The sequence below is a fragment of the Pseudoliparis swirei genome, chromosome 3, assembly GCF_029220125.1.
Source record: "Pseudoliparis swirei isolate HS2019 ecotype Mariana Trench chromosome 3, NWPU_hadal_v1, whole genome shotgun sequence".
Classification (NCBI taxonomy): Eukaryota; Metazoa; Chordata; class Actinopteri; order Perciformes; family Liparidae; genus Pseudoliparis; species Pseudoliparis swirei.
The window spans coordinates 3,194,059-3,266,147 of NC_079390.1; the positions used below are offsets into that span (position 1 = coordinate 3,194,059).

The following is a 72,089-nucleotide window of genomic DNA, read 5'->3' on the forward strand; positions in this document are numbered from 1 at the left end:
GCTTTTTTTCCCATTACGTCTCTTTTTGGTCGTTTATACAATGTTTTACATGTCTTGCTCTAAATATAGAACTAAAACCAGCGCCATCGAAAAATCTGCACATGCAATGTCACATGTCGTCATTTTTAAATGTTATTTATTTTATTTATTTTATTTATTTTATTTATTTATTTTATTTATTTTATTTATTTTATTTATTTTATTTATTTTATTTATTTTATTTATTTTATTTATTTTATTTATTTTATTCATTTTATTTATTTTATTTATTTTATTTATTTCAGTGAAAGACTTCTGTAAATGTCTAATTGATGCCTACTTTACATTTTTAAGAACATTTAAAATATTGAGTACAAAAATATAAATGTCGAGCAATACTGGACGATAAAGAAATTAGTTGTTTAGTTGATTAATTTATTTTTAAACTGTACATGGAGTATTGACACGATTAGAGTTACCTGTCTGACAGACCTCCGAAGACGAGAGCTCCAACCAGCACCCCCCCCATGTAGACCGTTTGTCCCATTTGCTTCAAAGAGCGCTGATCACACACCAAATCCCACTGGAAAAAAACATTTAACACAATTTTAACACCAGCATGACAGAACAAACATATACACGTGTTGGAAAAAGAATAAATATGTTCCTACCTCAGATATGATGGTGGAGCTCATGTCCGTCATGTTGTAGGACCATCCGTCTGCGCATCCCTGCAGGTCGACGTCCAAAGTATCCTCGGTGACGGGGGTCCCGTTCGTAGTCAGGAGGTCCCACTGCGGAGCCGCGTAACGCCGGCACCTCTCGGGCTTCCCCTTCGGGTCCAGCGGCACCGACACCAGCAGCGTTTCCTCGGCGCTCAGATGGGGCCGAGAGGAGTTAGCGTGCGCGCTGCAGTAGTGGTGAGGCACGGCCGCCACGAAGTTCTGCAGCAGGTTGTGACTCGCCAGCATCACGACCGGGATGCAGAGGAGGGTCACGTGCAGGACCTGGAAGCGTCCGTTGCCCCCCACCTGCTCCAGGAGGTCACCAAAGGCCATCGTGTCGTGCCTCCACAAGGTGACGCGATGCGAACGGCACGAGATCCTTTTGTTTGATCTCTTTCTCGTGAGAATTAGAAATAATAAAAAAACATGAAGTTGTTGAAGCACATTTGCAAATTATTGAAGAAAACATCAGTTTCCAGAACTATTCAGTGTTTGTCTGGAGCATTTCCTGGTGTTACATTAATAATACCAAATGTTATTAATACTATATATTTTGTACTTGTCTGTTTTCTTTATTTGTATTTTAAAAAATGTCATTATTCTTTTCTATTTATTTAAGTTTTTCTTTTTGTCATTTTTTTCAATGTTTGTCACCTTCTTTTTTGTTTTGTGAAATTGAAAAAATTTATATATAATAAAAGTAAAAAAATAAATAATATTATTATATTAATAATAATATTACCAAATGTTATTAATACTGTTGGAGCTATTTGGAGTACACAATTGCATCTGCCTATATGGAAAAAAAATCTCAACTGGACATCTGTTAAAAGTGAAGATCTCAAAGCATTAAAATCATTCTCTCTCTTTCTTCGAGGATGCTCAAATCTAACAGAGCAAATGATGCATATGAAGGAACCGGACTTAGCATCCATTATGAGGAGCATCATCTTGAAACTCCCTTACAAATTAAGGGAAAGGTGGAGACATGTTGCTTGTGATCTGCAGGACCGAAGTGGCCGGAGAGATCATTAGATTGACCATGAGATTGAAATGTCCAGAGAAGAAATCAAGTTCATGAACGTAATGAACACCACAACAGTATTGACTGGAGAGCATTACTGTATTGACTTTCCTTTCAGACAGAACGGTTCTGTCTTGCCTAACAATCGCTGTGTTGCAGAACAGCGCCTACGAAGCCTGAAAAGAAAAATGGATAAGAATGGCCCATTTAAGGACGAATACACCACATTTCTAAACAACATGATGACTCAAGGATATGCTGAGATGGTACCTGCTGATCAACTAAAGCAGACGGCAATTCCTCGACTGGAACGCCCATCCGCAGTTGTTGCTGTGAGAGTTGATAACATCCTTCAGAAGGAGTTGCAATTCCACACATTTGTGGCAAACAGGACCGCTTTCATCAGAGAAGCAGTAGATGTGAATCAGTGGAGATACGTGGGTTCTAAAGAGAATCCGGCCGATGAAGCATCAAGAGGATTACGAGCTGAGGATTTCCTCAAAAGCAGGAGATGGATAAAAGGACCGGAGTTTCTGTGCCAGTCAAAGGAGGTGTGGCCTAAACTGGAGGTGGATGTTGCAGTGATTTCAGCAGATGACCCAGAGGTCAAAAGGGACCTAATGGTGAATGCTATCAGCAAGGATTTGGAAAATGCCACCAACCACCTGATCTCGTACTTTTCATCTTGGATGAGCCTAAAAAGACCGGTGGCTTGGTTTCTGAAGATCAAGGAAACTCTCTTGTTATTGGGACAGAAGAGAAAGGAGTTTAGTGCTTCTGCGGGCCCCAAAAAGGACCATGTGAAGATTGAAGAACATGAAGTGGAAAGAAGAGTGAAGAGCTTTAAAGTCACACTCAAAGGACAAAGCCTAACTCCTGAAGATCTCGCAAACTCTGCTGCCAGGAAAGTCATATCTGACTTGTTTGCAGACGCAACAGAGGAAAGCTTGGTGAGCAGGAGATGGCCGACTTGCCTGAGGAGGGAGTGTTGCGTGACAAAGCTTCTTTTACAAATGTTGGAGGTGACTATTTCGGGCCCATCAATGTTAAGAGAGGAAGAAGTCTTCTTAAGAGATACGGAGTGCTTACCAGTCGTGCTGTCCACTTGGAAGTGGCTTATTCACTGGGTACAGACTCCTGTTTGATTGCAATACGGAGATTCATCTGCAGACGAGGTCCAGACGCCAGCATCAGGACTGATAACGGCACAAACTTTGTTGGAGCCAACCGAGAGCTGAAGGAAAGTCTGGCTGCTGTGAATCATGGCAACATTCAGAGGTCTTAGGCCCAGGAGGGCATCAAATGGAACTTTAACACTCCAGCAGCTTCCCATCACGGCGGGATCTGGGAGCACCTGATTCGTTCAGGGAAAAGTGTCCTCACCTCAATTCTTAAACGGCAAACTCTGGACGATGGAAGGCTCCAGACCATCTTCTGTGAGGTTGAGGCATTACTTAATGATAGACCCATCAGACGACCCAGATGACCTCGAAGCTCTCACACCAAACCACATCCTCCTTTTAAAGGGCGAACCAATCATGCCACCAGGACTATTTGATAAAGATGATCTATACATCAGGAAAATAACTTTTTTGGAAGAGATGGATCTCTGAGTACCTTCCATTGATGCAAGAGAGACACAAATGGACAAGGCCAAGAAGAAGCCTCACTACTGGAGACGCCACAGCTCCAAGAGGATCTTGGATGATGGGAAAAGTGTTGGATGCAAGACCAGTTGCAAAGGGACTGGTGCGCTCTGTGCGGCTTCTAACCAGAACCAGCGTTCTGGAGAGACCGGTGACGAAGCTCTGTCTGCTATTGGAAGCAGCAGCTTAGCGTACTAATGCTTTCTCTACCTCCATCTTCTCTACCTCTATTTTCTCTCTATTCTTCTTCTTTTGTAGGTTCATCAAGAAGATGTATTTAAGTTTAAATGTATGACAGAATATTCATAATTTCCTAGTTTGCCATTGGAATGTAGGTGGTAGGAATAGCTCCGTATAAGAATATAATTAATTGTGATTGAATGCACAATTAGGGGCCGGAATGTTGAAGCTATTTAATTTGACATTTGTATTTAGGTTTTATTGTAAAGTGATTATTTATTGCTTATTTAGGTATTTGATATGTTAGTTGTTTCTTATGATAGTTGTAGTTTAGTTTAATAGATTTAGTTTTAGGTTCACTGATTGGGTAACACTGGGCACCTGTGGTTATATGTAGAGGTGGGTAGGCACAGGACCAGCATGCACCAGGGTGGCCGATGGTTTTTTACCAGCATCAACAAAGAGTGTCAGCTTTTTGTTTGCAAACTATGCTTCCAACTGCATCTCTAGGGTCATCCAGTGCTTTTGCTATCTTTTTGTATTTTTTTTAATCCTTTTCCTTGTTTGTGCAAGGCAATGATCTCTTCTCTGAAGTACTAAAGATGCCTGTCATGGAGGGGTTAAATAATTTTGAGACTTCAGTAAATTCATTAAAGTCATTAAAAGTAGCATTCTGTGTTGAATTTGGATAAAACCCCTGTATTATTAGTTTCATGAAAACAATTTTTGTGTAATTTGTTCATTGCAAACAGCTAAGAAATTGTATATTTTGCCAATAAACCTAATGTGCAATGGGTGTTGAATAATGTTGATTGCAACTGTATGTCTTTCTTTTCTTTATTTGTATTTGAATGTTTTTTCAATTCTTTTCTATTTATTTAAGTTTTTTCTTTTTGTCATTTTCACCATCGCATTGAAAATGCGGAAGGTTATGTTTTGATCGCCGTGTATTTCTTTGTATGCGTGTTCCTCGCATAACTCAAAAAGTATTAAACCGAATCGCATGACATTTGGTGGGATGATTGGTTATTATCCGGGGACCATTTGATTAGATTTTGGGATCGATCGGGTCAAAGGTCAAGGTCATGAAAAGGTCAAAATCTTCTTTTTACCATAGCGCGGTCAATTTGTATCCAATTGGCATGCAACTAATGCCAAAATGTTCATAATTCAATGCCCAATCTTGTGATATGCGAAGGTATGCGCTCTACCGAGTGCCCATTCTAGTTTACAATGTTTTGTTTTGTGAAATTTTGAAAAAAGAAGAATGAAAAGTTAAAAAAATAATAATAATACCAAATGTTATAGACTTACCTCCTGAGTTAATTTTCTCTTGTTCCATAAAATAATTCCAAAATACAATAAAAATGCCGGCTCACAAAGTGTAGACCATCAAAAACCACACGGGATTCAAAATAAAAGAAATCTCCAAAACATAAAACACAGATGTCAGAGTTGCTGCTGCGTTGCGTTCGAGGACTAATCGGCTCTCGAATTCCAGCAGCTTTTCAGAACTTTGGATTATTTCGAGGAGTCCGATGTGACCTTGAGGCGTCGGCGGCTCGTTGACTGAAGCCTGAGGTAGAGCGCAGGACGTCTGAGGAGCTCCGGTGAGACTGAGCAGCATCAGGAGGTCACATGACTCCTTCCCTCTGCACCGAGACTCACTCCCTCACTGTGATCACTTCACATGAAGGACAGCCTGCTAGAAGGTCTGTCTGCCTGTCTGTGTGTGTCTGTGTGTCTGTCTGTCTGTCTGTCTGTCTGCCTGTCCATAACTCTTGACCTCTGTTCTCTCTTCCTATAAAACATAAAACAGTCTTCAGTCAATAAGTGACGACGAGTTAAAACCAAAAGTTCCTGATGAATAATTACGTAACAGGGCTCCTTATCTTTGTGTTTCTGCTCGTTATGTTTTACTCGTTATGTTTTACTCGTTTTGTTTTACTCGTTATGTTTTACTCGTTATGTTTGCTGATGATTAGTCGTGAGGAATGTGTCTTATGTAATGATCAGCATGACATCTGCAGGAGCACCAAAGCACAACAATAACTTGATGTTGTTTCAGCTGCCAGATCCTATCCGGACTAAAGATTAGTCCTTTCATATTCCTCTTCCTCCTCCAACGAAATATCAACAGAACATATGAAAATATCAACAGAATATGTGAAAATATCAACAGAATATGTGAAAATATCAATAAAATATCTGAAAATACAGAACATATGAAAATATCAACAGAATATCTGAAAATACAGAATATATGAAAATACAGAATATATGAAAATATCAACAGAATATATGAAAATATCAACAGAATATATGAAAATACAGAATATCTGAAAATACAGAATATATGAAAATATCAACAGAATATCTGAAAATACAGAATATATGAAAATACAGAATATATGAAAATACAGAATATCTGAAACTATCAACAGAATATCTGAAAATATCAACAGAATATATGAAAATATCAACAGAACATATGAAAATATAGAAAATAACAAAATATCAACAGAATATATGAAAATATAGAAAATAACAAAACATCAACAGAATATTTGAAAATATAAAATATAAAATATGTGAAAATATTGACAGTAGATTTGAAAATATCAACAGAATATATGAACCCTGGACCCTGAACCCTGAACCCTGGACCCTGAACCCTGGACCCTGAACCCCTAGAAGTGTTCAGTAGCGGTCTGCTGTGTCTGTCCTGGTCCACACGGGTCCAGTTCAACACCGTCAACCCTCAAACACTTCATAACCTCTTTCATCAACAGACATCCATGGAACACTCGTACGGTGTCTCCATTTCTACACGTCACATCCCTAAATAATCAAAACTGCAAGAGAAAAATAAATCCCTTGAACAGACTAACCCACAGGAATATTCTGTTTGGAGAATTACTTTAATTCACTTCTGCGGTTATCTAAAGGTTAACGCCAGTTTGGACTTTACACTCGTAAAAGAGGGTCCTAAAGGTGTTATCTATGTATTATATGCTCTCGGGTAATCCTGCAATCGCGTAGACAATGGCTCGGTTAATAGTTAAAAACAGAGGACACGCCCATAACCCTTTGATCTTTCATCTGCAAAGCCACGGTAAATATTCCGCTGACCGAGTTTATTTAAATTCTATAGAGCTTTCGGTTGTGGCAATGCTCTTTATCCTCCAGAACCCCACCCGATTTTTGAGGTTTCTGCTCGAAATGACATACGCAAAGTAAAAAGGGTTTATAGCTCTGCAACCACAAAAGCTATTTGAATAATGTTGGTGTTATAATAAAGGGAACACATGTGAGCTTTTGTTCAGATGTGTAAATATTAGTATATATGTTACTGGTTCAGAGTAAATAAAGATGAAACTTCTATTTTCATAGAAGTTTCAGGTTCGATTAGAAAAAAAGCACTTTCAGGATGAATATATCCTGGATGGATGCACAGCAAAGGCCTAAAATCACCCAGATAATAACACAACTTGTGAACAGACTCTCTGCAAAGTTTGACTCGAAAAAAATAAAGCAGAACAATAGTTGGAGACTTTTTAGTAAAGAGAAATTAGGCGAGGTCTCTAAAATGTGCATTTGGGCACATTGAAGCACCATCTGTGCCATTTGACTTTTCTCATGTTCCAAACCATTTATTTCACTTTCACTTTTACTTGTGGTGTTCAAAACATGCAAATACATCATTATGTGGCTTTAAAACAGTAAATCAAAGATTAAAAAACGATCAAACAAAGTGGTGCTGTGCGAGTGCGTGCTGTGCATACAGCCGGTTTTTGGATCTGTCACAGCGCAGCTGTTGTGCGCGCAGATATCTCCACCGGGGAAGGGGCGGATTTTAAAGAACGGCACGTCATTGGAATCCTTAGAGCCAATAGAATCGATTGGTACCAAGAAAGATAAGATTGACAGCACTGTGAGCCAATAGGAGACAGAAAGGCGTCGCCATATTTGAAATGTGAAATCCGATTCGCTGAAATTGAACTTCCTGACAGCTGACTATGGCTTCCCCAAAAGTCCGCCTGGTTTTTAAAGTGACCTACACACACACTAAAGCCATGCCAGCTGGAATGCAGGGGAGAGAAACGTTTTTTCTTCTTCTCAAGAACAAAAGTATGTTGAATTTGCTGAATGTAAAGCTATGAAGCGATTAATATTTCTGTGTTCTTTGGCTTATATCTCCGTGATACTTTGGTGCAGAAGGATTCTGTAAAGATATTTAGAATCTGTGTGAAGTCCTCTTGCTTTCGAACATCTAATTTGTTATGATTGCACAAAGCTACATGTCGCTAGCTACGGAAACGTTCTGAGTGGGCCGACACCTGACAAAATGATGATTATGATATTTTTATTTTTATTTCAGTTGGTGTTTGAGTTGTGTTTAAATGGCTCACTGATACTTGTAGCCCCAGTTGTCTTCTTTAATTTGATATCCAACATCAATATATTTTCTCATGTTTATTTTAATAGTATAGACAGTTTAAAACACAACATCAAAAATGTACCATATTTGGTGCGTTGGGGCTTAAGAGGATGATTAAGGCTGAGCATGACACGGCTCATCCTGAGAGATGACTCATCCTTTCTTTGATGAAGACTTTAACCTCTTCTTAGGCTTATACTTCTGAAGCGACTGCACTTACGATGCTGCAGTTTGCTGCTCACCCATTGGCTCGTTCACATCCCAACCCGATGTCATCTTGTGTTGTGGATTTTATTGTTGATTGACCTTTATAATTGAAATGAGTTTATCAAGATTGAGATTAGAGGTTTAATAGCCGCGCATGAACCCAAGCACAGGTTAATATGGACAGAAGGTTGACGCACTTTAATTTTTTTGAAAAAACTTTCTTCAGCCTTACAGATCTTCATCATCTGAACACACACACGTGAACACACGTCGAGTGTGTGTTTACACTGACGTCACTGTTTTCTAAAGTTACAGATACGACTGGTGGAGGGTGGAGTCAAGTATGGAATTACACTTTTGATATTGTATTTCCCCTTTTTGTGGTTTTCCACCCAATTATTGATGTTTCATCCTTAACCAATACTGACCTGCAAAATGTTGAAAAAAGGGCTCAATTACGAATAAATATGAAATAAAATTACATCACGAAAAAAATATTTAATAAAGTATACATGTGAGTTTTTTTTTGTGTACTTCAAGACATGTATTGTTTAGTTCAGTTGTAGGGTGAGTTTTTTTCTGTCTATAATTCTAATTATACATTTTTTAAATCTGTCATGAGCCCATTTACGGGCAAATATCCGTAATTATTATCATTATATTTAATGGATAAATCAATAAGTTCCACCTAATATAATAATAGTATTATAATAGTAATATATACGGTTAAATATCTAAGTGTTTGATGCTGGAAAATACAATAAATACTCCACATCAGAACATTATACATGTGCACATTTACTGTGATACTTAAATAAATATAAATATGTGATCAGTTGGAGGAAGTCGCCGAGGCTTAAGATAGATTTTTATTTCATTCTGAGCGCAAATACAAGAGCTTGTATTGTTAAATTAAAAATATCACTGATAAAATTCACAAAGTTCACCACAAAGCTCATTTTTCTAAATCCACTAGAACAAGCGTTTAGTTATTGTGCATCATGCAGGTGTGGAGAATGTAAACTGAGCCAAGAGAGGGGAGAGGGCGGGGTCAACCGGGCCCCCAGGATCCACCATGTAGAGGTTCTTCTTCTGGGGTTTCAGGATCCTCCACCATGTAGAGGTTCTTCTTCTGGGGTTTCAGGATCCACTATGGAGGTTCTTCCTCTGGTGTTTCAGGATCCACTATGTAGAGGTTCTTCTTCTGGTGTTTCAGGATCCTCCACCATGGGGAGGTTCTTCTTCTGGTGTTTCAGGATCCACTTTGTAGAGGTTCTTCTTCTGGTGTTTCAGGATCCACTATGTAGAGGTTCTTCTTCTGGTGTTTCAGGATCCACTATGTCGAGGTTCTTCTTCTGGTGTTTCAGGATCCACTATGTCGAGGTTCTTCTTCTGGTGTTTCAGGATCCTCCATGGGGAGGTTCTTCTTCTTCTGGTGTAAAGTCGGGCTGTGTGGACGGTTTATGACAAGTCGTCGGGGGCGGGGAGCTTCTCCAGCGTGGGCTCCACGCCCCAGATCTCCCGGGCGTACTGGGAGATGGTGCGGTCGCTGGAGAACTTGCCACATCCTGCAATGTTGTAGATCACCTTCTTGGTCCATTCTTTGGGGTCCTGATGCGAGGATGAAAAAAAATCATGTTATATTAATGCGATCAAAAATGAAAGGGTGTTCCTCGCCCTGGGTTGGACTCATAATAAACTAATTTAAATCCTCCTAGGAGTCCATCTCAGACCTCGAGGAACCGCTTCCTCGTGAACGTACCTTGTAGAGAGCGTTGACTTTCTCCTGGCATTTGATATATTCTTCATAATCAGCAAAGACCTTAAATCTGTGCGGGAAAACGAAAAATGCAATCAACTGGGAGATGTAGTGCAGTGCAAATGCATCTGTGTGTGTGTGTGTGTGTGTGTGTGTGTCTGTACTGAATGCTGGTGTGAATGAGAAAGACTGTAAGTTGTTTTCTCGATGCGCCCGCCTGCAAGTTTATTCACGTTCCTATTTGTGTGTGTGTATATATGCGTGTGTGTGTGTGTGTGTGTATATAGGCGCGCGTGTGTGTGTGTTTATGTGCGTGTGTGTGTGTGTTTATGTGTGCGCGTGTGTGTGTGTGTGTGTGTGTGTGTGTGTGCCGCAGGCGGGTAATGTTTGATGTGTCTTGACCTGTCATGATGCATCAGCATGTTGACGATTTCTTTGAACAGGTCCGGCTGCTTGGGGCTGAAGAAGCCTCCAGAGATCTGGTCCACCGCCTGTTTGAGCTCCGGCAGCCGGTTGTAGTACTCCTGAGCGTTGTACCTGAGCGGGGACCCCACAGAATAAATAAAACAATACGCACGTTCAGAAGAAAAAAAGCAGAAGCTCGTTGGCTGTAATATCCCGGCTCCATTCATAGAAGCGTGGAGCCGGGTGGAGCCGGGTGGAGCCGGGTGGAGGTGAGTCCAACATGTCGTCACTGTGTGTAGGAAGTAACTCACCAAATTAATCTGATATCAAGTCACATGCTGAACTATTACACACTGGCAGGATGCACCCCCCCCCCCACACACACACACACACACAGCCCTCTGGTATGATGTCACGGTGGCAGAGCGCTGTGGAATGCTCTGCCTGACCCTCATTAAGGTTTACAGATTCAAAAACATCATCTCAAAACATTCCTGTTTACACTTTGTGACACTTTGTCTGTGATAAGTATAAACTTTACTTACTTACTTACTCCTTACTTATTTAGTTAACTACTACTTACTTACTTACTCCTTACTTATTTAGTTAACTACTACTTACTTACTTACTACTTACTTACTACTTACTTATTTAATTACTTACTTACTACTTACTTATTTAGTTAACTACTACTTACTTTCTACTTACGTACTTAATTACTTACTTAGTTAACTATTACTTACTTACTAATTACTTACATACTACCTACTTAGTTAACTACTACTTACTTACTTATTTACTAATTACTTACTCCTTACTTACTTACTACCTACTTACTTAGTTAACTACTACTTACTTACTACGTACTTACTTATTTAGTTAACTACTAATTACTTACTACTTACTTACTTACTTACTACCTACTTACTTAGTTAACTACTATGTACTTACTACTTACATACTTACTTACTACCTACTAACTTAGTTAACTACTACTTACTTACTACTTACTTAATTACTTACTTAGTTAATTACTACTTACTACTTACTTATTTACTTAACTACTACTTACTATCTACTTACGTACTTACTTACTACCTACTTACTTAGTTAACTACTACTTACTTACTACTTACGTACTTACTTACTACCTACTTAGTTAACTACTACTTACTTACTTATTTACTACTTACTTACTACCTACTTACTTAGTTAACTACTACTTACTTACTACTTACATACTTACTTACTACCTACTTACTTAGTTAACTACTACTTACTTAATTACTTACTTAGTTAACTACAACTTACTTACTACCTACTTAGTTAACTACTACTTACTACTTACTTACTTATTTACTTAACTACTACTTACTTACTACTTACTCACTCACTCACTTACAGTGAAATGAAACTAGTAGGACACATGTTTGGGGCCTCTCGTGGAGCGGGCCCCCGTGGGGACTTGATGTGAGCTGTGGGGACACGAGGTGATTCTAGACGTGACCTCTGGACCGGCGGCGGTTCCCTCCTCACCCTTTCTTCTCCAGCGCATCGACCTCGTCCACCAACATGCCGAAGATGAAGATGTTGCCCTCGCCGGCCTCCTCGGCCATCTCCACGTTGGCTCCGTCCATGGTGCCGATGGTCAGGGCCCCGTTCAACATGAACTTCATGTTGCCCGTGCCGGAGGCCTCGGTGCCGGCTGTGGAAATCTGCTCCGACAGGTCGGACGCGGGGATGACTGCAAGAAGAGAGAAGTGGAGTCGAGAAGAGGGTTCAGGACTCCAATAAGATTCTTTCTTTTTTTTACACTGCATGTACAAAATAAAATGAGGTCATTTTGCAGATGAAGAAAAATAACTGGATGACGAGTCTGAGAGCAGATGAAGAGAGAGGAGAGAGAGGAGAACACAGGAATCGGGCTGTGATTTGGGGGAATCACCTCTCTCTGCCAATGTGACTCTGTAGTTCTCCAGGAAGATGACCTTGAGGCGGTCCCCCACCACGGGGTCGTTGTTGACCACCTCACCGATAGCTGTGATCAGACGGATTATCATCTTGGCCGTGTGGTACCCGGGGGCCGCCTGAAAGGAACCGTGGGAGGAAGATGAATTAAGTTTTTAAAGCTCAGTCGCATGTTGTTAAACCAGTCACACTTGTACTGCCACGCCCTCTTGAGAGGTAGAAAGATGTTTCTGCCCCAAGAGAATTGTCACAAAATGTTCATGCTGAATTTTTATTGAAATAACAACTTTTTTGTGACTCCTCCATCTCTTATTATTACTAATATTACTATATTAATTACTTTGCAATCACTTTTAATTAAACCAGATTGCTCCATCATTTTTTTATTTTTTTATTATTTTATTATAATACAAATAGTTCTGTCCGTGCAATAATGGAAATAATATTTTGGTAAAAAATATCTTATTGTGGGTGAAATTCACCTGTTCTGCACTGGATATATTTTCAAGATAATAACAATGAAGTGCAACCTGCGAAAAACTACACAAAATCAGTAAAAATATATATATTTGTCGAGAAAGAGTTTTTCTGAGTTTTACACTGGATATCTTTTTTTTAATGTGAGTCATCATTATCAGTATCATACGCTGCCAATAATCTCGGCCGTCGCGCGTGCGCAGCGTAACCTGTTAACAGCGTAACCTGTTAACGCCGTAACGTAAACATCTACACCAAAGTACAGGCATTTATTCATTTATTTTATTTGTATGACTTAATTGTATCTCTGTGTACTTTTTAATATGTGAAGTTCACAATAAAAGGTCTTGAAATAAAATAACTCTGCATTTCCCCTCGCGCCCAACCTGCAATGTCGTGGCGCCCCACAGTTTGAGAAACTCTGCGTTAAACTCTACGAACCTTTCCTCCAATGATGACGGTTCTTGGAGTCCACTGCTTGTTGGGCTCCTTCTTTATGCCTGGAGGAGATATGAAGAAATTACAGGATTGGGGTGTGTGTCACACACACACTCTCTGCCCTGAAAGCGTCTCACGGTGTTCCAATGAGACAACACTCCGTGTCACGCAGCTCTTACGGTTGTAGTAGGTGATGATGTGCAGGCAGTTGAGCAGCTGCCGCTTGTACTCGTGGATTCTCTTCACCTGGAGGTCGAACATGGAGTCGGGGTTGATCTTCACCTTGTAGTGTTCCTCCAAGTGAGCGGCGAACTTCAACTTGTTCTCCTAATTCATCGAAAAAACATCAACGAAAGGCGATCAGATATTAACATGAACAAAAAAAAGAAGACAACAAGTGTTCGTTGTCAAAGAAGACGAAGTCCTCGACTCGCCAACATGCCAACGACTTTAATCTGTTCATGGATGCTGTGACATCACAGATCCTATCTCCTCTTCCCTCTCTCCTTAAGGATACACTGAGCACCAATCTCCTCTTCTCTCCTTAAGGATACACTGAGCACCAATCTCCTCTTCTCTCCTTAAGGATACACTGAGCACCTATCTCCTCTTCCCTCTCTCCTTAAGGATACACTGAGCACCTATCTCCTCTCCTCTCTCCTTAAGGATACACTGAGCACCAATCTCCTCTTCTCTCCTTAAGGATACACTGAGCACCTATCTCCTCTTCCCTCTCTCCTTAAGGATACACTGAGCACCTATCTCCTCTCCTCTCTCCTTAAGGATACACTGAGCACCAATCTCCTCTTCTCTCCTTAAGGATACACTGAGCACCTATCTCCTCTCTCTCTCCTTAAGGATACACTGAGCACCTATCTCCTCTTCTCTCTCTCCTTAAGGATACACTGAGCACCTATCTCCTCTCCTCTCTCCTTAAGGATACACTGAGCACCAATCTCCTCTTCTCTCCTTAAGGATACACTGAGCACCTATCTCCTCTTCTCTCTCTCCTTAAGGATACACTGAGCACCTATCTCCTCTTCTCTCTCTCCTTAAGGATACACTGAGCACCTATCTCCTCTCCTCTCTCTCCTTATAGATACACTGAGCACCTATCTCCTCTTCTCTCCCTCTCTTTAAGGATACACTGAGCACCTATCTTCTCTTCTTTTTTGGGGAGTTTTTCCTGATCCAATGTGAGTTCAAAGGTCACAGATCGTAAAGCCCAAGGAGGCAAATTCGTAAATGTGTCATATTGGGCTGTATATAAAATAAATTGAATTGAATTGAATCTCCAAAGTGAAACTGCGAGCTGAGGACCCAACAAAACTTCACCTGCTTCACTTTGGCCACGTCGCGGATGAAAGCCTCGTCGTTCACAAAATTGCAGAGACCCTTCAGCTGGTCGAGGTCGCGAATGAAGTCCTCGCCGATTCTCTGTCGACAACAATGGAATAATAAATAAAAATCAAAGACGTACACTACCGTTCCAAAGTTAGAAAAGTACTTATTTTTCAAAGTAAAGCACTGGTTTTTTTCAATGACGATAACATTAAATTAATCATAAGTACACTCTCTACATAGTTAATGTGTAAATGACTATTCTCTGGTGTTTAATGAAGTCTCTACAGAGGTGTATAGAGGCCCATCTCCAGTGTTCTGATGGTACATTGTGTTATCGCCTTAGAAGACTAACGGAGGGGTGGAAAACCCTTGAAACCCTTTTTTATGTGAGCGCAGCTGAAAACAGTTATGCTGGTGAGAGAAGCTCTAAAACTGGCCTTCCTTTGAACCACAAGTTTGACGAAAAACATTAATATTTAAAATAAAAATCATTATTTCTGACCTTGTCGATGTCTTGACTATATTTTATATTATTGCTGCAATTTATTCGATAAATAAAAGTGACTTCTCATGGAAAACAAATGGAAACCAAATTGTCTCGGTGACCCCAAACTTTGAAACGGTGGCGTACAAGCCGCCGATATTGTTTGCGTGACGTTAAAAAAACACCGCTGACCTCGGCGATGACCTCGGCCAGCCCGGGGTTGCACATGACCAGCCAGCGGCGAGGAGTGATGCCGTTGGTCTTGTTTTGGAACTTATCCGGCTCCATCTCATAGAAGTCCTTGAAACTGCCGGCAGAGAGAAGCATCACATATGTCAGAACACACACACACACACTGGTACACACACGCACATACACACATGCACGATGCAGCAGCCCTTGAAAGCATAGAGGCGAGAGGGATCTACACATACCACAACACACACATACATGTAAACTGTATTTTCCACTTCAGAGCATCACAGGGTGTAGATATGTATTTCGCGGACATACATAGTAGCTTTGAGGATGTCAGAGTGAATACGGGCCACTCCGTTGACAGCGTGGGAACCCACAATGCACAGATGGGCCATGTTGATCCTCTTCTGACCGCTCTCCTCGATGAGGGACATGCGGCTCAGACGCTCGTGGTCACCGGGGAAGTGAGCGGCGACTCTCTGAAAGGTTTCAAAGAACACGAGGAACAGATGTACACATGTGTTTATTTATTTATATATATTGTCGTATACAATTAATTCAACATTGCCTATGTAAGATCATACGAATGAGCAGCGACAGGACTGTTTATATCAGTGTGTAAGTATATTTATATAATATTCAGTGTATTGTTGAGCTGCAGCTGTCCATAACTTCATGTCAGAAATATGTCTCCTTCCATTCTGAGACATAGGCCATGTACAGTAACTTAGTTCTTGCCATGAAAAGCCAATAAACACATGTTGATCTTTGACTTCCGACCTTTAAGTCCTTTTAATTTGTTCATTATCTTTTTTTCACAGTGGCAAGAATACTCTGCAAGATATATATATATCTATCACATCTATATATCTGAATTTTAATTACCCTGCCTGTTTTTTTCTGCCTGCCTGATCTTACATGTTTTTAATTTCAGATTTTTAAAAAAATTCATATTGTTTTTTAAAATTCATATTGGTTTTTCTCATATGTTTTTTTAAAATTCATATTGTTTTTTTTTTTCATATTGTTTTTTATTTTCATATTGCTTTTTATTTTCATATTGTTTTTTATTTTCATATTGTTTTTTATTTTCATATTGTTTTTTTCTGTTCATTATCTTTTTTTCACGGTGGCAACAATACTATGGAAGATATTTATTCTTAATCACATCTAATATCTGAATTTGAATTACCGTGCTTATTTTTGACTAATCTCACATGGTTTTAATTTCATATTATTAAAAAATATATCTATATATATTATTTTACTCTGTGATGGCCCCACTTTAAAAGTATCGTGCTCACCCACATGTTTTGATTGCACCGAGGATGTGACCTCATCCAACTTCCTTAACTCCTACCTCCTAGCTCTTACATCACTTTATCACCCCGGCACTTATTAACCTCAGGCCATATCGACAACGTGCCATCCCTCTGCTGCCATAAATATACGTCATATATATTTATGCCGGTGCATTGTGGAGACGATAACAAGCTGCAATGTGCAGCACTGACCTCTAGGTGGCGACGGTTGATCTCATAGACAATCTCCAGGTGGCGAGGCAGCAGGTGAGCGAACAGGTCGACGGGCCACCGCTCCAGAGCTTCAGGGAGGACCGTGTGATTGGTGTAGGCACAGGTGCGCACGCAGATGTCCCAGGCCTGAACCCCGGAAATACATGTAAATATACTATTATATAACATTTGTGTAGTTATGGTGGTGGGTATATAGTTTATGAACTACACCAACATGTGGGATGTCAAAATCCAAAACAGAAGTTCTACATTTAAATAAAATCCAGCTATGAGGTGATGAACATGAAGCTCTGTTGTTGCTCTTCCTCACCATGTCCCATTGGAGCTTCTCCTCATCAACCAGAACCCTCATCAGCTCAGGAATAGCCAAGGCTGGGTGAGTGTCATTCAGCTGGATGGCGACCTGAACGTATGCAGAAAATAAAATTAATAATACATCATGAAACTAGAACGGGCACTCGGTAGAGCGCATACCTTCGCATATCACAAGATTTGGCATTGAATTATGAACATTTTGGCATTAGTTGCATGCCAAGTGGATACAAATTGACCGCTCTATGGTAAAAAGAAGATTGTGACCTTTTCTTGACCTTGACCTTTGACCCGATCGATCCCAAAATCTAATCAAATGGTCCCCGGATAATAACCAATCATCCCACCAAATTTCATGCGATTCGGTTTAATACTTTTTGAGTTATGCGAGTAACACGCATACAAATAAATAAATAAATAAATACACGGCGATCAAAACATAACCTTCCGCATTTTCAATGCGAAGGTAAATATGGCATGAAATGCTTTATAGTGTTCATTAAAACACACCGACAAGCGGTTTAACACGACCAGACACACACAGAACATCGGAGGGGAATCTTTTTTCATATTTTGGACATCAATTTTGATTTGGTTCATTTTCTCCGGCTTCACCTTGTCAGGCAGTTTGCTGAAGTCGGTGCGGACGACCTCCCTGGAGCCGAACTTGGAGACCTTGAAACGCCGGATGATGTCCTGCAGGGTGGCGGACACCACGAAGTATTCCTGCTTCAGACGCAGCTCCTTCCCTTCAAAGAACTGAGGACACACACACACACACACATTGGTTCTGGTTCTGTTCCGTTTTAAATTCATTAAATATATGCATTATTGATGAAGTGATTATCCAAACTAAAGGTAGTGTAGTATATTTTCATCTACTGTATAATATCAGTTTATATGAAACCTACAAGTCAGCGCTCAAGGTTCAAGAATCATATGACATGCCTGAGTTGGGTTTTTGAACCTTGAAAGTCCAAAACAACAACCCAGTGTGTAAACAAAAACCTGCCTGTGAGGCGATTCTGCCTGTCTGTGATTGGACCACAAAGGCCGGGATCAATCAGTTTCTCCTGCCTGTTGGGTATATTATGAGAAGCTGAAGACATGAATATTAGACTTCTCTCAATTCGGCATCCTGAGAATCTCCAGACGGTCCGGGCGTCTGTTTCTGACCTTTACCTTTGAGAATAAACTAAATACTCTTAAAGTGCAGTGTCTTCTTCATCATCAATTCCATCATCATCCTCCAGCTGGCGAGAAGATACGACAGTCGCAAGACATAAGCACCACACCTCTGTGTCTAAAACAAAGTGTTTTTTAAAATGTGAAATCACTTTTGCAAACACACATGGTATACAGTTGCATTGCGTGATGTATTTGTGAAGCTCCTCCCCTCATTTTTCTGTTTTCTTTCATATTTATCCAGCCACCTAAGTAGAGGTGACCCCTGAAGGGTTGAAGATAATGTTTTCTTTATCAATGATAAATATATAAATGGTACTAGCTAAGCTATTACCACCTGCTGGCAAAAGAAAAATTGATTGGAATTGATTTATGTGATACTGTGATGGAGAAATTAACATATTTCTGGATTAATGCATGACATAAAAAACCCTTTGTTGGTGTAATTTGGCATTATTTACAATTTCTGCTCATGTCCGGATCGGCTGGTAGAGTTTTAGAGGGGTGTTAAATGGCTTTAACGTGATAACTAAAAGATAATTACGTGTTTCTTCTGGTAAAAATCCCTTTTAAAATATTTCTACTTTTCAGGAACTCCTAAAGATATCTTGTCCACCCGATACATTTTTGGTAAAATAAAAATATATACATATCTTTCCTATTGATTTCTTTCTGTTTCATTTATTATGGTTGAGGGAATCCACTAATTTGCTCAGTGTTTTTTTAATAATGTTAAAATACACACTATGATAGAGCAGCAGTGTAGCTCAGACTGCATTGAACCCTCAGCTGTCAGCTCCACCGTGTTCCTGCTCTTAGATGACCAGCTGATACATGAGCGGTGGAGCGAGATGCTTATCTCCGAAATCCTTCTCCTGGAGCCTTTACGGCGGGCGGCTCGGTGCCGACTATGAGAGACGGGAGGAGCTCACGGTGGAGCTGCAGACAGAGGAAACGAGTCGGGGGCCAAATTATGGAAATCCATGAGAGTTAAGATGAGCCGTGCAGTCGTACAGTTTCAATACTGTGCACGGCTCCGACAACGTTTAACAGTTGTTATTTATTCCTCTTATCCAGGTTTGCATGGCCATCCTTATGCAGTTATGACAAATTAAAAAGGTACAATATATATATATATATATATTTATATATATATATATATATTTATATATATAATTGTATATATATATATTATACTGTGTATATATATTTTTTTCTTTCTTCTTCATATATATATATATATATATACACACACTACCGTTTAAAAGTTTGGGGTCACTGTATATCTATATATATATATATATCTGTATATATATATATATATAATGTATTATATATATATATATACTTTTTTTCATATATATATATTTTTTTATATATATATACACACTACCGTTCAAAAGTTTGGGGTCACCCAGAACATTTTATTAATTTAATTTAATTTAATGTTATCTTCATGGAAAAAACCAGTAATTTTCTTTGAAATATAAGGACATTTCTAATTTGTTTTCTTCTTTTTTCTAAGTGACCCTAAACTTTTGAACGGTAGTGTATATAAATATAAATATTTTTTCCACCTACATTGTCGTTGGGGTACAGCACCCGGGAGATGTTCTCAGCCAAGTTTCTGTCCAACACGGCCTGAATGTAGCCGCCCACATTGACTGTGAGGGGAGAAAACAATACATAAACTCCATTAATTGGAGCTCATCGGGCAGCTAATTGCCTGATTGAAAACGTGAGACCACCTACAGTCTTTCAGGTTGAACTCGCAAGGAGCCTTGGCTGACCACAGTCTCATGGTGTTCACCACGTTGTTCCTGTAGCCGGGGATGGGCGTGTCATACGGCAACGCCAGCACCACCTGTCAACGCCAACACAGGGAATAAAAACAAACAAATCAAAAAATCGACTTCAGAAATCCTCGATTACTATTCCTTTTTTATTTATTTTTCATAAAATGATGTTTTTCACCTGAGTGTCGACCCATTTGACTCCGTCGGCGTGATGCTCGGTCCTGCCGTAGAAGTGCACCGGGTGCATGTACTCGGGCCGCGCCTTCTCCCAGGGGTTACCGAAGCGCAGCCAATCATCGGCCTCCTCCACCTGGGCGATGACAGGATGAATTCACAAAGAGACGGGAAGAAAAAAAACACTCATTAGTGGCTTTTGAGCTTTTGAGCCAGAAAACAACCATGAATAATGAGGTCGTGGTAACAGGTGCAGGTGTTTTTTTTAAAGGTGGAAAAAGAAGAAAATAAGTTATTCTCGCTAATGAAACGAGACGACAACGTTTTCACATGAATTCTTTTCTTCTTCTTCGTTTCTAACCTGCCAGCCGTTGACAATTTTTTGATTGAAGATACCAAATTCGTAGCGAATGCCGTAGCCATAGGCAGCCAGACCCAGGGACGCCATGGAGTCCAGGAAACAGGCTGACAACCAGAGACAGCGTGAAGAAAAATGATATCAAACATGCATTATTTAGGATTAAAAAGATTAACATTTAAAAAGATGCTCACCAGCGAGACGCCCCAGGCCACCGTTCCCCAAACCGGCGTCTTCCTCCATGTCCTGCAGCTCCTCCATGTCCAGACCCAACTGCAGAACAACAGAACACACCAGTGAGACGATGGGGAAGGAAATCTCACCGTGGAAAGGCGGGAAGATTATCAAAAAGAGACATATTGTATGTTTCATAAATGTACTTCTGGTGGCAAACCGACTCTCGCCAGGAAATGGTTTTCACAATAAAGTCCTCCTCTGAAGACATGATGGATGTTTACAACATGGAGGAGATAATCTACAGGCTGGAACAGTTTTTGGCATGCTGGAAAAAATGTTTTATATGTAATACCTCATAGACCTGATTTTATTATCATAAATCAATTAATGTACAATAGAGAATAGATCACTCTCTGTTTATACATAGTTTTCTCCTTTTTTAAAATTCTGTCTCTTTTTTAAATTTTTTATCCTTGATATTTTATTCAGGTATTTTTACAGAAATACAACCTTCAAAAGTAAGAATGCATAATTAAAAAGTTCAAAAGTAATAAAAAGTACAAACGTAATAAAATAGTAATAAAAAAAGTAAAAAGTAATAAAAAAGTAATAAATATTTAAAAAAGTAATGAAAGTGCGAAAGTAATAAAAAAGTACGAAAGTAATAAATAGTACAAAAGTAATGACAATTAATATAGCAATAACAAGTTAAAAAGTAATAAAAAGAAGGGGAACAAAGTAATACAATAGTGAGGTTCATTCTAAACTACTATGAACAACAAATAAAACATAAAAATAAAGTAATAATTAACCATGCATCTGGCCAAGAAGGGCCTTAAGGTAGCACACAAATAAAAATGTTAAAGCAGGAAAATAATTATAAATAAGGAAGCAAAAAAAGTCAAAACAACCATGCAATTTCTATTTTTGTTTTTTGTTTTCATTCTGTCTCTTTTTTGTTGTTTATCCTATGCTTGAAACTGTTTGCTCTAAATATGTGTACAACTCAAATGAGCATCATCTTAAAATCTGCACATGACAAGACATCTGTAACTTAATTAAAACAAATTTCAAAAAATGTATCAGAATAAATACATGAACGTGTGCTTGTCCCTCACCTGGTACATGGCCTCGTCACAGGCGTTCTCCAGCGCCAGGTTCACCATGGTGTTCTGGAGGGTGCGGCCCATGTAGAACTCCAGGGAGATGTAGTACACGCGCTACAGGAGAGAGAACAACACTGGATCAACAGGCGTTGTCTGAGGAGGATTACAGAGAGGTCACATGCCAAAAAGTCACAATAACTTTCACCCCAGAATATGAAAGGAATCTTCAAGTTTGAATTATTTCCCTCCCTGGTTGTGGAGTGCGTGGCAATGTGCCACCTGAGCCGGTGGCTGGCCTATGACATTTAGGTTTGGAGAGGAGAGAAGGGAAGAGGGAAGGGACTAGGGGACAGATTGCTTTAGCTGTTACATAATACCAACAGTTTGGCCCCCCGGGGCCAGAAATAGCTCCTGTAGAGGTCGTTGTAAAGGTCAGCCTGAGCCTGATACCCTTTCATCACAGAGTTCAAGTCAAGAGGGAAGTGGTTCAGAGACATGTGTTGAATAATAATGAATACAACCGGCAGAGCCATAACACTGAGCAGCTACCTACGTCTCTTGAATTATATATATATATATATATATATATATATATATATATATATGTATATATATATGTTAATATATATATATACAGTATATATATTTATATATATTCATATGTATATATATAGGGACTTCAAGCCTAGTTTTATCTCATTAAGTTAATTAGTTTCTTTGTTTTACCCCCAATAATCCATATTTGCATTGTCAACAATAAAGTTGTAGTAACAGTGACTTTATATCTTAGATGCAACAAACAACTCCAGCCTCAACTTAAATGACCTCCCTCCTCAAGGTTTCTGTTTAGACCTTTAAGGAATTCACCTTTGACCTTCAAGTGAATCCCCTTTGACCTTTAAGGGATTCACATTGACCTTTGACCTTTCAGCCTAGAGCACCGAAACAAGACGATACACTTTGGAGGTCAGACGTGTTTTTTTTTAGTTCGAGGTTTGCAGCCCACCGACATCTAATTAGACGGCATCTGAAAACTAGCTTAATGATGCATATTTGCATTATCAACAATAAAGTTGCAGTAACAGTGACTTTATATCTTACATGCAACTCACAACTTATATGTCTTCCCCTCCTCAAGGCTTCTGTTCAGACCTTTAAGGGATTCATCTTTGACCTTTGACCTTTCATCTAATTAGACAAGCTTAATGTGAGACGTAAACGAATCCCTACTGAGATCAATAGGGAAGGGCTCGGGACTTAAACTCCACAGCAGTTGATTTATGGTTATTTTAGTTAATTTAATTCTATATTTTAGGATGTTTTAAATATGTGATGTAAATTGTCTTTTAGTACTGTGAAAAGTGCTCTATATATATATATATATATATATATGTATCAATTATATACATTTTTATTATTATTATTATTATTATTATTATTAGTAGAGGAACGGGGACATTTTCTTCCTGTGTTAAAAAATAAATAAATCCTCTTTATGAGTTATTAGTTATTAATGATCTTATGAGAACATTTTTCTCCCTTTAAGTAAATACAATGTGTACTCTGAAACCTCTATACTGTGATTATACAGCCTTGTGAGAGATTTTTAAAGAATAATGGGGCGTGGCTTACAATTTTTTAATTTGTACGTCTATATTCTTCCATTCATAAGCTTCCTCTTATTGTTTTAAGGTCGTTAATAACACTGAGACGAAGCTTCTCTGGTGGACTATGCGACGGCCGACGCCCCTCCAGGCACGTTGCTCTCGGATGACACCGGTAAAGCGATATGTGCTTTATCCTTCACCGTCAGACCGGAGGGTCACGGAAAGGTCACGGAAAGGTCACGGAAAGGTCACGGGGAGGTTTAACGTTTCAACGCGCCGCAAGAAGCGTCGCACAGCGGCAGAGCGCCGAGAAGGCCCGACGAAGTCCAAATGCCACGACCTCACGCTCACGGAGGGAGAACCTAAATCTCTCGCTCTCGTGAAACAGGATTCATGTCTTTGTGTTCGACGTGCAGAAGTTATTTTCACGACGCGGTAAAAAAAAAAAGAGTCATAGTTATGGCGCGGAGAGAGCAATGAAACTTTATTACATATGAGCCAGATGTCAGATGACATCATCGAGTCGCCTGCTTTCCCGTGAACCTGCACACTGTACGAAATGTAGTGTTGTTATGATATGATATATTAAAACAAGATATGCTATATTAATGGAATAGCACGCCGTTTAAGTCAATTATTATACTTTTGCACCCTCGAAAAAGAGATTTTTGGGATTCACCAAGGATAAATATATGAAATACATTTTGTAAAAGAGGCTATTTTCCATCTGTAGTGCCAAAATGTCACAAAACACACCTAAAAACATCAGATTCAACGGCAAGGTTTATAGAATATTTCCTCTTTTCAATGAGTACACACACGATATATCACTTTATTTGACTCCGTGACTTACTTTGGGGTCTTTCTCATAGTAGTGCTGCTGGGTTCTGATCCAGCGGCCAATCAGATGCTCCCGCACCGTGTGGGCCAGAGCGAAGAAGTAATCCCTCTTGGTGGCCACGTTCCTGTCCTTCACCAGCGTGAAGTGGAGGTGTCGGTTGAAATCTTGCTTCAGCGCCGAGATGTTCTCCACGCCGGCGAGGCCTCGCACCGAAATCTGCTTCTTCCTCTCGTGGTCGGTCAGGGACTTCGACATGTCGGCGTTGTGGTCGTAGAAGCTCTGGGGTGGGGGGGGGGGGAGGGGCAGAAAGGAAAACAAGCCACCACCACCAAGGCCTAGACTGCGAGTGAGACACACACACACACACACCACGGGCTCAGGTTCAGGGGTTTTAAAAAGGCTCAGATATGAATATTAAGCAGAGGGTGGAGCGGAGGGGATATGTTGGGTGATGGGGGTGGGGGGGGGGGGGGTAGAGGGTGTAACCTTTCAATTATGTGACACACGATTAACTCAGGGGGCCGTCGCAGATAGAAAATTAAAAGATCGGCATCGCTACACGGCAACCCAAGAGATGATGATGTCAATCAATAGCTTTGATTGACAGCCGGTTAAAACCAATAAATCATCAAATCGGTACAAATAATTTGAATATTCCAATTTATAAAATGCCTTTTCTCTTTGTATTCTGGGTCCTGCTTTGTCTTTTACCGTTTCATACTTCATAACATGACTTAGAAACTGGTTATTATCTTTTTTCTCGTTATATTTCATACGATATAATTACTGTGCGCTGGTGACAATATTTGGCAGAACCATTATTTTTCTCCTCATAGTTGTCAGGGACAACAGATGGTTTACGATACATAATATTTATTTTTGTTCCACCCAAAACAAAGCAAAGCGCTGCACACATCTGCAAAATTAGCATATTGTATGACGGGCTATATTTATGTGTGTAGTTATTAAACTGTCTCAGACTTAAAAGAGGAAGAGGTAGTTCACCAAGCTTCATTCGTATTTATATATATATATATTATATAGATATATTACATATATATTATATATATATATATATTATATATATTTTATAAATATATATATTATATATGTAATATGTATATATTATATATATTTTATATATATATTATATATTATATATATACTGTATATATATGTATTTTATATATATTTTATAAATATATATATTATATATGTAATATGTATATATTATATATATTTTATATATATATTATATATTATATATATATACTGTATATATATGTATTTTATATATATATATAATACATATATTATATATATAAATTAGCATATTGTATGACGGGCTATATTTATGTGTGTAGTTAATAAACTGTCTCAGACGTAAAAGAGGAAGAGGTAGTTCACCAAGCTTCATTCGTATGTATATGTATATATATATATATATATATATATATAGATATATTATAGATATATTATATATATACAGGACTGTCTCAGAAAATTAGAATATTGTGATGAAGTTCTTTATTTTCTGTAATGCAATTCAAAAAACAAAAATGTCATGCATTCTGGATTCATTACAAATCAACTGAAATATTGCAAGCCTTTTATTCTTTTAATATTGCTGATTATGGCTTACAGCTTAAGAAAACTCAAATATCCTATCTCTAAATATTAGAATATCATGAAAAAGTATACTAGTAGGGTATTAAACAAATCACTTGAATTGTCTAATTAACTCGAAACACCTGCAAGGGTTTCCTGAGCCTTGACAAACACTCAGCTGTTATAAATCTTTTTTTTACTTGGTCTGAGGAAATATTAAAATGTTATGAGATAGGATTTTAGAGTTTTCTTAAGCTGTAAGCCATAATCAGCAATATTAAAAGAATAAAAGGCTTGCAATATTTCAGTTGATTTGTAATGAATCCAGAATGCATGACATTTTTGTTTTTTAATTGCATTACAGAAAATAAAGAACTTTATCACAATATTCTAATTTTCTGAGACAGTCCTGTATATATATAATATATATATTTTATAAATATATATATATATTATATATAATATATACAGTATATATTATATATGTAATATGTATATATTATATATATTTTATATATATATATATATATTATATATATATACTGTATATATATGTATTTTATATAATATATATATTATATATATAAAATATATATATATAAAATATAAATATAATATATGTAATATATATAAATATAAATATATAATATATATATATGTAACATTTATAAAATTTATAACATTTATAAAAAATATAAAAAATAGCTTAAAAATCTGACATATTTTTAGTAGTGTAGGGCTGTAATCAGTTGTTTTTTTCTTCCTCTTACTTATTGTGTTTGTACCAACGCACACTGCATAACGACCCGCTCTGAAACCCCCCGACGACGTTTTAATATTTCCATGCTACCGTATACGAATTCATAAGTACCCTAACTAGTAATAAACCATCCTGAGTCCATGTGGATCACATCTGTTCCCGGAGCCCGGAGCAGGAACAAAAGCAGCTGCGACTAAAGGAACTCGGCGCTCCGTTCTCAGTCATCTCACTCGTGCCAGAGCTCTCATGAAAAGTCTTGACCTCCTATAAATAGCACCTCTGACCCAGTCCCAAAGGCCGTGATATTTGAAAGGCATATCTTGTTTAATGTCAGCCGGAGCCGGCAGACAACACGGGAGTGTGTTACCCTGACAGATGGGAGCAGGCAGTGTGTGTGCAGAGCTGTGGGGATGCAGCGCCGTTATCATTATCTCATTAAAAGGGGGCGTTCAAAGACTTTAATGGCGACGTGTACTGGATCGCACTGCATTTTTGGGATGAATGTTGACATGAAAAGTGCTCGTTCTAGTCATGTTCCACTCTGCTACGTGATTATAAAAGACACAAAAGGGGGAGATTGAATGAAAAGAAAATGCCGCTGTCAAACACCAACAACAGCTCAATAGAAATAAAATGGCCCCCGGTGGCTGGCGGTGCTTAACGGACCTTTTCTGCATCATTGAAAGATTTATTTAAAAAAATTACTGACACGTTATATACGGAAATGCTCGTCTACACACACGTTTTTCTGTTCCATGTTGCTTTTAATATTTCCTTGCATCCCAAAATGAGCCCCCAGAACAAAGGAACCATCACACACACAGACAGACACACACACACACACACACACACACACAACAGATGACAGAGATTGAAGCTGGCGTGGCCCCGATTTGTCCATTAGGATGAACAAATTATGATCTTACATGTCTACTGGGGGTTCTGTCACAGGGGGCGTCGAGCATGTCCGGACCACACTGAGGAACCGCACTGCATGATGGGAAAAATAAATAAATATTCGTGATGCGAAGGCAACTTTTCACCGAGGAGTGGAGATGTTCGGACGGCCCGGTTCCTGAGCCGCGTCCAGCGCCATGTGACCAGTTTATTATATTTTTATTTTATTGTCCATCTGCTCGGTATCTGTGTTTTTCGTTCATAATTATGTACGAACTCTTCATCACATCATCAGGAAGACGAGATGGAGATTTAATTAGTTTTTGATTTGACTCCTGAGAGAATATGAAGTCATTTAACGACGTTGTGTTAATGAACGCTCTGATTGCCCAACAGTGAGCACAGCTATGAAGGCTGTTGCTAGGCAGACTTTAGAAAAGGGTGTGTGTGGCGACTGATGGACAGCGGCTTATCGGATGGGAAGTTTTTTTTGAAATGTCTTATCTTTGATCACTTTCAATCATTTTATCTGAAGTTTTTTACAAGTTACACATTACTAGACCGCAAAAAAATGTACAAATAAATAGAAAATTCAGATAAGGACATAAAACACGGATATAAATCAATCATAAATCATCATCCTCCACATTCAAGCGTATAATAAATGTATTTATATAATTTGTACCACCGTTTTATTTTAAATTCATCCAGCCTACTGTTTTTAACGCTCTATAAATACAGGCAGACACTGAATGCAGCATGTGGAATAGCAGGAAGTACAATTGGGAAGGAACTAAATCCATTTCATATTTAGTGTTGTTTGCCTCATTTAAAATTGGACGTCTGGTAAAGTAATAATTCAGATTAATATTAACAGTGTTTAGAGTTTCCAAATTATATAACAATTGTCATAGCAAGAATCATTTCGCTTTGAATAATAAAAAATAAATAAAAATATATAAATAAAAATAAATAATATAATAATATAATAATATGAAATATAAAATATTAAAGATACATGTCGTTTTAAAAATGATTATTTAAAATATATTCCTGGGGATCTTATCTACTGACAGGGTCTGTTTCAGGCTCTGAACAACATATTTTTGTTTCTTCTCTTGAAAATATGAAACTGAGAGTAAAGAATAAAAACTCCTTCACACAGTTTCTTTAAATCTGAAAGCTGCCAGAGGGAGAGAGGAGGAGGTGCCAGGAGCAGCTGCTCCTGCTCACCTCCTCGTTCAGCTCCATGCTCAGCATCATCTTCACAGGCAGGACTTTTTTATTTTATTGATCTCCTCTCCCTCTTTTCTTGTGCTCCCTCCTGTTTCTTATTATTTTGAGTGAGTTGGTGATTTCAGATGTTTTCTCTGCTAACGAAGGGAATTAACTTGTCATCTCAAGACATCCAGAAGTCGTTTGGCTCCAGAACCGAAGTGTTGAAATAAATTAAGACAACATGGGAAATGAAGTCGTTGATGTGAGATCTGGTTATTAACGAGTATGAGAGCAGAGCGTGAGAGGTTCAGGGACAACGGGCAAACACAGACTCAACGAGGGCAGATGAATATTTAGACTGTGTTCGTTTAAATGTCTCGTTTCTTGTTTTAAGATTTCTTCACGTCTCCATGGAAACCGTGTCGGTCCAAACGTCTTCAGCAGCTCGGACCACGATGAATGAAAAGTTGATCCGGATGAAGTCGCTCACATTGACTCACACACATCCTCTTTGTTACACCTCTTGTTCTTCTTCTTCTTCTTCTTCTTGTTGTTGTTGTTGTTGTTGTTGTTCTTCTTCTCCTCTACCTTCTCGTTCTTTTTCACCTCTTCCTTCTTCTTCTTCTTCTTCTTCTTGTTGTTGTTGTTGTTCTTCTCCTCTACCTTCTCGTTCTTTTTCACCTCTTCCTTCTTCTTCTTCTTCTTCTTCTTCTCCTCCTCCTTTTCCTTCTTCTTCTTCTTCTTCTTCTTCTTCTCCTCCTCCTCCTTTTCCTTCTTCTTCTTCTTCTTCTTCTCCTTCCTTCTTATTATCTTCCTCCTTATTTTTCTTCTTCTTCTCCTATAACATCATCTCCTTCTTCTCCTCCTTCTTCTTCTTCTCCTTCTTCTACCTTCTTCTTCTTATTTTTCTTCTTCTTCTTCTCCTCCTTCTTCTTCTTCTTCTCCTTCTTCTACCTTCTCCTCCTCCTTCTTCTCTTTCTACTTCTTCTTTTTCTTCTCTTTTTCTTCTTCTTCTCCTTCTCCTTCTTCTACCTTTGTCTTCTTCTTCTTCTTCTCCTCCTCCTTCTTCTTCTTCTTCTCCTTCTTTTACCTTCTCCTCCTTCTTCTTCTCTTTCTACTTCTTCTTTTTCTTCTTCTTTTTCTTCTCCTCCTCCTTCTTCTTCTTCTTCTCCTTCTTCTTATCTCTCTACTTCTTCTTCTTTTTCTTCTTTTTCTTCTTCTTCTGCTTCTTTCTTCTCCTCCTCCTTCTTCTCCTTCCTTCACCTTCTTCTCCTTCCTTCTTCTCCTCCTTCTTCTTCCTTCTTCTCCTTCTTTCTTCTTCAATTGTTGTTTGTCTTTGATGGTAGAAAAAATGCATTTAATGACATTCCCACGCAGCGTTTCTGTGTCTGCATACAGATTATTAATCCTCTGATGATATTAATCCTCTGATGATATTAATCCTCTGATTTCTTGGTGTTTCCTGTGATGAGTCGCGGCCGGTTCACGGGACGTTGTGCAGTTGTAGTTTTACTCTCTGAACTCTGAGTTGTCAGTGTGTGAACCTGTCAACAATCCACAGGAGGAACACTGACACCTGCTGGATCATCCCGTCACCGTGGAAACCAGCAGCCGAGTTGTCACTGCACATGTTTTATCAAGTTTTATTAGACTATAAATTACATAACTTCTATATGATGAAACGCATCAATACTCGTGTCAATATGGATTTATCTCGCCAGATTTTATAAAAATATATATTCCTTTGGTTGAAAACGGCTAAAAAAACCTAATCTACTAATAATTGTGTGTTTTTTAAAACCCAAAGCACAACAATTTGACTCACAATATTAACAATATTAACAGAAACACAAAGAATGATGCTGCACATTAGTATAACGTAAAGACTTGATGTGAGACACAAATCCAACATCAATATAAATAATATTTGTATGTGAAACCACCAGCTTAGGTGTATTAAAGGCACCCTGCACATGTTTTATTAACTTTTATTAAGCTGTAAACTAAATTATATAACCTCCACTTTGATGAAATGCATCAATACTCGTGTAAATATGGACATTTCTTCCCAAAATTGGATAAAAAATCTACTTTTCGAGGTTTGAACTTTTTTTTTAAACAGCATCTACTGATTCTGCTCATATTTGTGTGACTTTCAAAGCGAGCTCATGAATGTCTATTACAATATTAAAATACACACATAGTATATATGATGCTGCACATTAGCGTAAAAACTTAACATGCGACGCACAAATCCAACATCAACATAAATAACTCTTAATTCATATTTATCTGGTTTCTTATGACTATTACTTCCTTCTGGTCACATGACACCCGTCCATCCTGGAGAGCGATCCTCCTCCATTCTTCACCTTTTTTCCCCCTGAAATTGATTTATTTCTTTTATTTCTTGGGAGTTTCTCCTGATCCGATGTGAGGTCAAAGGTCAGGGATGTGGTATGTGTACATATTGTAAAGCCCTCTGAGGGACATTGATAATTTGTGATATCTGCTGTATAAAACAAACTGAATTTAATATTGCACCCTATTGCGAAGCCGGTTCTACAAACACAGATTCAGCTGCTGAGCTGTGACTTGTTTACTCGCTCAGCATTTGTGCTGACTCCACCTTATCTGCTGTGTTATGAATATGAACTGCTTCATTATGCCGAGCTTTGATCACATGATCAGCACAGAGACCTCAGAACTGAGATCCGGTGCATGAGTTGTTGTTGTTGTTGTTGTTGTTGTTGAGACAATAATAATATCCTGTTCATGTTCAACAATAAGATTTACTTCGGTCCTCTAAATGAAGGTTGCTCGATATCTTAATGTGATTGTGGATCCGTCTCGCTGTGCAGCCTCTGCTTCCTGGAGGAGGCCGCACAGATCCGGTCCGCCCGGGACCAGAACCAGATCCGGTCCGCCCGGGACCAGAACCAGATCCAGTCCGCCCGGGACCAGGACCGGATCAATGAGCCCCCGACAGGCCACTGAACACTCGCCCAACAGTTTGCGGTCTTTCGGGGGCAGAAACAGGATTTATCGTGTCCCTAAAGGAATACGGGACATCAAGATAACATGAAGTTAACATCAAGAAACCATAAAGATAACATGAAGTTAACATAAAGATAACTTAACCCTCCTGTTATGTTCGTTTCTTACATACAGCCGTGATGTTCCCGGGTCAATTTGACCCGGTTAATGTTGAATCATCCAAAAGTGATCAGAAACCAAAAAATTCTAAAAACTATAGTTTGTACATCATCACCAACAACATTACTAACAATTAAATCAGTTTTTAGTGGAATTGAGTTATTTACCCCTCCATAGATCAGAGTTCAATCAGGAGCACTCACTCGTTTTAATGAAAAATAAATGTTCAAACAATTTTTTAGGAACATTGAAAGAATCTAAATCTAAATTGCATTAGTCTACCATAACATGTATTTTCTCCTAAATTTTATTTGCATTTTGTACAAAAAAAAATTCATGACCCGCCCACTAAAAACCAAGCCAAATGAGTCATAAAGGATTTGTATTGAAAGTAAACTTTAGTTATGTTTATTTTTAGTGTTAAGATGCATAAATTATATGATAAAAGATGACCAAAGGCCAGCACACAGCCATCCTCTTGGTGCATTCGTATGTATCTGCAGAGTGTAATGTTGTAGGACTGCTCAGCAACCATTTTGTATGTTTGGTCCCCTGCTAAGGCGTGCGTGGAGTTTTCCCACAGGGAAAAATAAAGGTTCCCGTCAAAATAGTATCTGTATTTCTCGCACAGCTGGGGTCGTTAGAAAGAGAATGTGTGTGCGTCTGAGATTGGGATGAGACAGGGTGTGTGTCTCTCCCAGTCAGACAGACAGTATATTAGAAGTACTATTACTACATATGTATTAGTTGTGACATGAAAGAAACCCTCACATTAGTGTCCCATGTCCAATAAAGGTGTATTTAGGGGGAAGTTAGAAGATGATAAACATTGTTTAGTCTGTAATTTGTGCTTCTCATGTAGGGTGATGGGCACACAGCAGGATAGAGATGGTTCCCATAACAACCACCTGATTCTTTTCTTTGAAGTTTGAAATGTGTACAACTTTATATATGGGGTTGTGAACGGGGTGTGTGTGTGTGCTGATATGTGTGTTTGTGTGTGTGCTGATATGTGTGTTTGTGTGTGTGCTGATATGTGTGTTTGTGTGTGTGTTGGTGTCTGTGCGCGCGTGTGTTAGTGTGTGTGTGTGTTGGTGTGTGTGAGTGTGTGTGTTGAAACTTGGTGGGAGGGAGTAAGAAAGACTGCCCTACATTTACAAAGAAAGAAATAGTCTAAACGTGACTCTTCTGATGACTTTTAGCCTTCACTTTCACAGCCGGGTCAAATTGACCCGGGAACATCATCTCTGTTATATATACCTGCAGGGGGGGGTTGCAAATACATGATATTTTTTTAGTATTTTTTTTACGTTGATTACACTAAATAAGGTAAGCAGAAGAAGTTTTATACAGAAAGAGTACTTAGAAGTATTTTTCCTAGATTTTCAAACTTTGAAACGGGTCAATTTGACCCGCAACATAACAGGAGGGTTAAAGTTAACACCTGGGCCGTTAAACGTTGTTGTTTGGTTTAGTGCGTTAAAGTGAAACACTTTTACTGTCTGTTCAGGTGTTCTGCTACGCAGGTTTTATTAAAGAACACAGCAACACCATGACGTCATCACAACGTCAACACGACATCATCACGACGACATCATCACAAAGTCATCATGACGTCATCAGCATCATGTGACGTGTTGTAGGAGCTGTCATGTGACGTGTAGTAGGAGCTGTCATGTGACGTGTTGTAGGAGCTGTCATGTGACGTGTTGTAGGAGCTGTCATGTGACGTTTTGTAGGAGCTGTCATGTGACGTGTTGTAGGAGCTGTCATGTGACGTGTTATAGGAGCTGTCATGTGACGTGTTGTAGGAGCTGTCATGTGACGTGTTATAGGAGCTGTCATGTGACGTGTTGTAGGAGCTGTCATGTGACGTGTTGTAGGAGCTGTCATGTGACGTGTTATAGGAGCTGTCATGTGACGGGTTGTAGGAGCTGTCATGTGACGTGTTGTAGGAGCTGTCATGTGACGTGTTGTAGGAGCTGTCATGTGATGTGTTGTAGGAGCTGTCATGTGACGTGTTATAGGAGCTGTCATGTGACGTGTTGTAGGAGCTGTCATGTGACGTGTAGTAGGAGCTGTCATGTGACGTGTTGTAGGAGCTGTCATGTGACGTGTTATAGGAGCTGTCATGTGACGTGTAGTAGGAGCTGTCATGTGACGTGTTGTAGGAGCTGTCATGTGACGTTTTGTAGGAGCTGTCATGTGACGTGTTGTAGGAGCTGTCATGTGACGTGTTATAGGAGCTGTCATGTGACGTGTTGTAGGAGCTGTCATGTGACGTGTTGTAGGAGCTGTCATGTGACGTGTTGTAGGAGCTGTCATGTGACGTGTTATAGGAGCTGTCATGTGACGTGTTGTAGGAGCTGTCATGTGACGTGTTGTAGGAGATGTCATGTGACGTGTTGTAGGAGATGTCATGTGACGTGTTGTAGGACCTGTCATGTGACGTGTTATAGGACCTGTCATGTGATGTGTTATAGGACCTGTCATGTGACGTGTTGTAGGAGCTGTCATGTGACGTGTTGTAGGAGCTGTCATGTGACGTGTTATAGGAGCTGTCATGTGACGTGTTACGGAGCTGTCATGTGACGTGTTGTAGGACCTGTCATGTGACGTGTTGTAGGAGCTGTCATGTGACGTGTTATAGGAGCTGTCATGTGACGTGTTGTAGGAGCTGTCATGTGACGTGTTGTAGGAGCTGTCATGTGACGTGTTGTAGGAGCTGTCATGTGACGTGTTGTAGGAGCTGTCATGTGACGTGTTGTAGGAGCTGTCATGTGACGTGTTGTAGGAGCTGTCATGTGACGTGTTGTAGGAGCTGTCATGTGACGTGTTGTAGGAGCTGTCATGTGACGTGTTGTAGGAGCTGTCATGTGACGTGTTGTAGGAGCTGTCATGTGACGTGTTATAGGAGCTGTCATGTGACGTGTTGTAGGAGCTGTCATGTGACGTGTTGTAGGAGCTGTCATGTGACGTGTTATAGGAGCTGTCATGTGACGTGTTGTAGGAGCTGTCATGTGACGTGTTGTAGGACCTGTCATGTGACGTGTTGTAGGAGCTGTCATGTGACACTGATCATAACAGAACCTCCTGCTTCCTGGACCACCACCAACCACCAGGTTTATATTGTTCATTATTTTATTTATTTATTCATCATTATTATTATTATTATTATTATTATTATTATTATTATTATTATTATTATTATTATTATTATTATGTTATTTATGCACCAGATTCTCAATGTGTCTGCACTGTGGGTCTAGGCTTCTTCTCCTTCTTCTTCTTCTTCTTCTTCTTCTTCTTCTTCTTCTTCTTCTTCTTCTTCTTCTTCTTCTTCTTCTTCTTCTCCCATCTTCTTCTCTTCTCCTTTCTTCTTCTTCTCTTCCTCTTTCTTCTTCTTTTTCTCCTCCTCCTTCTTCTTCTCGTTCATAGAATATAAACTGAAGTAGATATTTATGTTATATTGTACTTCAGAGCCAACAGTCACAACTGAATCCTCACATATTGAAATGAAGAGGGGATGAGGGGATAAAGGGATGAGGGGATGAAGACGACCACGATGAAGACAGGAAGTTGATAATCACTCGACCTCCGCTCGGCGAGCAGCCGACCATCCGAGGATATTTAACCTCTAGAATGCATATCACCTTTACGCTTCAGTGGAGGGTCTCAACCAATCAGCTCTCTGATGAGGACGCCTCTCTGGTGTGTGTGGAGAGGGGGGGGGGGAGGAGACGCATGTCTGTATTTAACATGAATATTTATTTATTGTGTTTACAACTTGTGCCGTTAATATTGTTGAAACAAATCCCCCAACGTGTTGTTTTATATCTTCTCTCCTCTGATCGTTGGTTTAGTTTGAAAGAATTCAACCGTTTACTCACAAGGAAACACGTCAGGAACATGAATGATTCATAACCTGAGAGTCAGCGAAGACCACGAGCATGGAGACCCTTATGGAGACCATGACCATGGAGACCCTTATGGAGACCACGAGCATGGAGACCCTTATGGAGACCCTTATGGAGACCATGACCATGGAGACCCTTATGGAGACCCTTATGGAGACCCTTATGGAGACCACGAGCATGGAGACCCTTATGGAGACCATGGAGACCCTTATGGAGACCCTTATGGAGACCCTTATGGAGACCACGAGCATGGAGACCCTTATGGAGACCATGACCATGGAGACCCTTATGGAGACCATGACCATGGAGACCCTTATTGAGACCCTTATGATGTAGACCCTTATGGAGACCATGACCATGGAGACCCTTATTGAGACCCTTATGATGTAGACCCTTACCATGTAGACCCTTATGGAGACCATGACCATGGAGACCCTTATGTAGACCCTTATGTAGGCCCTTATGTAGACCCTTATGGAGACCATGACCATGGAGACCCTTATGTAGACCCTTATGTAGGCCCTTATGTAGACCCTTATGTAGGCCATTATGTAGACCCTTATGTAGGCCCTTATGTAGACCCTTATGTAGACCCTTATGTAGGCCCTTATGTAGACCCTTATGTAGGCCCTTACCATGTAGACCCTTATGTAGACCATTATGTAGACCCTTATGTAGGCCCTTACCATGTAGACCCTTATGGAGACCATTATGTAGACCCTTATGTAGGCCCTTACCATGTAGACCCTTATGGAGACCCTTACCATGTAGACCCTTATGTAGACCATTATGTAGACCCTTATGTAGGCCCTTACCATGTAGACCCTTATGGAGACCCTTACCATGTAGACCCTTATGGAGACCATTATGTATTTTCGTGTTCTTCATGTTCTTCATCTCTTTAAGTTTACATCCTGAACTATTTATTCCAGCATTGCATCGTATTCTGACTTTCTTTTTGTGAATTAAATGCAAACTTTGCTTCATGAATAATTTAGATATCACTATTCTTTACCAGACATCTTCTCACCTTGTCGTAACATTTCACATTTCCATTTAACATCTCTCTCTATATTGTTTTCATAAATCCATAACCTCCATTATATTACTGTTTCAACCGCTCATACAGGTCGTGTGTACTCTACCAAATACACACTCAGATACTGACGTCATCATTTCATTGAATTTTGCCCGCTATGAAATTGACGTGATGGCTGCACGGCTCTTCATCACCGAGACCCCGCGCCGTGTGCGCCGGGCTCAGGTGAGGCTGCAGCTGCCTGCACATCGGGGCCGGAAGCCAATGAAGAAGAAAAAAGACCCCAAAAAATAACAACAAAAAGCATGTTTTTTTCTTTTTATTATTTAAATAATAAGATGGCACTGCTGTATGTTGAGATGATGACGTGACACACCTGCTTCCACTATACCACAGGTCTCTATCTATATACACTTCATGTGGGTGCACGCGCTGCGTAATTCTCCGTGGCGACGCCGCCGCTGTTAGTTTGATGGAGGAGGAGGAGGAGGAGGGGGGGGGGCTGAGATGATTGGTCAACGGCGGCTGACCGCGCCCTCAACCCCGTATGAGCTACCTACCAAACTATTACCATCAAGTGTCGGGGGGAATGACGGCCGCTGCTGCTGCTGCTGCTGCTGCCCTCGGTGCGGCGGAGAGAGAGAGAGAGAGAGCGCGAGCGAGAGAGAGAGAGAGAGCATTTTTGTCTGCTGTGGGCTTCCCTCCCTGCCTCCATCCACACGGCAACATCTAACGCGCAAGAAGAAGAAGGAGCAGAACTACACCTCCTGAAGACAGAGGTCGCGCATTAATCTGACGCATTCATCTCGGCTCGATTTAGGATTTTTTTTTTCTTCCTTCCTTTTTTTTTTTCTTTATTTCTTTTCCCACACCCCGTTCTCCCTCTTTTGTGCTGCCGGAATAATCGACCCCCCCCCCCCCACACACACAAACACACACACACACTCCCCCCCTCCACCCCCACCACCCCTCTCGCTTCCTCCATGTGCCGGATCGCTGGGTGATGATGCACAGGTAGATGACAGCGCGCGCACCTTCCTCCGAGAGAAAACGACCTTTGTGGACACGGTGAGCATCCGAAAAGCTGCCGCTGCGGTGGAGAGAGACAAGATAAGCCGTATCTGTGTTTCTCTCTCTCTGTGTGTGTGTGTGTGTGTGTGTGTGTGTGCGCGCTCGTGTGTGTGCGTATTTGCGTGTGCGCGCTCGCGTGTGTGTGTTTTTTCAATGTCAGTGGTTCTCCCAGTTCAGGAGGATGTTGGAGCTGCTGCTGCTCACCAATTATTGAGACTCGAGGTATGTGTGTGTGTGTGGGGGGGGGTTCACTTTGCAGCATTACTATAATTACCTTTTCAGCCAGAATGTCTTTTGTTTTCGGTGTTCACAGTCACGTGAGGCGGGTAGAGGAGAGGTATAGTTTTTTATTATTATAATTGCCGGGAGACATGAGACATGTCCTGTGGTCGGGCTCCAGCACCGATACAGCTGGGGCTCCCGCTTTTGAACCAAGGCTGCAGGAATATGGACAACGAGCCTCGCAGCCTTTATATTTATATATATTGTTTGATTTCGCCAGACGCCACATGCCGGGTTTGGCTCTCGGTGTTCATTCTGTAGACGTGGAAAGTGAAGTTGAGGTGGTGTTTTTGGGTCATGCTGCATGCAAAGGGCGCCTTGTCTCTGGAATGCTTGAGGTAGCCTCTTTATTATTCAGAGGGATTTCATGTTCTGTGGCGAAGGATTGTGCGGTTTAAAGATGGGGAAGCAGCGAGTCAAGCAGCTGCCACATTATCTGCAAACAAAGGAAGCTCCCTCGTCTCAAATGGTATAAACCCTTAAATCAGAGGGGAGGGGGGGGAGTTGTGAGCTGAAATAAGAAAAAAAGGTTTCCTATACCTGTGTGATAACATCATTTTTTTTTAAACCTGCAGCCCAGGAAGAAAACCTGCATGCCTCAAAATGATCTGGCTCCGGTTCAGCATGGGTTGACCACTGAGGGGAGGGGGGGTTGAAAATTAGAGCTTAAAAAATACAAACTGTTGTTTAGTTTTTTGTATTTTAAAAGACACACACACACACACACACGTGTGTGTCAGTTCCCCCCCACGCTCCTGTGTAACACTGCATATCCTTAAGCGGATGAGACGTGAATGGACAAAGAAAAGACAATCGTATTAAGCGTGTTGTTCCTGGAAGGCATTCATATGGACTTTTCACATTATAATATTATTCAAGGACGTGTTTCTCTTATTTATTCATTCATTGTACACTATCCTCTCGTGTTGTTGCTTGAAATGGGAATGAGTCTGTGTGTGTGTGTGGGGGGGGGGGGGGGGCACATCTCACTGCTGCTGCACCTCCAGTGAACCAGATTTGCTTTGCAAATCCTCCTCCGTCCGCCGGTAACACTGCACATGTTGTTGCTGCTGACTTCTCTCCAGTGTGTACAGGCCAACGGAAAAGAGCACCGGCGGATCAGATCCCCCCCCCCCAGTTCACCAGCACCTTCCCCTCTGCTCTGCTCGCTGTCTTCCACACAGGTTGTCCTCTCGTTGCCACTTGCTTTAGTATTTGGGCCTCATCCTTAAATCCAGACGGACTCATTTAAATGTTGCCTTCTTGAAGCCGATTGGGCTTTTCCTAAACGAGAGCCACGTGAGAAGAGAGCGATGTAGACTTGTGCAATTGTGTGACTTTTGTGCGTATTTGGGGGCGACTGAGGGTCAGTGGTCAGCAGGTCTGTCTTTTCAATCAGGGGGTTGGTGGTTCAATCCCCGCCCTAGTTGATGTGTCCTTGAGCAAGACACTTAAGCCTGAATTGCTCCCTGTAGCTGTGTCTACGGTCTATGACTGTAAAATGTATAGTGTCTTGTGACCTATAATGATAATACAAATCCATTTAATTGATATAGGGCTTTTTATTATTATTATCTATTATTTATTGTTTTATTATTTATTAATCAATTTATTATTTATTATTACATTTTTATATGTTTATTATTATTATCATTATTATTATTATTATTATTATTATTATTATTATTATTATTATTATTATTATATGTGTCATTGTGGTGATAGGGGTGTGTCACAGTGTTGTTGTGTTTCTTCATCCTTCATTTATGATTTCGCAGCTCGACGTGTTTATTTTTACTTCTACTTCTATTTTGACACCGGATACCGCCACCGCCAAGATATTTACTTCACCACTCAGTATTTATTTTTTGGGTTTCCTCCATTGGCATCCTCACCAACACTCCCGTTGCTATGGTCCGACTCACAAGACATCTGCCGCCATCGCGGCTTCCAATCAGACTCAAGAGGTTTGGCTAAAGTTAGCAACTAACACAAAGTACCAGTCAAAATATGACAAAGCGTGAACATCACCGTACATCACGTTACTTCACACACGGTGGGAATTCTTTAAGCCGTTATCTCCCGTGTGACTTTTACATGAAGAGGGCAGATGAAAATGGAAAATGATGTGTTTATCCATTCAAGAGATCCGGTGCCGACATGCAAGGAAAAGACAGATGATTGGACGACGTGAAAAAAGGTCGAGACGGAGAACGTTTGAAATGTATAACGACTGAGTGTGGGGGGGGAGGGAGGGGGGAGCAGAAGGTTACAGATATATTGCGTGGCATTGCGAATTGTGTGTCGCTTCCTCTCTATCATACACGCCGCCCCCCATCAAGGTCATATGCACAGACTGAACGTGGTGGTGGCCCTGGCCTTTTCCACTGCCGGCTCCGGCAGAGGAATGGGTGGGGGGGGTGGGGGGCGGACCACTGCTGCTGCTTCTCAGTTTGCGTGCCAGCTGCACAGTCAAAACCCCGGGACGGCGAAGACAAAAAGAAATAAAATTAAATAAAAGGTCACGGTTGAGATCTATGCCTCTCTGCACCTTTGGCGAAGTTTGGGTTAATTCATTATTTCGAAATGAAAATAGTTAAATAAGTGAACTCTTGCATACCGGTGATACAGCTGGAAGCCTTTACAGTCATAGAGTTGTGACACTGTTGGTTATAATCTGGGCCATTGTGCATCGAAGACTGTAAACGGTATTAAAGTGAAGACACTTTTTTAAAAAAAAGAATCAATCTGTATACAGTTTCAACAGTATTGGAAAAAAAAGCTTGATTGATATTGTTATACATCGAGCGAAATGATAATCCCGGAAATTGCCGGTTATTTTCCCCGCGGGTGGTGCAGTAGGTGGAATGGAAGCGGAAGGTGGTCTATAATTTTCTGTAAGCAGAATGCTACTCAGGGAAAGGTGGCCACATGACGCCTGTCAAGAAATGTTCTTTGAAAAGCTCGAGCTCTGATTTATTAAATATGCGAATGACACAAAGTGTTCCAGATCAAACTGCAGCATGAGACAATGGAGCCATTGTGAACCGCCAACAACCGGTATTGTGTCTTTCTTCAACAGGTTATTTTCTTTTAATAATTCAAAGTTGCTCAATTTTAATTATTCTCAAAATTAATTTTGTTTAGTTCAGGAAGTAGATGGACAAGTCAAACCTGCGTAGTTAAGGTGTCACGGTGCTTTAGGGAACCGAAGACTCTTTTCAAAGCCACCGGACCTCGTTGACAACGAGGAAGGTGCCGGTCGCCGCTGCCCACACACAGAAAGATAACGGTTCTTAAATGGTTCTTTAAAAGGCTTTGTGGTTCTACGAAGAACCATCTCCTACAGAAGAACCATTTTTTTGTTTGAGGCACCTTTATAACTTCTTTGAATAACTGTTTAAGGAAATGGTTCTTTAAGGAACCCTGGTTAGAAAGGTTCTGTGTGGAACCAGAAATTGTGCCTTAAAGAACCATTTTTTAAGGTTCTTTGAGACACCTTTATAGGTTCTTTGAATAACTGTTTAAGGAAATGGTTCTTAAAAGAACCCTGGTTTGAAAGGTTCTTTCTGAAACCAAAAATGGTGCCTTAAAGAACCATGTTTTGAAAGTTATTTGAGACACCTTTATAGGTTCTTTGAAGAACTATTTATGGACATGGTTCTTTAAAGAACCCTGTTATAAAGGTTCTTTGTGGAACCAGAAATGATGCATTAAAGGACGATTTTTGAAAGGTTCTTTGAGGCACCTTTATAGGTTATTTGAATAATTGTTTAAAGAAATGGTTCTTTAAAGAATCCTGGTTTAAAAGGTTCTTTGTGGAACCATAAATGGTTCTTCTATGGCATCACTCTGAAGAACCCTTTTCGGTTCCAGGTGGAACCTCCATGTTTCTGTGTATAGTTGGTTTGTTTGGGAATTTAGTGTTTCAAAAGGTTAGTTTGGATTCACCAAAATCCCACATTTACAAAAATAAACCTTTTAGAATGAGGAAGCAGTCGACCAGCATCCTCCGTGTTCTGCAAGATAATAACTGACCCCTTCTGGGTATTCAATTCAATCCAGTTTATTCTGTAGAGCCCAATATCACAAATTGCACATTTGCCTCAGAGGGCATTACAATCTGTACACATACGACGTCCCTGACCTTTGACCTCACATTGGATCAGGGAAAACTCCCCCCAAAAATGTAAAAACCCTTTCAGGGGGGAAAAGTGAAGAACCCTTCAGGAGAGCAACAAAGGAGGATCCCTCTCCAGGATGGAAGAAGAGACGTCATGTGACCAGAAGGAACATTACACAGTTACATAAACCCATTCAATGAATATGACAGTGTATGAATAATTAACAGTCGGCATGGACCACGATCCAGACCTCCGTGAGACAGACGGAGGTAGAGCGCATAGATGGATGCAGTGGCTTCAGTCTCCCATTGGTACGGCAAGGTAAAGATATTATTAAATTGAGCACACATATCATTTTTTCAAGGTTAGCCTACTTTTTCAGTGGCTAAATTACGTGCGACTGTCTGCTTCTCCGAGCCGGGAGCGTACCGACCTCAATCTACTGACTGTGGAAGAGTACCTCATACGACCCCACTAAAAAAAATCCCTTTAGGTGCCAGTGTTACCAGATAAAAGCTAATCCGGTTAAAGCTGAAACATCACATCTTTTTATTCCACTCGGTCCAATTAGCTTCTCTTCATGAAGAGGATAGAGTAATAACAAAGTAAAAAACACAATAGAAGTAATGTAAGTGTTCATAATGACACGGCTGCACAGTTATGTTGTAATTTAACCAACATAGCATGCAGAATAATTAGTCTATATATAAAACAAATCTAAATAAATGGTGAATAAGCAAAAGATAATATAGATTTAATAATATTCAATCCAATTTAATACTATTTGTAGTGCTTTACCTCGCCTTACGAAAAAGGAAGGGTTGTTTTTCTGCTCCACACAGGTGTCTTATTCACATTCAGAAGTGTTGCATTTCATTGCATACGTAAGTATTTCCGCTCGTCCATTGTTGTTACCGTGTGACAGCATGAGAGGAAAAAAAAGGGAAGCAGAAACCGCACTGTTAACCAAAATATGCCCAGGCAGCATAATCAGTGCCCTTAGAGATATAAAACACAATATCACCCTGTCAGGATATACATTATGCAGTTACAGTGCTCAACACAGCACTGTTTGGGGAAATCTGTACCACTCTGTGTGCTCCACTGTGTCATTTAGAATCTGTAGTTTGTTCTTTAATACGAGTAAAGCCGGGCGGTGTGATTCATGAATTTATTTGAGGTAGTCTTCAAGTAACTTTGTGTGTATTTTCTTCATCCCAAAGGCTAAATTACAGCTAAGTAGCCTAAATTGGGGACGCTTAATTGACTGTGAAAGAAGCGCTCTCTCCTAAAAATACCGTCTCATTCCAGAATTTGATCATGAATCCTGTGATATTTGGGTTTTGTTGAGTTTCACATGAATGCAGATGATGCTTGAGTAATGAACTTCAATGGGAAACAAGTCCAGTAGCAGACTGGTTTCATCATGCAGCTTCCTTTACTGGCTTCTGAAAGTCTGCATGCACACAGGAACATGGAGGTGCCATCTGGAACCCAAAAGGGTTCTTCAGAGTGATGCCATAGAAGAACCATTTCTGGTTCCACAAAGAACCTTTCAACCCAGGAACCATTTCTTTAAATCGTTATACAAATAACCTAGAAAGGTGTTTCAAAGAACTTTAAAAATGGTTCTTTAAGCAGCATTTCTGGTTCCACAAAGAACCTTTCAAACCAGGGTTCTTTAAAGAACCATTTCTTTAAATGGTTATTCAAAGAACCTGTAAAGTTGTCTCAAAGAACCTTCAAAACAGGGTTCTTCAAGGCCCCATTTCTGGTTCCACAAAGAACTTTTCAAACCAGAGTTCTTTAAAGAACCATTTCCTTAAAGAGTTCTTCAAATAGCCTATACAGGTCTTTAAAGGAACCATTTCCAAAATGGTTCTTCAGTAGGTGATGGATGGTTCTTAGTAAAACCACAAATTCTTTTTAAGAACCATTTAAGAATCAGTATTTTCTGTGCGTAGGTCCTTTAATAAAACACCTTTGCCGAGAGGAAGGTCAAACATTGACCTTGACTGTCACACTGTCTCTAAATCACCTCAGCAGCCGCTAACTAACTTTGAATAAGGAAAAAAAATGTAAAAAATCCAAATACACATTTGGTCCAGTTGAAACGTTTTTGTTTGATCTCGTATCAGATCTGTCGCCAGCGACTTCTGAGGAAAGTCTTCCACTATCGGAGTTTCAGATCGCTCCTTGAATCCTTCTCTTTCATTCCAGATGGTGTCCTCTCCCACCAGCACAGGCATTCATCTTTATCGGGGGCAGATAGGCCTATTTTAGGGGAGCTTCAGTCGATGATGTTAAAGAATGTGGCTATACTGTATATATGGTATAATATAATATATCGGTAGTTGTGAACGAGCGTGAGCTGCTTACATTTAGCTTTACTTGAGGCAAATGAAAGAGTTAGAAACCGTCTCCAGTGAGCGAGTGAATTCGAAAGACAAGAAATAACTATCGACATCTCTCTATTCTTTGCATTAATATATATTATCATAATATTTGTTTCCATTGAATGGTATATTTGACACTGAACTAGTTCATCTACATCTCAGTGATAGTGTCAAAATGAGCATAAAATATCACTTCTGTCTCTAACTCTGGATATCCAGGGCCCCAAAAAAATGTCAACATAAGATATAGCATTTCCCTTGGGGCTTAGCCCCCCTTTGTTTGAATCCTACAAACGCCCCTGTTCGGGGGTAAGATCCACGTGGATGAAAAGGTAGCTTGTGTGTGTGTGTGTGTGTGTATTGCTGGTTGTAAAATGCAGTAAGAGTAGAAGGTTAAAGGACCACAGTCCTTTCTCTACCTTATCGCGTCTCGTTGAGGCGGGTTGGCAGATTTACGTGGATGTGATTGATCAGTGAGTGGCATATCAGGCCGGGTCTGGATCAAGAGATTTTTTTTCTTCTTTTCGCAGCCGGCTGGCTGTCCATCCATCACGCTGATCCCTACCAGGCGTGTCGGCGGCGTGGGGGGAGAGGGGGGAGGTAAACACTGTGGACCGGTCGTTTATTTCAATTCACTCTGCTAATTCGTTATATTATATGCATTGGAGAAAGAAAAAAAATCTCATCTAATACTGCATTGCAAAAAAAATCAATGTTATCCATTTGGCCCGAGGCTGCTTTTCATGTATAAAGGCGTTTGTCTTGGCGTGTGCTACACCTGTGTGTGTGTGTGTGTGTGCGCGTGTGTGTGTGTGTGAGGAGGCTCCGTGCCGTATCAGTGTCACCATTCATTGGGTCTTAGTGGAGCTCTCTAATCCCGGCCAAGGAGCTGTTACCCAAGATTAACCCAGGCTGTTCTGTTGCATAGCGGCTGAAGAGTGTGCACGTGTGTGTGTGTGTGTGTGTGTGCAAGTGTGTGTGTAAAAAATAGAATCAGAGGGTATACGATGCTTGCTCCCACTCTCCATTTTGTCTGGTGGCCTCCTCCTTTAGGATGCAATGTGACAGCGCTGGATGATCTCATCATGGATGTCACAGCGTAGCTGCTTATTAACGGAGATATTCAAGGGCAAACATTTCCATCATCAGCGGCGTGCCGGCGCCCTGAGTGAGGTCACCGAATGCACGGGAGGGACCGGTGGACTCCTTGGATGGAGATCATTTAAATAATACACGTTGATCCGTATAAGTGTACGAAGAGTACGACATGTGAAGATGTGAAAATCATTTGATTTCATGATGGTCGTGTTTTAGATTATTTGTATATTCCTAAAGAGGGGCTTCACTAATCTTTCATATGTGTTCTGTTAAATGTATTTCCTCTAGATTGCTTTTTGGATCAATGTAGATTAATTATACATGTATTTAAAAAAACACACACACAGATCACTATACAGCTTTCTTTGGTGTGTGTGTATGTGTGTTTATCTGTTTGTGTTCCTCTTTCTGAAGCTTCAGGGATCTCTAATTGAGATGCTTTCTGGAGCTTAATAAATGCTCTTAAAATACAGTAAATATATATGTATGTATATTATATATATACACATACATATATACACATATATATACACATATATATATATATACACACACATATTGTATATCATATATATATACACATATATATACATATATATATACACATATATGTATATATACACATAGATATTCACATTTATATGTATATATATGTGTGTGTGTATATAGATATGTGTGTGTATGTATATATATACTGTATATGTGTGTATATATATATGTATATATACACACATATATATATACATACATATATATATATGTATATATACACACATATATATATACAAATATATGTATATATACACATATATATACACATATATATAGATATACACACATATATATACACATATATCTATATATACATATGTGTGTATATATATATATATATATTTATATGTCATGGATGTGGTGGGGCAAGAGCTCAGCCGCAGACGAAAATAGGCAGCAGTCCAGATAAAGTAGAACAAAAAACTGTTTTTACTGAGGAAAAGTTTGAATATCGAAACTCAGGCTGCAGGCGACGTAACACTAGAGACTAAACACACGGGGAACATACAACAGGCAACAATGAGAGGAATTAATGATGCTGTTGGTGCAGGAAAAAACTGAATATTTCAAGAAGTCTTCAAGACCTCGAGGATATCGAGATAGAAGTCCAAACAAATAGATGAGAAAATAACCGTTATCTCTAATTTCTGGTGAATTCGTTTGGAACGTGAACGTTTTGTTTACCTGGCAAATTAAATTATTCATTAAAATAATTGCCTCCGTGGTAAGTTGTAAAAAAACGGGGTCTCGTTAGCCGGAGGTGGAATACGGCTCGCAGAATCAGGGACTTCTTTTCAATCACTTGTTAAAAAAATATTTTTATAGAACTGGTTTTAAGTGATGTCTTTGGTTCCTCCTAATTTAGTTTATCTGTTATTTATTTTGTGTTAAGTTTTGCTTTGATTCTCTGTAGAGAACTTTGTAAACCCTGATTTTAAAAGGTGCTATATGAATAAAGTTATTATTATTATTCCATTAGAAACCACGGTGCAGTGTTCAGGCATTTGAGAAGTATTTTAAAATCATAACTTAGTGACTCGAGCATGTTTTTCTTGCCCATTTTGGCCTCGGGAAGCTATTTCCTAAATTATCAGTACACGGTATATCATCAGAGAGAATATGAAATTCGTCTCCGAGGCTAACAGACGTTACCCACTCGTTCCCGCTTTGGCTTACCATTGTCGGATTGACAGCGTCTGACTAAATTGCTGTGCGCGCCGTCCTCCCCTCGTCCACACACATCACTCACGGCCATTATGCGCTGAAACTGAAGCGGCGTGGGTGGCGAGCGGACGGAAAAAATATATAGATAAGACAAATAGTTCTGTAGCGAAAAATGTTGGGAAAACACATATATTTTAATGCGTTTTGGCCTTTCATTTACACAAAAACGGAGGTTTTATCACGGAAAACGATCATTTCTAAAAACTCCGGCCAAAGTGGAGATTTCTGAAAACTCAGTTTTTGTGTTTGCGTGTGAACTAGGTCAAACGGAGTTTTAGGTTGTCAAATGTCACAGTATGCGACTAAAAATGCTTCACGTCATGTGAGCGTCCTATGTTTACAGTTAGTTTGGCCGCTCCTACGTCGTGTCGACTGCATTCCGGTGCTTTCCTCTGACTGCCTTCATTTTCGTTGTCAGGTGCGCCCGAGTTATTTCCTCCTTGACATGAGGATACTCCTCGGAGGTCTCGGACGGGTAGTGTTCTTAGAACAATGCCAACATATCCCTATATTTAGTTTGGCATGATTCCCAATCCACATTATCGAGTGCTTTATTTGCCTTATAATCTAAGGCGACTCGAAGCAGCAGCTCCACTTCGCTGTCTGTCCATACAAATGAACCTCGCGCCATATTTACTCTCGAAAGGAAAAGGAAGTTGATCGTGTTTTTCGTAGTTGTTGTAGGTTTTGAGAATTCTGATTGGTTTGCATGTCTTTATCCTTCTCGTTACACTGCCGACTACAGGTTTGGCATAGTTATGATGGCGCCCGGGGGCGTATTCATCAGGGTCCATATAAACAGAAACTTTTTTGAAAACGACCTTGTGTGTACGACGTTATTTTTGAAAACGGAGGGGCAGAAATATTTGTTTCTGTAAATACCCGGCTATGTGTAAATGTGGCCTCAGACTTATAAAGGATAAAAATCCATTGTTGACAGATATACACAAGGGCTGTCTCAAGGATGAGCCCCTGATAGACCCCCAACCCCCTGAGGCATGCACCGTGTTTGACTGTCTGCGTGAGCCGTGCCGAGCACACCAGCGGGCAGGCTGGAGACCGGTCCCCCTGAACACGTGGACACCGATGATGACACGAGCAGCCGGACCTCCGATTCGTACCGTAACGTTGATTGCAAGTCTTGCATTCATAAAAGTCGGCCAACAAATTATAAATTAGCCATTATAACCATGTTTAAGCTGCGACCGCGACAGTCTGATATCCGTTTTTTTTCCATTCCGGCCATGAGAACGGCTTCTACAGCGAATATGGCCGAAGAGGTTTTTAACGTCGTCATTGTCACTCGTCGTTTTGTGCTTCTTTTTTCGAAGTATCGGTTCAGGCACCGGTATCGTTTTAAAAGTACCGGTTCAGCACCGGTATCGGTTAAAAAACAAACGATACCCATCCCGACTCATCCGGATCTACTGGACGCCGTCTTGTCATTTAAATCACATTTTTTGGTGTAAACCATCGTGCATCTCCACGGAAAGCATTTCCACTGGTGTTACAGCTCAAGCGAACCAGATGTGCACGTGTTTCATCCTTTACGACGCCCACCACAGCACATTTATATTTACATTTACCTAATGAGGGTGCTGTGTGCACAGTACCGTGGTGGTGCTTGTAGCTGTGTAGTGTTACGCAGCTATACCTAATTACATGGCTTGCTGGTTTGTGAAAATCGAAGCTGTTACAGTGGCCCCCGTGTCACTGGGAAAAAGTCCACATAAAGTCGCTGTATAGCATCGTATAGTACAATATATATACTTTAAATCAGCGGTTTAAGCCTGAGCATCACATCTCTTCTTATTTATCACGTTGAAATCTACAACTGGGGTAAAAACCTCTGGGTTTTCTCTCCTTACGCCTTTATTCGCGGGCTCTCCCAGCGAGAAACATTTGGCCGTTTTCAAAGAAACATAAAAGGCAAAACACCAACGGCACGACCACCAATTGGTTATTGTTGAATATTTTACAATTGCGATCCATATTTTCAAACGGCTACTTTGATGTAAGCGGTAAAAATAAAAAAATGTGTGTGTGTACAGCGCACACAGTGTGAAGAGAGTCATCTCATTCTCAGCTCTGCATACGGTATTTTGCAAAGGGTTGTACATCCCCTCTGAATTATACGACGCATAAATCACCGGGATACGAGTTCACGGTCAAGAAGAGGAGCAAGTGGAGGATGATGATGATGATGATGATGATGAGGATGAGGATGAGGATAATGACGGATGGTTGTTGGTGAAGAGAACAGGCCCTGATGGCATGAGGGGTAATGCTGATGATGCTGATGCTGATGAGGCGGTGATTATATCTCTTAAGCGTGCAGCTGAAGAAAAAAAGCATTCCACGCAGATGCAAAACATCTGTGAAAATAATATACAGAGAAAATGATGAAGACTGAAAGCAAATGTTTATAGCGTGGTTTGACTTTTTCTTTTTCCTTGCTGCAGTATGAAGCCTAATTCGTACCAATACCAATGTCTCTCTCCATATTGGATTAGTGAGATCATGTCAATTTGAAAAGCGAGAGAAAATTAGATATTCTGTCAAAGCTAATACTGATAAATTCTATAAAAAGCCGCCATCTTTTAAAAAAACATTTTCCATCTATCTGCAATCTCCCTAAATGATGGACTGATGGTTTTGCTGGTTTTTGTTGTTGGATTGAAATTTGAATAGTATAGTTACATATCTAAAATGCAATAGGGATAGCTTTTCTTATGATCCTCTGATGCAAAGTACTTCGATTAAATATTAGATAAATATTAGATTTTCTATAAATAAATAAAAAAGTATCAGCTGCAAAAACCTGCACTGCATTGACACACCTTAAGAGTAGCACACACAAGTCATTCATCTCCATAACTACTAAAGCAGAGTCATTCTCAGCCCAAGAAAAGAAGTAAATGTCATCTGAGTAATTAAAGTTTCACGTCTCTCACCAGCCACACAGACGAGTGCATGGCCATCATAAAAGATTCAGTTATTCCGATGAAGTTGCCTCCAAAAATAAGACTGAGGGCGAAGAAAAATATAGAAGGAAAGAATGTAAGATTCATAAAGCTGGGAGAAGATAGTGTTGTTATTCAACGTGACATACATTCACGACTATAGCACTGAGAGATGGAAACTTCAGGGCAGATGCCCAAAGGAATAATATAACAATCATTATGTTTTAATTAAGACCTCCATCAACTATTTACGCTTTATACTTCTAATCACTGTACACAGTTTAGGTCACTTGATACCTCCAACCCCAAGAACAAACCTCCTCAAATGTAAAGTTATTTTTCGCGCAATTAATGCTTGGAATGTAATACCTCCTCATGTATCTCATACAGGAAATAATTTATTTAAAAATTAATTAAAAGGCATCAACCACTTGATATTAACTCCTTGACATTTTCCATCCTTTTTTGTAGCCTTTCTTTGTATAAATTACTGATATACTGCACAATAAACTTCCTAGTCTCCGTTAGCCGCTAAAATGTCAGCTAACAGGGATCCAGTTAATAATAATTTATTTAAAAATCAATTAAAGGCATCAACCACTTGATATTAACTCCTTGACATTTTCCATCCTTTTTTGAAGCCTTTCTTTGTATAAATTACTGATATACTGCACAATAAACATCCGAGTCTCCGTTAGCCAGTAAAACGTCAGCTAACGGGGATCCAGTTAATAATCATTTATTTAAAAATCAATTAAAGGCATCAACCACTTGATAGTAACTCCTTGACATTTTCCGTCCCTTTTTGGAGCCTTTCTTTGTATAAATTACTGATATACTGCACAATAAACATCCTAGTCTCCGTTAGCCGGTAAAACATCAGCTAACGGGGATCCAGTAAATAAACTAAACTCAACCGTATACAGTGGCAGCATTACATGAGCTCACTGTTTCATGTGCACACTGCTGGGAGGAATACTGGATCGTAGAAGTGGAGACCGTATTATAAGCTGGTACTGTTGACACCTCTTACATGTGAGATGTATAAAACACTAATTAGCTTCCTTGTTGGTATTCCGGTGAGAAGATACCACGCTCATATTTGTATGAACTATAAAGCTGCAGCCAGGAGTCAGTTCGCTTAACTCAGCCTCAAAACTGGAACCGGGGGAATTGGGATAATATATAGTAATATATATATTTTATATATATATATAAAATACAAACATACACATAATATATATGTTTTTATATATATATATATATATATATTTTTAAATATAATTTGGGTTTGGCTTTGTGGTTTCTAGTTGGGGTTTCCTTCGTAGTCTATCATCTTTCCCACTTCTATATATATATATATATATATATATATATATATACAACTATAAATAATGCAATAATCTCTAACTTCGGAGGGTTGACGTGGTAAAGATGATAGACTACTAAGGAAACCCTAAACCACAAATTGTGTCAAATAAGATGTGGACTCAATTAAGGGACCCGCTATGTACCCTCCCGTCTCCCGCGGAGAGCGCAGATTAAATATGAAGAAGTAAATACATTCTGCACTGACGTTGGAGGCAGGTGGCGTTTTAACTGCCAACCTCCGTTCTGGACTATCAGCAGGAATCCACAAATTGCATCACATAGCATCCCTCATGTGGTGGAGGACATATGAGACAATACAACACTATATTATCTCACAATGCAACAAGTCATCGTCATTTCACATTACATTGAATTACACCTCACTAATATGACCATGCGCTTCAATAAAACACCAACTTTGGAGGATTCAAGCTGTGCGAATACGTTCAGACAGCTTGATATCTAAGGTTCAAAGACCGCTATTTATTTATTTTTTGGGTCTTAGTTTCTGTTAGTTCAGTAGTTTTGGAGTAAACAGAAATTTCAACTGACATCAGGGAGATTGCGCAATGGCAGATTTGACTTTGATGTGCCTCCTCTGTCGATGTTCATTTCCATTCAACGTGATTGAAATCTATGAATCGGCCGGAGACCATCACATCTAATAACGTTGCAAATATGGCGGACGTCCTCCACACAGCAGGGTGCCGTGGCAACCATTCTTTATATCCTTCTCTGGAATCAGATGCCTCTTTAAAACTCAGACCAGATGGAAGCGTCGTGACTTTCTCCTCTCGTCCCTTCTCTCTCACTTTCAGTAAATTTTTCATTAAATTGACGCAGAGTAACCTGAAAATGGATGTCGTGTCCCCCATATTTAAAAGTTAATAGCCTTTAAAATGTTATGTGTGAAGTTCTTTAGAGTCAGACAGCCTGTTATGACCAGTTTTTTTCCCTATTTGAAATGTGGTCTTCCAGAGAATGAGATGCTGAGATGGGACACGGCTCGTACTAATGTACCGACGGCTCATTCATGTGACTTTAATTGGTATTGTGCAGATGAGATTACAAAATGTAATTAAAACATTAAAGCTGCAAGCAGCGATGAACGGGTCCTCTTCCTGCTTCGCACGTCGGGGGTGCTGGCCGCACGCCGGCCCCCTCGGCCGAGAGCGCACGCACGGCGTTCGGCGTTGACCGCTCGTCACGCGACACTGATTTTACTTTGCTAGTCGGTGACGCTTTGACTCTGAGTGAAAAAAGGCTTGTTGATATCCTCAGGCCTTGAATTCTACGAAGCATGAGAAGTTTGGAGCAGATTTGAGCGAGTCCAGGGTTACCAGCAGGGGCGCCAGACAATTTGAACATATACATGCATCATGTGTATCCATGTGAAGTCTAGACCTTGTCATGTAAATTACATGTGAATGTGATTCAACGTGTCGCCACGAGCTCCACAGGAAGCATCATCGAGGTCTTTCCTTTTTCCTTGCTGCAGTATGAAGCCTAATTCGTACCAATACCAATGTCTCTCTCCATATTGGATTAGTGAGATCATGTCAATTTGAAAAGCGAGAGAAGATTAGATATTCTGTCAAAGCTAATACTGATAAATTCTATAAAAAGCCGCCATCTTTTAAAAAAACATTTTCCATCTATCTGCAATCTCCCTAAATGATGGACTGATGGTTTTGCTGGTTTTTGTTGTTGGATTGAAATTTGAATAGTATAGTTACATATCTAAAATGCAATAGGGATAGCTTTTCTTATGATCCTCTGATGCAAAGTACTTCGATTAAATATTAGATAAATATTAGATTTTCTATAAATAAATAAAAAAGTATCAGCTGCAAAAACCTGCACTGCATTGACACACCTTAAGAGTAGCACACACAAGTCATTCATCTCCATAACTACTAAAGCAGAGTCATTCTCAGCCCAAGAAAAGAAGTAAATGTCATCTGAGTAATTAAAGTTTCACGTCTCTCACCAGCCACACAGACGAGTGCATGGCCATCATAAAAGATTCAGTTATTCCGATGAAGTTGCCTCCAAAAATAAGACTGAGGGCGAAGAAAAATATAGAAGGAAAGAATGTAAGATTCATAAAACTGGGAGAAGATAGTGTTGTTATTCAACGTGACATACATTCACGACTATAGCACTGAGAGATGGAAACTTCAGGGCAGATGCCCAAAGGAATAATATAACAATCATTATGTTTTAATTAAGACCTCCATCAACTATTTACGCTTTATACTTCTAATCACTGTACACAGTTTAGGTCACTTGATACCTCCAACCCCAAGAACAAACCTCCTCAAATGTAAAGTTATTTTTCGCGCAATTAATGCTTGGAATGTAATACCTCCTCATGTATCTCATACAGGAAATAATTTATTTAAAAATTAATTAAAAGGCATCAACCACTTGATATTAACTCCTTGACATTTTCCATCCTTTTTTGTAGCCTTTCTTTGTATAAATTACTGATATACTGCACAATAAACTTCCTAGTCTCCGTTAGCCGCTAAAATGTCAGCTAACAGGGATCCAGTTAATAATAATTTATTTAAAAATCAATTAAAGGCATCAACCACTTGATATTAACTCCTTGACATTTTCCATCCTTTTTTGAAGCCTTTCTTTGTATAAATTACTGATATACTGCACAATAAACATCCGAGTCTCCGTTAGCCAGTAAAACGTCAGCTAACGGGGATCCAGTTAATAATCATTTATTTAAAAATCAATTAAAGGCATCAACCACTTGATAGTAACTCCTTGACATTTTCCGTCCCTTTTTGGAGCCTTTCTTTGTATAAATTACTGATATACTGCACAATAAACATCCTAGTCTCCGTTAGCGGTAAAACATCAGCTAACGGGGATCCAGTAAATAAACTAAACTCAACCGTATACAGTGGCAGCATTACATGAGCTCACTGTTTCATGTGCACACTGCTGGGAGGAATACTGGATCGTAGAAGTGGAGACCGTATTATAAGCTGGTACTGTTGACACCTCTTACATGTGAGATGTATAAAACACTAATTAGCTTCCTTGTTGGTATTCCGGTGAGAAGATACCACGCTCATATTTGTATGAACTATAAAGCTGCAGCCAGGAGTCAGTTCGCTTAACTCAGCCTCAAAACTGGAACCGGGGGAATTGGGATAATATATAGTAATATATATATTTTATATATATATATAAAATACAAACATACACATAATATATATGTTTATATATATATATATATATATATATATTTTTAAATATAATTTGGGTTTGGCTTTGTGGTTTCTAGTTGGGGTTTCCTTCGTAGTCTATCATCTTTCCCACTTCTATATATATATATATATATATATATATATATATACAACTATAAATAATGCAATAATCTCTAACTTCGGAGGGTTGACGTGGTAAAGATGATAGACTACTAAGGAAACCCTAAACCACAAATTGTGTCAAATAAGATGTGGACTCAATTAAGGGACCCGCTATGTACCCTCCCGTCTCCCGCGGAGAGCGCAGATTAAATATGAAGAAGTAAATACATTCTGCACTGACGTTGGAGGCAGGTGGCGTTTTAACTGCCAACCTCCGTTCTGGACTATCAGCAGGAATCCACAAATTGCATCACATAGCATCCCTCATGTGGTGGAGGACATATGAGACAATACAACACTATATTATCTCACAATGCAACAAGTCATCGTCATTTCACATTACATTGAATTACACCTCACTAATATGACCATGCGCTTCAATAAAACACCAACTTTGGAGGATTCAAGCTGTGCGAATACGTTCAGACAGCTTGATATCTAAGGTTCAAAGACCGCTATTTATTTATTTTTTGGGTCTTAGTTTCTGTTAGTTCAGTAGTTTTGGAGTAAACAGAAATTTCAACTGACATCAGGGAGATTGCGCAATGGCAGATTTGACTTTGATGTGCCTCCTCTGTCGATGTTCATTTCCATTCAACGTGATTGAAATCTATGAATCGGCCGGAGACCATCACATCTAATAACGTTGCAAATATGGCGGACGTCCTCCACACAGCAGGGTGCCGCGGCAACCATTCTTTATATCCTTCTCTGGAATCAGATGCCTCTTTAAAACTCAGACCAGATGGAAGCGTCGTGACTTTCTCCTCTCGTCCCTTCTCTCTCACTTTCAGTAAATTTTTCATTAAATTGACGCAGAGTAACCTGAAAATGGATGTCGTGTCCCCCATATTTAAAAGTTAAAAGCCTTTAAAGTGTTATGTGTGAAGTTCTTTAGAGTCAGACAGCCTGTTATGACCAGTTTTTTTCCCTATTTGAAATGTGGTCTTCCAGAGAATGAGATGCTGAGATGGGACACGGCTCGTACTAATGTACCGACGGCTCATTCATGTGACTTTAATTGGTATTGTGCAGATGAGATTACAAAATGTAATTAAAACAAAACAAATCAAGGCTTCTTGCACACGTGTGCAAACAGAAGCTGGACAAACATAGAAAGCATTATCTTATATCTTATCACATTTCAGTGGAACCGAAATATAACTGCATTTGATCGTCACGATTTCATTAAAAAAAAGGCAAAAATCATCTAAAACAACGATATACCAAACTAACTAAAAACTACCACAACTAGTTCAAATGTATGGTTATGAAGTGATTTATAAAAATACAGTGTGGCTCATTGCTTTGTATGTTGATATAAATCTATCTGTCATGTTGTGGTACGTGTTAATAATTTATATAGCACTTTTCTAGACACTCAAAGATGCAGAAAATACATATTTACTATGTTGTGATAAATATTTTAGCCCAATGTTTGTCGCATAACTTCACATCTGTTTTTGGATGCATCTGGTGCCCTTAATTCAATTCACAATTTTTTATACAGCCCAATATCATGAATTACAAATGTGCCTCAGAGGGCTTTACAATCTGTACACATGACATCCCTGACCTTTGACCTCACATCGGATCAGGAAAAAAACTCGCCGAAAAATAGATAGATAGTATATTTTAAGGTAATAGAGGAGAGAAAATAAAAGTTAGAGTGTCTCTGAGATAGAATGAAGTTTACAGACGCCGAGTAAACGAGTGGGCGGAGCCTCAGCTGAGCCAGACCAGGCAGCAGCTTGTTGGACTGATCCCACGCAGCTGAGCTCCGTCCTGGGTGCTGCAGGGTGCAGGGCGGGTGCTGTCCTTGTGTAAGGGTGCTGCGGGTCCTCCGGGCTGCAGCAGCAGGGGAGTGACAACCCCCCTACCGCCTTCCACTCGCTTCTATTTGCATTAATATCCTATTTATATATACTCTACTTTCAATGCAGCAGAATTCATGCCTACATTATTTTACTGACCAGAAATTTGAGCTTATTGCTTGCTTTAAATAATTGACATTTGTATGTTTATTCATAGTGTTACCGCTCTGAGTCCATTTTATATCGTACATGTACGTATAAGTTATTGTTTATCCTCGTACATTAGCGTTAAACATACTTTCACATGTGTGCTTGGTTTTTTCTTCTATAATAATTGTTTTGTTAGAAAAAGATTTGTGGATTTTTCATTGCAGCTCTCGCCAGGAGCTGCAATTCTGTCTGACTGTCTGTATATTTGGCTGTCTGTCTGTCTGCATATCTGTATGTCTGACTGTCGGTCTGACTGTATATCTGTCTGTCTATATGTCTGTCTGTCTAACTGTCTGTATATCTGTCTGTCGATATGTCTGTCTGACTGTCTGTAAATCTGTCTGTATATCTGTCTGTCTGTCTGTCTGTCTGTCTGTGTCACTAAGGAAAGCAGTTGGAAGGATTATTTGCATTCTCTCTGTACTGCTTATGCAAATCCTGAATGCAATTTGACGGGTTTCTTTCCCTTCTGAGAGCCGGAGTGCTGACATGCTGCAGGACTTCTGGGTTTAGTGGAGCATTTAAAATTTCCTGGTCAGCGTCTGCGTCTGCCGTACATCAGCTGGTCCAGAACCTCCAACAGGACAATAGATGACTAACATTAGGTCCGTCACCTTGAAGATTCATGACTATCTCTGTACGCAATGTTTGTTCATAGAGGAGGAAAAACGTGGAGGCAATCAAGGGAACCGAGATGTACCCTCCCGTCTCCTGAGGGAGCGCAGATTAAATATGAAGAAGTAAATACATTCTGCACTGATTTTGGAGGCAAGGTGGCATCTTAACAGCCAACCTCCGTTCTGGACTATCAGCAGGAATCTAAACTCATGCACTTAACCCTTTATGGGGCACTCAACACTACAGTGCTATTGGAGGACATAACAATACTGTTTTACTGTTGTGAGATAAAAATATATATATTGTTTTCGGTAGAAAATCAACATGAACGAAGTTACCATATTTGGTTCCTCGCCCGATAAAGGGTTAACTGTTGGAAGAAAAAAAACGAAAAACGTGCTCGTATTTGTGTCTTTGGGTTATTTGCAGGAATCAATTCCCAGTTACGCACCGTAATTAGTAAAACATGCAACCAGACAGATGCATAAATGATTCATTATGAGCCCGCAAACAAAGCAAAACGCCGTTTTCTGTCTTCGTCAGCTCCGCCGTGAATGAAAGCATTGGCACAAAAAAAATGTCGAAGCACTAAATTGACTAATTAAAACAGTACATTTGAAGCTCGAAGACAAAGTCAGCAACCCTTATGAGAGATGTCTTTAAACTCAAATCCAGTGTCTCCATCAAAGGGAACGTCTCGCTGTATGTAGGTCAGGCCTCGTCTTTGTTATACATACCAAATGAGATTTTAAAATTGGTAAATTTAAAGTGTATATCGTTATTGCAGTCATTGTTTCCATCCAATGATTAATGGTAATAAAGCTATTCTCTTGTTTAACATTACATTATTTTCACCGATTCAAAAGACTGTACTGTGTCTCGTTCAGAAGACACTTGGGCTCCGTTATCTTCCACAGAGCTGTGAACTTGAGAAGATTATAAGAACATAGGCGCAGTTATGTGAAAGCATATCTCTGAGAAAAGTTTGCATATTTAGCTCGGTGTTCGAACACTGGGAATACAAAAGTGAGTTCATATGGTATTATAAAGAAAAGTCGGGAGATTAGATGCAAGCTTTTTCTTTTTATAGGTTTATGGTAAATTGTCGAGCTGCGTAGCAGCTTGTGTAGTTATTTGAGAGTTAATGAAGAGCGATGCCTCACAGCGTTGGAGGTTATTTCTGTATAATAGCATAGATACATCACAAGGGATGACAGTCCCTCACCTTGGCAACTAACATGCCCCGTTTTGCTTTCCTGCATCATTCAGAGCACAAAGTCTGAGGGTCTAAAAGATCAACAACTCTGACTTTAATGCGCAGACCGTCGAGCAGACCGGGCCGTGCGCATGGAGCGCGGCTTTTTCTTCACGTTGAGCTCCTAAAAGCCTATTAGGGTTGCTTTTTTAGGTCTTGCGGATCTCCATTTAGAGAACGACGAGGCATTCAACCTCCACCAGTCCTCTAATAGGAAGATTGATGAGCGGGAACTCGAGCTAAACAGCTGGTGAACAACAACCACGTGGCACTACGTTGGGTACAAACGCGGCATTCGTCTTGGGTGATCCGTAGACTGCTGCAAGACGAGAAGACCTTGAACTCGGTCTCCTCTACTGACTCACGCGGCATAGACTGCTGAATCCCTCTGCAACAACAAAGCATGACATCATATATGGACATGGGTGAACACGAAAGTATGTAAGAAAACGGTTATGAACACATAACTCACAGTTATCCGTCAGATTTGTCGAGTGTTCTCGTGAGTGAGTCACTAATTTTGTCCACTGTCCACTTTCTGTTTTGCTCTCCCAGCTGTTCATACATCTACATGACACCGTAGACACAGCTACAGGGAGCAACTCAGGGTTAGGTGTCTTGCTCAAGGACACATCGACTCGGGCGGGGATTGAACCGCCGACCCCCTTTGATCTGAGCGATCTTAACTCGATTCCGCAGCAGTTAAGATCGCTCGCCGTGTTCACTGAAACGTCACCGAGTAGCTCTCACACCGAGACAGATCCCTGTTGTTTGATGCCAGCCACGGATTCAAGTAAAAAGCTGTTTACTTCAATCTCCCGCGGCGTTGAGTCGGTGTGATTTCTGCACACGCACAATCAGTAACTGTTGAACCTCCAGCCCCCCCGCTGTGCCTCTTTGCGCCCCTCTGTGCCTCTCTTCCTGTCCCAGGATAGCAGGTTGGCTCCCATTCATGCTGAATGGCGGTGTGTAATACTAGTGCGGAAAAACTAGATCCTGAGAATGTTCCATTTTAAGTCAATATATATTGATTGAGGCGAGAAAAATGGTTGAAATGGTGTCAGGTGGACGGCCCTCCACTCTCGCTCTGGCAGCGACCAATCAGAGAGCTTCTATGTATTTCACTGCGACGGCTTTGTGCTTATGAGCCGCTGTTGCTTTCCCCCGACTCCAAAGTAAAGGATTGATAGCACCATAACGTGTTGAATATTAATGTATGGGGGCATACTGTAATACATAACATTATATTCTGTAAATATGAAAATGTTCTTAAATATTTTATTGTATTTTTTACAACAAAATGTACAGTAACTCACACAGGACAAGTAAAGTGACGTCCATACTTAATGGGATTTATCATATAGGTCATGTCTACTGAGAAATTTACATACACATACATATACATTTGTACAGATGGAGGTTTATCCACTGAAATGATTCATACAATGCATAAAATTAACTGCTTTTATTTAGCCATCTGACTGAGAGGGAGTAACGTTAGAGAAGACATTAAACATTATTATGAGCACTGTCTACAGATTGTAAAGATTGAGGCACATTTGTAATTCTTGTGGTCAATGTGGTCAATTTTGTGCGATAATAAATGAATATTTTTTTTTAAAATTGCTGTTGCATGGATCGCCATGCGGTTGCCATGCGGTTGCCATGCGGTGGACATTTGTGGTTTATGCATACAGGGGACGAAATAAATATTCACTGATCACGAGTTACAATCCAGTCTCACGGCAGTTTGTGAATTAGTCACGAAATTGATTTTTGTAAGTGGAAACAAGTTTTTATTTTTTAGTGTCGCTCAGCACGACTTTCAAAATAATTGTCACGGAGTGATAACCAGGGACCCAAAAAAACCCGACTCACGAGACAGAAGTAACAAATAATAATCCTTTACTGGAGAACTGGAAAAGTGAGGGGGACCTAAATCGTGACTTGATTGGTGATCAGAGGCAGGTGAGTGAACAGGTGAAGGGCGTTAGACTAACGAGGTGGGAGTGGCTGAATAATAGAGGGAACAGGGTGTGAAGATGAACTGTGACACTGATGTATTTCAATTGGATGAGCTGTATTGTTTTCTCTCTTTAAATTATTGTAAATTATTATTATCTATTATTATTTGTGTTATTTGTCGTGGTTTGAGTGATCATATTTAGATTTTTTCTTAATTAATTGATTTTGATCATTGATAAATCGGGCTTACATCCTTTCACTTACATATACACATGCATGTGATGCTATGCTCCCCATTTTTAAATTATGAGCACAAGTTTCTCTTAATAAACGTCTTAATGGGAGTTGCTGAGTTCTCACGTGGCGAGGCCGTGAAGCTGAACGCACCGCAAGCCTCCTTGTCTTTTTTTTTTTTACATAAAACTAATGTGTTGTTTTTCTTACTCAAAGCTGAAGTCGACCCCAAATATTCATCTACGACAGCTTCTGAGAATCCTTTCCCGCCGTACCCGACCCTGACAAATTGCAATTCATCCGGTAAAGTGGGTGTCAGTTTTCTTATGACCTTTCGGGATGTAGCTATTCCCATGATAAAAAACATCTATCGGAAGAGGGTTTCTCCAGCCTGGAGCTCTCTGATGCCTTAAGGAGAAACCTCAAGTCATTTGCTTTCTTTTACGACATCTATACCTTCAGCAAATAAGCCCAACGGTGGCAGGAGGCCCAACCGGGGAGGTAATATAGTGTAATATACATGCAGACTATAACACGCATCATATTTCTCTCTGTGGAGGAGATGAAATTGGGCCACACTGCATGAAATGCTTCATGCTCCTAGTTGAGAAAGGCCTTAAATAACAGAAATAAAGATTATTTCTTGCTTGTGGACAAATAAGCTATTTTTTGGGGTTTTCTTGCAAACCCCAGAACTTTAACTGGAAATACTATTTATTTATATCTTTATGTTTATACATATATAATTGGGTTGACTGTGGGTCAGTGGTTCGCAGATCCATCTTCCAATCAGGGGGTTGGCAGTTCAATCCCCGCCCTGGTTGATGTGTCCTTGAGCAAGACACATAACCCAGAATTGCTCCCTGTAGCTGTGTCTAGGGTATATGAATGAAACATGGAAAGTGTCTTTGAGTCCCTTAAATAGCTATATATATGTATATATATGTATATATATATATACATATATAAAGTTCATGGTGGCTTGTATGTATTATGCACTGATTGATTTAATTTGATTAGCTCAATACATCCAATGCTATGTGCTACAGTATCTGTATTCATTATAATGTTGTGTCTGTGTACGGTGGGGACTTTCTTAACTGTTGTGAACGTTAAGAGATCAACACTCGGGTTCTAAATCAAACATAGAGTGATTTCTTTTTTAAACTCAGATATGTGATGTATGGCGTCGTGCGGTAATGTCGACGTCCTCGGGGGTTCGACGCTGTTGTTCCGCTCCTTTTGTGCAAATTGGTTGCAATAGATTACGGCTGCCTATTTAGTTCTTGATCACTTAATTGGATCGCACGTCGGTGTAGCTCTTTTATGTGTTTCTAATAGGTTTTGGACAGCGCTGGAGTTCATTGGCACAGAGGCTCAGAGGCTGTGGCTACACAGACAGCACTCGTCTGGAGAGGGAACTCATTATTTATTGGCTTTGCTCTCTGTTGGGAAATTGTTAATAAATGAAAAGATAAATAAATCATTCTTTGAAGACAAATGTTGTCACGAGGAATATGTGTCGTCTCCTTGGAGATAAATCAACACTGTGACTGGTCACCAGTTGTAGTTTTTTTTTAGCCTTTGTGAATGATGAGAATAAACAAAGCAGGTTACTGATGCAAAACTTTTGTGATCACACCGTATTGCATTTTCGGTTTGTTTGTTTGTTTGTTTGTAACACCGAGCTCTTCCATTTTCATCACTCCCAGTCTGCATGTGTTATTTAGCTGTAATGTCTTAGCTTGATCCCAGGGTGCACTGACAGGCTTAAAAGGGGCTCAACAGCACTGAAGTTAGTGAGGCCGTGGATCGTACCAACACCTCTGTAGGGGTGCTTATGAAACAGACTATTTTTGAATAGCAGCTCAGGTCTGAGCAAACCAGTGAGACCCTCTGGAGGCTAAGACATGAGGTGGGGCGCCACGATTGAGATACTACTTTGCTAAAGCATCGTGTTGATGGCCATGTGCTGGAATATCCTGGCTGATGGGCTATTATAATAATGAAAATAATAATGGCTCCCAAAAATCAAAGCAATTAAAAATCTCTATCAATTTCCACATTTGCCTCTGACTTTTAGATTGTGTAATTCATTTCCCATTTCAATCACAACGGTTGCAAGGGCTGACTGTGGGTCAGTGGTTAGCAAGTAGAGAGTCTTTCTTTCAATCAGGGGGTTGGCGGTTCATTCCCCGCCCGAGTCGATGTGTCCTTGAGCAAGACACTTAACACTGAATTATATGGGTGTGTGAATTTGTATGCATGTTTATATGTTTATGTATATACAGGACTGTCTCAGAAAATTAGAATATTGTGATAAAGTTCTTTATTTTCTGTAATGCAATTAAAAAAACAAAAATGTCATGCATTCTGGATTCATTACAAATCAACTGAAATATTGCAAGCCTTTTATTCTTTTAATATTGCTGATTATGGCTTACAGCTTAAGAAAACTCAAATATCCTATCTCTAAATATTAGAATATCATGAAAAAGTATACTAGTAGGGTATTAAACAAATCACTTGAATCGTCTAATTAACTCGAAACACCTGGAAACACATTTTCAAATGTTTGATTTTGTTTTGCTGTTATAAATCTTTTTTTTACTTGGTCTGAGGAAATATTCAAATTTTATGAGATAGGATTTTAGAGTTTTCTTAAGCTGTAAGCCATAATCAGCAATATTAAAAGAATAAAAGGCTTGCAATATTTCAGTTGATTTGTAATGAATCCAGAATGCATGACATTTTTGTTTTTTTAATTGCATTACAGAAAATAAAGAACTTTATCACAATATTCTAATTTTCTGAGACAGTCCTGTATATATATATATATATATACAGGACTAGGTATAGGTATATATACATATACCTATATATATATATAGGTATATGTATATGGTTCTCTAAAATAAGTATTTTCATGAAAGCATAGGTTAGGGCACTTATAAGCTTGATAGCTTCAGCCTTGACCCTTTCGGTCGGCCACTTTCTTCTTTTGTTGAAATTTTGATTTTTGTAAAGTATTGCTGATCGAAATAAACTAAACTGAATTCCTCCCTGTAGCAGCGTGTATGAATATATATATGTAGCGTCAGCTCAATGTAATGTAGTGATTGCAAATTATTATTTCTACAATCAATTGTTGAGCATCTTTCCAGCAATTCATTACCAATTCTTCTGTTGTGCTTCAGGACCTTGGGAAGCTGAGCCGATCGGAGGCGGTACCGTGCCGAGCTAACCCGCGAAGAAGAACTGACAGGAAGAGCGCTGCTGGATGGAGGCCAAGACGCTGGATGGCGAAGACGAGGAAGGGCACACACAGCATCGTGGATCGCTCGTGTTGTTTTTCTTTCTGAGCCCATCCATCCAAAGTAGATGCAAAGTGTTCTGCGACGCGCCTCGTTTGTTCTCTCCGTCACGTGTCTCCCGTGGAGAGATGGCAAAAAGATTCAAGGTAGACAGTCAAGGCTAAAGGAAGTCAATTTTCTGCACGTGGGAGTTGCAGTTTTATTTTCTAGTTTGAGGGCGAGAACAAAAAAAGAAGTGTATCGACACTAGATAACATTTTCCTCCTCGCAGCTCTGCTGGAGTCATATGAATTAGAGACCACAGGGCCAGTAGGCGTAGATAGCAACCATGGGCAGGTGCAAAGCTTCCTGGTTCCTGCCGTTAGCCGGGTTGCTGCTATCAGCAATGGCGTTGGATTACGAGGGCGTCCCCGGTCAGTGGACGCGCTACGGCCAGTGGGACGCCAGAGCCACAGGTGAGCTCAGCTTCATTCTGAACACCAACATCAGCAAAGCCCTGGTGCTCTACCTGGACGACGGGGGGAACTGCGACTTCCTGGAGCTCCTGATCGCCGACGGGCGGCTCCACCTGCGCTTCACCATCCACTGCGCCGAGCCGGCCTCGGTGCGCACGGAGACGCGGGTCGACGACCTGCGCTGGCACCGAGTCCTCGTGTCGCGCGACCACCGGGAGACAAGGCTGGTGGTGGACAACGAGGAGAAAGCGGCCGAGGTGAAGTCCAAGAGGAAAGAGATGGTGGTGGCCAGCGACCTCTACGTGGGCGGGATCTCGCCCGACGTGCGACTCTCCGCACTGACGTCCAGCACCGTGAAATACGAGCCGCCGTTCCGGGGTTTGATCGCCAATTTGAAACTGGGGGAGGCGCTTCCGTTACTGTTGGACGGCCAGGCCGTTCACAGCGATTTGGAGTATATATGTGGCTCGCGCTCGCCGTGCGGAAACAACGGCCTGTGCTCCGTCAGCCAAGGAGAGGTCCTGTGTGACTGCGTCAATACCAACCACAGAGGGATGTACTGCAACAAAGGTGAGAGAAATGTCTTTGGTATCGAGATGTAGCTTTGGGGACGTATGATTCGTGGCCATAACTCTAATAGTTAAATGTCGTCACCTTCCTCAAATAATGGCCTAAAGCCGCGTTCACACCAAAACCCGTGAGTTTACTCGCTGGACCATTTGTGGCTTTTCGCTTTATTCGCACGGGCTTATCTCGTGGAAACGGTTATATTTTCCGCCATCCACCACGGAAGAACTAACCACTAGTTCTGCTTTATACTTGTTGAGGACATCCCACAAACGTTGGAACATCTAACGCCCTCGTGTTTGGGTTGATAACATTAATATCATATACACTACCGTTCAAAAGTTTGGGGTCACTTCGAAATGTCTTTATTTTTCAAAGAAAAGCACTGTTTTTTCAATAAAGTTAACATTAATCAAAAATACACACTATACATTGTTAATGTGGTAAATGACTATTCTAGGTGGAAACGTCTGGTTTCTAATGAAATGTCTCCATAGGTGTATAGAGGCCCATTTCCGTCAACTATCACTCCAGTGTTCTAATGGTACATTGTGTTTGCTAATCGCCTTAGAAGACTAATATCTGATTAGAAAACCCGTGCAATTATGTTAGCACAGCTGAAAACAGTTAGGCTGGTGATATAAGCTATACAACTGGCCTTCCTTTGAGCTTGAAGTTTGAAGAACAAAATTAATACTTCAAATATTAATCATTATTTCTAACCTTGTCAATGTCTTGACTATATTTTCTATTCAATTTTCAATTCATTTGATAAATAAAAGTGAGTTTTCATGGAAGACACGAAATTGTCTGGATGACCCCAAACTTTTGAACGGTAGTGTATATCTATATATATTCATACATGACATCACCCGTAGGCTTAGACAGCCCGGTGACTTTAACCGACTACGTCTGAATGACTGTCTCTTCCAGCGCCTTTAGAGCAGCAGTTAGATTCACCAACGGTGGAGCTTCTCAACGCTGATTGGCTTTCGCAACTTGTGTAGGGCAAATTTTTCGTGCCACGCAATTCGCGTCAAACGCCGCCTGCCGGAAATTCGCGTCTATCTCAACTACTCGCGTCTGTACGTTGACTTTGCTCATGAGATCTACTCGCTTGAAGCTTTTGGTGTTTGGTGATGTATTAAACTACAGAGGTAGAATCACACTATGTGTTCAACTGAGGATGTAGGCGATGTTATGAGAGGTGGCCAGTATCATGAGATGATTTAGGCAACAACAACAAAATCTCAAAAATACTTGATTATTTTAGGAAGGTGGCAATGTGTTTCTTTCTATGAATAAAAGGAACTCACTATAGTAGTTCATCTTACATGAGAATTTTAAGACCAGATTTTTTCCGAGCAATGTGAATGATTGCACTTGGAAAGTTTATTTGTTCTTATTAATACTACTTACTTAACATAACTTGGATCATTAAGTTGTCTGAATCGACTATTTATTGTCAACATGACTAAAGATTTTACATTTTATAGTTAACCTAATTCATAATTTTGAGTAAACTATACTAATTTTTACTGTAATTACGTGAGTTGCCTAAACTCAGTTTTTTTCAGCTTTAAGAACTTAAAATGATTGAGTTACTTTAGATAACATGTTTTAGGCAATTATTTTCCTGACTTGTATCAAGTAAAGTCAACTCATTACATTTTACAGTGTAATGATTTTACCTTTTTTGTTTTGGGTCACACTAATTGCATTATTTAATGCTAATGTATTCCGCTACTGAAATGTATTTTCCGACCTCACGATTAGAATTAGCGTATACAAAATGGTTAAAACAAAATCCCTTATTAATATCTCATCCTAAGTACCTGTATATGGTCTTTAGCCCTCTTTAGGCTCGAGCACATAATCAATAAAGCCCACTTTAAATGAGCCAGGTCAACGTAGACCACATTCGTACTGAAATGGCGTGTTGTTGTTGGAGTCCAGCTCCCTTAGCAATTATCTCCTCAAGTCAGAGAGGATAATGTCTTCCTTAATGTGACAGATGTTTGCACATTTATAACCCAGACGTTTAATGGCTATCAAATGGGTGTCATATTATAATTTTTTTGTAGTATATTAAACAGCGAGGACATAATTTCGCAAATGATGTGAGCTTTGAAACTCTTCAAATAGGTAATTAATGACGCTTGCCAACAGATGTCAGATTTTCTCTAAAAACAAAACATGTGTTTGGCTTGAAATATGATAAACGTGTCAAACAACATGCATGTTTTGGCACGCAAAAAATATTAACATGTATTTTTTTATCTTTATCCTCCTGCAGCTGTCCAGATAGAAGTAGAAGGTAAGACAATGCTTAATGTAATGAGCATAATGATGAGCGTCCTTTTAAAAATGTTTTGGTTGTGATGCTCTTATTTGCAACGGCTGTAATCGCAGCATCAAGTGTGTGTGAGAGTGTGTGTTTGGTTATTATTATCAGGTTGTTATTGTCGGTTTGGACTGCAGTTATGACATCCAACAAATTAAGCTGAAAGGCGATATACTATCGCTGGTCACAAGGTCACGATGGGAGAGAAAAAGCGTTTTATTTTGCCGAATGCTCACCGTATATAAAGTCAGTGTGCTGAACGTGAGCGGCGAGGTCTGCAGAGGATGCGAGGGTGTTCTACAATACCGGGAGCATTCATATACTTCATCACAGAAAGAAAAAAAACAGACTGTACGGATATGCTTTGTTTTATTATTCATAACTTGTGTATTTCTCCTGTCTCTGAATTTGACATTTTCTTCATCTGAACTGGGCTACTGTGCCGAGTTACGGTTCACGAAGTCTTCACGGCCATTATGCCCCTAAATTCAGGGGTCAGCGACCTTTCCTATCCAAAAAGCCATTTTGACCTATTATCCACCAAATAAAATGTGTCTGGAGCTGAAAAAAGCTATTTAATGTCATAGCTTGCACAAATATATATATATAGTCATAATTTATATATATATATAGTCATAATTTATATACAAAAACTATAGTTTGTTTTATATATGAAATTATAGAACCAGGATAAAGACAATTGTTGAGATTGATTTGCTATTTTACCAGTTATAACTAAATCAAAATCTTATGAAATGTAGAAAAAAATACACCAGTCAATCAGTCAGACAACTATGCAGGTCCTGAACATGAATACATTTATACACTTCCGTTCAAAAGTTTGGGGTCACCAGACAATTTGGTGTTTTCCATGAAAACTCACACTTTTATTTATCAAATAAATTCCGAAATGAATAAATTGCAGCAATAATATAAAACATAGTCAAGACATTGACAAGGTTAGAAATAATGATTTTATTTTAAATATTAATGTTGTTCTTCAAACTTGTGGCTTAAAGGAAGGCCAGTTGTACAGCATAACTGTTTTCAGCTGCGCTCACATAAAAAGGGTTTTCTACCCCTCCGTTAGTCTTCTAAGGCGATTACACAATGTACCATTAGAACACTGGAGATGGGCCTCTACAGGACTGTCTCAGAAAATTAGAATATTGTGATGAAGTTCTTTATTTTCTGTAATGCAATTAAAAAAACAAAAATGTCATGCATTCTGGATTCATTACAAATCAACTGAAATATTGCAAGCCTTTTATTCTTTTAATATTGCTGATTATGGCTTACAGCTTAAGAAAACTCAAATATCCTATCTCTAAATATTAGAATATCATGAAAAAGTATACTAGTAGGGTATTAAACAAATCACTTGAATTGTCTAATTAACTCGAAACACCTGCAAGGGTTTCCTGAGCCTTGACAAACACTCAGCTGTTATAAATCTTTTTTTTTACTTGGTCTGAGGAAATATTAAAATTTTATGAGATAGGATTTTAGAGTTTTCTTAAGCTGTAAGCCATAATCAGCAATATTAAAAGAATAAAAGGCTTGCAATATTTCAGTTGATTTGTAATGAATCCAGAATGCATGACATTTTTGTTTTTTTAATTGCATTACAGAAAATAAAGAACTTTATCACAATATTCTAATTTTCTGAGACAGTCCTGTATATACCTCTGTAGAGACTTCATTAAACACCAGAGAATAGTTATTTACCACATTAACTATATAGAGAGTGAATTTATTATTAATTTAATGTTATCTTCATTGAAAAAAGTGTTTTTCATTGCAAAATAAGGACGTTTCTAAGTGACTCCAAACTTTTGAACGGAAGTGTGTATGTGTGTATATATATTATGTTTTTTTTTGTCAAAGCCTCAGAGAGCCGCAACAGAGGGGTTAAAGAGCCGTGGGTTGCCGACCCCTGCAGTAGTTAAACATGTGAATTAAACTCAAAACGTGACGGCATCCCGTGGCCCAACATGGCTGATATCTGAGGCTTTGGCATTCATTAAATTGTATTATTATTTGCAAAACTCAAGTATTTTTCTTTTCTCCGTAGTTGCATTTAGAATAATTTTCTTTAAGAGGAGAAAAATCCTCTTTTGGTAGAAAAAAAGAGACGCTGGTCTTTATTATTACTGGCAGCATTTTATTTAACTGACCGTGATTCAAGGGGGGATGTTGCTTTCTAACGAGGCGCACATACTGAACTTCAAATGAAGATTGAAAGCGAGGAGGGAGATTTGTTTAGTCGGCATCGGAGCGAGACATCCATCTCTCCTCCAGTAAGGAACGCTGGGTGAAAAGGGGAGCAGCCAACAGGTTCAGGAGACCAGCCAAACGTGCACTGATCCCACCGCACGTTATAAATCACCGTTACCGACCCGTGTGCGCACCTGCTCTCCGGAAAAAAATCGTCTTCCTACTCTTACGATTGGGCGCGCAACGAGAAAAATAGGCTGAAGATTGAGAAATGCTAATGCCTTCATGTGCAGTGGCTCAGTGCAGAATGGCTTTTATGACCCAAAATGCAATAACATTGCTATACATAAAATTAGAGTTCATATTTTGTTCCAGATGATGAATGTTTTCGGGATAGATTTTGAATATTAAACAGCACGTATGGGAGGACTTGGTATATATGTCTGTAAGCTTCAGTCATGGAAAATAGGTTTTATCTTAAAAAAACAACCATTAATCATTGTTAATAAGAAAAAAAATGGCATTTAAAAACATTTTTTGGGATTATTTTTATTTAAAAGGGACCATGTAGTTAAAACATACAGTGTTGCTATACAGCTAATTTGCATTTGTGGTCCCTGGACAGACCATAATAAACATAAAACAATAACAAACATAAAAAAATATCAAACACAAGACAATAACAAACAGGATAAGACCCAACCCAACAGTATATGTGGTAAGAACAACACACAATACACACAATGCGAAGCTACAGTACAGCACGTTAAAAGTAAGTAAGACATACTATTAAAAGTAAGTAATAAACCATTACAAGTAAGTAATACATAATAATAAATGTAAATAATAAAAAACATTAAAAGTAAGTAATACCTTTCACAGTAGCTCCTGCTCACAACTTAGTTTTAGTATATTATGTGGTTTTTTTTTCCTCGTTATTTGTTGTCACTTTTTTTTTTCCCCCCTGCTACTAGTTACAGTTTAACGGTGCAGTATGGCAGCTGGACACGTCGAGCTTGTCGTGGTCTATCTGCTGTTAATCGCTATTTTCACCTCCGTGTTTGGGGACCCAGCACGCAACCACGGTCCAGTTATTTACACGAGGGACCAGCTGTTGGCATTCCGGGACTCGGCGGTGCTACTACCCGAGGAAAGACCCTATGTTCCCCGTGAGCTGAGGAGGAAGAAACGGGGAAGCCGTGCGGGCGGAACGTCGCGCCAGGAAAAGACGCTACAAACCCGTTCTACCCTCCATCATCATGGGAAACGTGAGGTCTCTCCTAACAAGATGGACGAGCTAGCGGCGCTGACTCGCCATCAGAGGGAATACCGGAGTGTAGCCTCGTGGTGTTCACGGAGACGTGGCTAACAGAGCTAACTCCGGACACGCACGCTGCACTCGACGGGTTCCACATCATACGGGCGGACAGGACAACGGAGGCGGTAAGAGGAAGGAGGAGGACTGGCAGTGTTTGTGAATGATAGATGGTGTAACTCTGGGCACATCACTGTTAAAGAGCAGACCTGCACACCGGACATTGAGCTGCTAGCTGTTAGCATGAGGCCACACTATCTGCCAAGGGAATTCTCGCACGTTATCATGGTGGCTGCGTATGTCCCCCCCTCTGCTGACGCTGAAGCGGCCTGTGGCGTCATCCA

General features: G+C 39.9%; 3 protein-coding genes across 3 annotated transcripts in view; 1 reads left to right on the forward strand and 2 right to left on the reverse strand.

Moving 5' to 3' along the window:
• Positions 1-1,037, reverse strand: part of slc22a6l (solute carrier family 22 member 6, like) — a 5,773-nt gene extending 4,736 nt beyond the window's left edge. The window contains exons 1-2 of the mRNA XM_056406649.1: positions 651-1,037; positions 459-562 (exon numbers count right to left, since the gene is read on the reverse strand). Coding sequence (XP_056262624.1) covers positions 459-562; positions 651-1,037 — 491 coding nt within the window. The remainder of the gene's footprint in view (positions 1-458; positions 563-650) is intronic.
• Positions 1,038-9,058: 8,021 nt separating this feature from the next.
• On the reverse strand, positions 9,059-24,674 carry pygma (phosphorylase, glycogen, muscle A). The gene is made up of 20 exons (XM_056406636.1): positions 24,379-24,674; positions 21,931-22,032; positions 20,830-20,908; positions 20,639-20,742; positions 20,282-20,413; positions 20,060-20,171; positions 19,889-19,971; positions 17,738-17,881; positions 17,121-17,213; positions 16,790-16,936; positions 15,591-15,754; positions 15,270-15,384; positions 14,585-14,686; positions 13,429-13,576; positions 13,253-13,311; positions 12,312-12,453; positions 11,903-12,110; positions 10,364-10,498; positions 9,965-10,031; positions 9,059-9,813 (listed from the first exon to the last, which is right to left on the reverse strand). The coding sequence occupies exons 1-20, from the start codon at positions 24,619-24,621 to the stop codon at positions 9,664-9,666; spliced, it is 2,529 nt and encodes an 842-aa protein (XP_056262611.1). The 5' UTR covers positions 24,622-24,674; the 3' UTR covers positions 9,059-9,663.
• Positions 24,675-65,175: 40,501 nt separating this feature from the next.
• Positions 65,176-72,089, forward strand: part of LOC130188323 (neurexin-2-like) — a 137,167-nt gene continuing 130,253 nt past the window's right edge. Inside the window, exons 1-2 of the mRNA XM_056406624.1 lie at positions 65,176-65,872; positions 68,166-68,186. Of these exons, the coding sequence (XP_056262599.1) occupies positions 65,176-65,872; positions 68,166-68,186 (718 nt within the window). The remainder of the gene's footprint in view (positions 65,873-68,165; positions 68,187-72,089) is intronic.

What these genes read in the sequence shown, in the direction of transcription:
- pygma (XM_056406636.1), bottom strand. Translation starts at nt 24,621, where the DNA reads ATGTCGAAGTCCCTGACCGACCACGAGAGGAAGAAGCAGATTTCGGTG. An exon ending in AAATTGTCAACGGCTGGCAG is followed by an intron (nt 20,414 to 20,638) that starts GTTAGAAACGAA and finishes GTCATCGCCCAG; the next exon opens with GTGGAGGAGGCCGATGATTG. An exon ending in AGAAGCTCCAATGGGACATG is followed by an intron (nt 16,937 to 17,120) that starts GTGAGGAAGAGC and finishes TCCGGGGTTCAG; the next exon opens with GCCTGGGACATCTGCGTGCG.